Source organism: Myotis nattereri (assembly GCF_964212035.1).
Source record: "Myotis nattereri genome assembly, chromosome: Y".
In the NCBI taxonomy this organism is placed as follows: Eukaryota; Metazoa; Chordata; class Mammalia; order Chiroptera; family Vespertilionidae; genus Myotis; species Myotis nattereri.
In genome coordinates, this window is record NC_138094.1 from 38,414,776 (window position 1) to 38,486,864 (window position 72,089).

Here is a 72,089-nt window from a genome sequence, read left to right on the forward strand (position 1 = left end):
GAGAGGGGTGTGCGGCCGCTGGGAGCAGGGCGGGAACTTCCCGGGGTTTGCATCAGGCAGCCGGGAGAGGGGCGAGAACTATGCAGCCAGGAGAGGGGCACCAGGTGGCTGGGAGCAGGGCGGGAACTTCCCTGGGTTTGCAGCAGGGAGCTGGGAGCGGGCGGGAACTTCTGCCGCATTGTCATGGCAATGCGGCAGAAGTTCCCGCCTCGTAGCTGCTTGCTCATTCACTTACTCGCTCATTCATTCACTCATTCACTCACCCATTATTCACTCACTCACTCACTCAGCAAACCATCTCAGGTCCCTGGCACCAGGCCAGGCACTGAAGTTGAAGCAGGATAAGACAGAGCAATGTCCTCAAGATGTTAGTAATTCAGTAGGGCGAAGCAGGCACATGAACAAGGCAGTTGTACGCACAGATGCAGTGTACTGGGTTCAGTGAGAGCAGTAACTAATGCCGACTTTGTTCTCTTGATACAATGGGGCCTCAGGAGCCAGGCCGCCCCAAGCCTGTAGGCCTGTGCCTAGGCCAGGAGTGGCTGGGGTCCAGGAACATGACAGAAGGCGCAGGTCGGGCTGAGGGGTCTGACCCCACCCCTCACCCTCACCCCCGAGTGCACAAATTTTTGTGCACCGGGCTACTAGTCTATCTATATAAAAGACTAATATGCTAAGTGTCCTGCCGTCAGGGTAATACGTTATGTCGCAATGCCCAGCTTCCTCTCCCTAGCGACTAGCCTCCTAGAAGTTTCTTCAGCCCAGGAACACAAGTTGCTTTATAGCCAGGTAGAAACATTCACAGTTAACCAAATGTCTGTGAAGTATTTTCCTGTGCCTCATCTCATTTGATCCTCACACAAGTCGTGGAGTAGGTAGATCGGAGACTTGGTTGAATCCTATTTTCTTTTCATTAAACAGAAAATGAAGATTTAGAAAGTTTAGAAACTCGACCCAACTGAAAAGAATTGAGAAATGGTGCCCCCCCCCCAACCCCCCCTTCCCCCGCTCAAAAAGAAATAAAGAAAAGAAATGGTGGACCTTAAAAATGACTTCAGGTTTTTTCACTGCACAAAATATAGTCAAACACTGCTGCAAATTAAATATTTTACCCTTTGTTCTCCCTGCGTGATCTACAATAATAATGTGCTTCTTTGTGTTGATATTTACTGCTGTGTTGCTGACAATTACCTGAAAAGAAGTTGGAGTGCTTCACTGGGCTGGAAAAAGTTTAGCTAAATCAGAAAGCAGCTCTAATTAACAAGTTTGTTTTATATCTATAAAAGGCTAAGTTGACTCGCACATGGGTGATACATATAAAGCTCTCATTGGCAGCAATCACATGCATTTCAATCTGTCATTGTCGATCATGAATTTGGTTGACACTTCTATTATTGAGAAAGGGTGAACAGGGATATTAAAATATTTCTTCTAATTAATTTCCTTTCAATGTGCACAAATTCATGCACCAGGCCTCTAGTGTTATTATAGATGCAAAAAGACAGATAGGCTCAGTGAAGATACTGTCCTAGAATGTAACTACCCACTATTACTGCTTTTGGTTAAAGTTTAATTTCCGATCGTCCTTTGTGGTTACTTCAGGTCTTTGAGTTTGCAAGACCATCATACAGGCCTTCCCTGAGCTTGTCAGGTTACCATGTGGCCCCTTTCACCCACAGCATCTTGGTAAGCCAGCTTACCTTTATCTTCCTCGGTATGCACAAGAGTGGGTACTTGCCATGGCCTGTGTTGCTCGGTGGTTAGAGCATCAACCTGAGCAGCAGAGTCACCTATTGGATTCCTGGCCAAGGGCACATACCTGGGTTGCAAGCCCAAGCCCACAGTGGAGTGGAATGGGGGTACTGCAGGAGGCAACCTATAGATGTCTCTTTTACATTGGTGTTTTTCTGACTCCCCCCCCCCCTGCCACCCCCCCTTCCTTCCAGTCTCTAAAATCAATGGAAAATATGTCCTTACTCCTTGGGAGAGGTACAAAGAAAACCAAAAACCAAAAAACGATAAAAAGGTAGATACTTAAAGTTTAGCTCACTGATTTTCAACCAGTGACTTTTGCCTCTCCAAGAACATCAGGCAATGTCTGAGACATTCAGTAAGGTCAGAACTGGTAAGAGGCGCTGCATTTAGTGGGCAGAGAGGCCAGGGATGCTGCTAATCACCCGGCGGTGCACAAGACGGAGCCCCCTACAAAGGGTTTTCGGGTCCCAAAAGGCAACAGTGCCGCGGTTACTGCGTGACTTAATGAAAGGCAAAATAAGCAAAGCCCGAGCTGGCGGAGCTCGCTGGGTGCAATGCCTGGGCTGTGATGGGACCAGCTGGCCAGGGGATAGCCAGGTTGGGTCCAGCGCCCTAGGCCCAACAGGAGGAAGACACAGGGTTAACACCCAGATCCCACAGGCCCCGGATGTGGTGCAGAGCACATGGCTTCTCCTCCAATCCCCGCTCCAGCCCAGGGGTCCTCCTGGGACTCGGAGGCCAAGCTCTCGCGAGAAGTGGGCGGAGCTTCCGGCGGTTGTTGGCATTGACTTGGCTGTAAAGCTCTGGGTTCCCGGATTCCCGGATTCCCGGATTCCCGGATTCCCGTGCTGGGCTGGCTGGGTCTCGGGGAGAGGGCGGGATCGGCTGTGAGGCCCCCACCCGCCGCGAGGTGCCTCCACTTCCAGGGCCGCGGGTTTCACAGCCTCGCTCCGTATCTCTACTCTCCAGCCGCTGGTGAGAGTCGCGCCCGGTACACAACCCGCTCACCCGTGGCAAGCCGAGGGGAGGAAATGTGTTTATCCGCCATTTCCTAGTTCGAGTGGGCGGGAGAGCCTTGAGGTATACCCGTTCCTCTTGATTCCCGGCCCGCGGTTGGGCTCTGAGGACAGGTGAGGAAAAAGTACCGGGAGCACACGTGAGGAGATGTAGCATCTTGTTTGTTTCCGTTAAAGCACCAACCCGGTGCGCGGGTGAGGAGGCGAACCTTCTTGCTTGTTGTCGTGCAAGCGCCGTCCCCGCTGGGCTTTCGTGCTTTCCCGCTTTCCCGCAGGTCAGCCACTGTTCCGACTTCAGAAATTCCCGTGCCCGCTGCCTGCCTGGTAACCGTTGGCATCTTCTCTTCCAGCTCACCGTGCCCCCCAAATATGACGTGTTGAGTCAAGACGAACTACGCACAAAGCTGTCCCAGACCTTCAAGCGCCGAGGTATCCTGGACTCCCTCAAGGTGTCGGCTTGAGGCATATCTGTTCTGTAACTTTTACAAGTGGAAGCGGTGACAGGGAGTCCGCATTTAAACCCACTGGGTCTTGGTTTTAAAAATAATATGATATGCAGGTGGTATTGGGGAGTGACGCTTTTATGTTTTGTAGAACTCGTTATCCTGGAGAGCATTCTCAAACGGTTGAGAGTTTGCCCGGTCTTCATATTCAAATAGATTTATTGACTGACATTCAGGTAGGAGCGAGTAGCTGTATAAAATGAAAACATTTTAGCAACAAGGCAAGTTTTGTGAAACTGGTTTGTAGGTTCTTGAATTAATACGTGGTTTTGTAATAGTCATGTTTGGATGAAGGATATTGAGACAATATAATAAGCATTGTGTGCTGCTTACAGTACAATAGTCTGGAGAATGACAGCTTTTTTCTTTAAAATATAATGAAAGCTCTGAAGGTTTCACTTGGGCAGCACATACGTATTAGTATGAATTAACAGCAAGGAGTAGGGTTACCTCAAATGTGTTTTCATTACTATATACAGTTAGACGTGTATTTTACACTTATCAGGGGAAATACTGAGTTTTTCCTTCTCCCCCCATTGTTTTCGTAACTTAAAAAACAAAACAGAACACTTTATACCTATCTGAAAAACCCATAAAAACATAGAGGAAGAGAGTCTTTTCTGATTCAGCTATTATTGGCACAGTGGTGTGTGTGTGTATTCTTAGTTCACTGTTGTATAGTGAGCATTTTCCTGTGACCCGAAAAGTTCCTTGAAACCCTCCATTTAAGTGTCCCATGATTGGATGTATGTGTAATTTATGTAGCAGTCCCTGGTGAATGTTTAATCTTGGCAGAGAATAATTTACTAATACACTTTACATGTAAAGTAACATCAGGAATAGAATTGGTTTAAATGTGTTTTCATTACTACATATATTTCAGAAGTATATCTGAAATATAAATGCTGAATAGGTAATAACCAGGTCTGTGCATCCTTCAGTTGCATTTCTCATTTTTGCCTAGGTTACGTGGCATTCTTACATTCTGGTATGACTTTATCTATATAGAAAAGGCTAATATGCAAAGTGTTTCCTTGGAGGTTAGCCTGGGAGACCGGGAATTCGATTGCTCACTATGATGTGGGCTGACCATCGGGGGGTCGCACAGAAAATTGCAGGCAGCGAGCTGGTGTTGGCGGGGTACTGAGGGAGCAAGGAAAGGGGGAAGCAGGAACAGGGGAGGGGGGAACCGCGTGGTGGTGGTGCATGAGGGAGCAGGAAAGCAGGGAACCTGATCAGCCGTGATTGCCAGCCAGGCCTAGGGACCCTACCTATGCACTAATTTCTTGCATCAGGCCTTTAGTCCTGGAAAATAAAAGGCCATAAGCATTTTTTTAAAAATACATTTTATTGATTTTTTAAAGAGAGGAAGGAAGAAGGGTAGAGAGTCAGAAACATCGATAAGAGAGAAACATCGACCAGCTGCCTTCTGCACACCCCCTACCCAGGTACATGCCCTTGACCAGAATCGAACCTGGGACCTTTCAGTTCTCAGGCTGATGCTCTATCCACTGAGCCAAACCGGTTAGGGCCGTGGTCGCCAAACTGTGGCTCGCGAGCCACATGCGGCTCTTTGGCCCCTTGAGTGTGGCTCTTCCTAAGCCTTAGGAGTATCCTAATCTACACTAATAAAAGAGAACAATGGTAATTGGCATATGGCGATACCGTTTTTATTGGCTAATCAGGGCCATATGCAAATTAACTGTCAACAAGATGGCGGCTAACTTGCATATGTAGGCACAATGCAGGGAGGCGAAAGGGAAAGCAGGAAGAAGCCCCCTGCCACTGACAGTGATCGGAAACCCACGGGGGAGCTAAGAGCTGGGGGGCAGCCCTTTGCCCTGCCTCCCAGCCATGATCGGAGAATCAGGCGCCTTTGCCGCCCTGGCCAGTGATAGCAGGAAGTAGGGGTGGAGCCAGCGATGGGAGCTGGGCACGGTCAAAGCTGGTAGTCCCGGGAGCTAGGGGTCCCTTGCTTGGGCCTAAAGCGAAGCCCATGATCGCGGCGCCCCCCCGCTGCCACTGCAGGTCCCCGCTGCCCGGGACAGACACCTAGGCCAGAGGCATTAGGCCTGGGCAGGGGCGGAGCCTGCAACCGTGGGGTGCTGGGGTTCCCCTTCCGAGGCCTGACACCTCTGCCGGAGGCCTCAGGCCTGGTCAAGGGGCCGATCCGGTGATTTGTGATCGGAGGGTGATGAGGGTCAACTCCTCTGGCTGAGGCGTCAGGCCTGGGCGGGGGGTGGAGCAAGCGATCAGAGGGAGATGGGGGTCCCCTGTCCAGGCATGATTCCTGGGCCAGAGGCCTCAGGCCTGGGCGGGGGCCAGAGCCAGTGATCGGGGGGCAATAGGGGTCAACGCCTGAGGGCTCCCAGTATGTGAGAGGGAGCTGGCTGGGCTGAGGGACACTCTCCCCACACACACACACCCAGAGCACGAATTTCGTGCACCGGGCCCCTAGTTACATTACTAACAATGTACCTACCTATATAGTTTAAGTTTAAAAAGTTTGGCTCTCAAAAGAAACTTCAATCGTTGTACTGTTGATATTTGGCTCTGTTGACTAATGAGTTTGCTGACCACTGGGTTAGGGCAAAGCATTTTTTTTAAGGCTCTTTGGCAGAGCATGTGTATTCTTCTCAGTATAAATGTCTTTTGTACTATAGGATTTTTGATGTGTAAGTACTGTTCTGAACTTGTAGTTATATACTCTTGTTCTTTTCAGGTGTAGGATAGAAGATAGAGGTATAGCAACTCTATTTGTTTCCTGCTTGTATAGTATTGATATGAATACGTTGCGTGGATATAGGCAACATAGTCTTGAGCTCTGCTCAATTAATATGTTTCCAGATTATATGCAAAGTAGATTAGGACAATATTCAGTAGTTCAGTTAATTTAGAGGTTTTCTTAAAACTCAAAGGAAAACTAACACATTATAACCTTGAAGAAAATTACCCACTTTGAACCTAAGTTTTCATATTTGTAAAATGTGGGAAAATTACTGTATTTCACAGTGTCTTGAGATGTAAATAATATATATGGAAGTGCATTTTTAAAAATATATTTTTATTGATTTCAGAGAGGAAGGGAGAGGGAGAGAGAGATAGAAAAATGAATGATGAGAGAGAATCATTGATCAGCTGCCTCCTGCACACCCTCAACTGGAGGTGGAGTCCTGCAACCTGGACATGTGCCCTTGACCAGAATCGAAACCAGCACCCAATATTTCTTCCAATATTATTTTCATATTCTTCATCAATCCACAGAGAGTTGAGGAAGCAACAGAATTTTCTCTTACACATGCTATCTGAATCAAAGACTGCTGAAATGGACTCATAGGGAAGATAGTTAGAGTCTTCATGTGTTCTGACTAACCAGCAATTCACTTGGAAGCAGGTGAAAACAGCTTCTCTGGCCAGAATCCATGGGCTGCTTATCTCATAGAGTAAGACAAAGTGTGCAGCAGAGTAGTACTAACTTTTGGCCATGGATCTAAAACAACTCCCCCATCAGACCTGCCTTGAGTGTGACGGGGGGCGGTGCCCCAACCCCCCAATCAGCCCTACCCTGAGCGTGACTGAGGGTGGCATCACAACCTCCCAATCCACCCTGCTTTGTGCATGACAGGGGGCGGCACCCCAACTCCCAAATCAGCCCTGCTCTTAGCTGGACCAGGGACTGCACCTAGGGATTGGGCCTGCCCTCTGCCACCGGGGAGCAGGCCTAAATAAAACAATTCTAATTTGTGTGGCAAATCTGTGTATTCCTAGTGCAGCAAACCTGAAAGTTTGTTCCCATTTGTTGTTTTTTTTTTTCTTTTTTGTCATTGAGCTAGACGCAACTGAGAAAGCAGGTCATTCACGAATTGATGCACCCTGTATTGAGTGGAAGTCCTCCACCATTTCAGTGGAAGGGAGTGCCCTCTTCTTTTTAAAACATATTTTTATTGATTTCAGAGAGGAAGGGAGAGGGAGAGAGAGAGAGAAATATCAATGATGAGAGAGAATCGTTGATTGGCTGCTTCCCGCATGCCCCCCCACTGTGGATTGAGCCCACAACTTGGGCATGTGCCCTTGACTGGAATCGAACCCGGACCCGTCAGTCCCCAGGCCAACGCTCTATTCACTGAGCCAAGCCAGCCAGGGCAGGAGCGCCCTCTTAATAGGCAGGTATACCTGTGTCCCACATGAGAAACCAGAGTCTGCAGAAGTGGGTAATTTGCTTAATGTCACAGGATTTCAAGATGGCAACACAGGGCAGTAAATCTAGATCTCTAAAATGTGCTCTTTAGATAAGAGAAATAAAGAATACATTAATTTTTTTGAAACCTGTTTTAATCCTCAAGTATTAAAACATGTTTACCACTTCTTAATTATTTTAACTATATTCCTACACCATTGCCTTTGAACATATTAGTTACATTTTATCTTAAAGGCAGATATAGCAAACTTTCCATATATTTTTTAAATTGACTTAACATTTTAGAGCAGCTTCATAGCAAAATTGAACAGAACGGAGAGTTTCTGTATGTCTCCTCCTCCTTCATGCACAGCCTTCCCCATGATCAACATTTTTACAGTCAATGAGCCTACATGGTGGCATCATTGTCACCTAAAATCCATAATTAACATTAGGGTGCACTCTTTATGTTGTCCCTATGTTTTAATTCTCTTTCTATTAGCTGTAGTTGTCCAAAAGTTTCTTATTCAGAAGTTTTAAGAAATCTTGAACAGTGTTAGTATTTGAAAAACTTGAAACTTAAATATGCTGTATTTAAGTTTGCCTGAGCAATAGTCAATTACATAGTTACTAGAGGCCGGATGCACAAAAATTTGTGCACTGGCGGGGGTGGGGGGTGCCCCTCAGCCCCACTTGTGTCCTCTCACAGTCTGGGACCCCTCGGGAGATTACGACCTGCTGGCTTAGGCCCACTCCCAGGTGGCAGAGGGCAGGCCCAATCCCTAGATGCCTTCACCGCAGCTCCTGGTCGGGCTCAGAGCAGGGCAGACAGGGGAGTTGGGGTGCCGCCCCCTGTCATGCACAGAGCAGGGCAGATCAGAAAGTTGTGATGCCACCTCCAGTCACGCTCAGGGTAGGGCCGATTGGGGGGTTGGGGCACTGCCCCCTGTCACGCTCAGAGCAGGGCCCATCAGGGGGGTTGGGGCTCCGTACCCTGTCAACACACAGAGCAGGGCCCATCAGGGGGTTAGGGAGCTCCCCCCTGTCATGCACAGAGCAGGGCCGATCGGGGGGTTGGGGAGCTCCCCCCATCATACACAGAGCAGGGCCGATCAGGGGGTTGTGATGCCACCCTCAGTAACGCTCAGGGTAGGGCCGATTAGGGGGTTGGGGTGCTGCCCCCTGTCACACTCAGGGCAGGGCTGATGGAGAGGTTGCGGCTCCACCCCGTCACACGCAGAGCAGGGCCCATGTGGGGGTTGGGGCGCTGCCACTGTCACACTCAGGGCAGGGCCAATGGGGAGGTTATGGCTCTACCCTGCCACACACAGATTAGGGCCCTGCTCTGTGCGTGATAGTGGGCAGCGCCCAAACCCCCTGATTGTCCCGGCTCTGTGTGTGACGGGGTGGCGCCGCAACTTCCCCATCAGACCTGCCTTGAGTGTGACGGGGGGCGGTGCCCCAACCCCCCAATCGGCCCTGCTCTGAGCAGGACCAGGGACTGCACCTAGGGATTGGGCCTGCCCTCTGCCACCCGGGAGCAGGCCTAAGCCAGCAGGTTGTTATTTCCCGAGGGGTCCCAGACTGCGAGACGGCACAGGCCGGGCTGAGGCATCCCCTCTTCCCCTCCCTCCCCCGAGTGCAGAAATTTTTGTGCACCGGGCCTCTAGTACTAATATAAGGGTAATATGCTAATCAGACTGGATGTCTTCCAGACATCCTTCTGGACAAAGCCATGTTGGTGAGGGCCGAGGCAGAGGCAATTAGGGGCAATCAGGCAAGCAGGGGAGAGCAGTTGGGGCAATCAGGCAGGCAGGTGAGCGGATAGGAGCCAGCGGTTCCAGATTGGGAGATGGATATTGGACTGCCGGTTTAGACCCATTCCTGGCAGTTGGACATTCCCCGAGGGGTCCTGATTTGGAGAGGGTGCAGGCCAGGCTGAGGGATCCTCCCTCCCCACTCCCTTACCCCACTCTTTCCCCCTACCCCGTGCATGAATTTTGTGCACCGGGCCTCTAGTATTATATATTTAAAGGAATTAATCGTGAAGAACATAGTTAATTAAGCACCTGTTGATTGAGATTTTGTTGTTTTATTGTTTGGGTTTTGCCATTAGAAGCGGTGTGCAGTGTACACTCTTTGTTTCCCTGTGGAAGTGTAGCTGTGTGAATTCCTAGAGGTGAAAAGACTAGGTTAAAGAACACATGTCTTTTTGAATACACAAACACTAACAAATTTCCCTCCTGAGTGATTGAACCTGCCGACTTCCCTGCTTTCTTGCCAGCACTTCAAGTATGATGAGAGTTTTAATCTTAGCAGTCTTATTGGGAAAATAGGACCTCTTTGTTTTAGTATTAATTTGCATTTTCTTAGGATTTTGTTTATCGACATTAAATTGTCTTACTGATTTATTAGATCTCTTTAATATTATGAAAGTTAGTGTGCTTTCTCCTCATTATAGCAAATATTTTCTTCCAGTGTGTCATTTGTCTTTTGACTTTATTTCATGCCATATATAAGTTCTTAATTTTTATGTTATTAAATATTTCTCTTTATCACTTCTAGATTTTTGTATCATGCTTGGGAAGGACTTCCTTCAGAAATTATTCTTAAGAGATACATAACGTACAACAGGATAATGTCATAAATCCAAAATTTATAAAGTGACTGAGTAATGGTTGAATGAAAGTTGTGAGACAAAACTGTACATTGTGTTTTTTAGGTTTTCTCGTGGAGTTTTTAAAAGAAATGGCAGAATATCATCAAGCTAAAGAGACTTGTGACATGGACCCTCAGACAAGTGCAATTTTGCCTAGCAAAGACTCTCTTGGTAATTTCAGGCTTTTTTCCTGATTCCAGGTTTCTATTTTCTTTTTGAATGAAGAAAAAGATCTGCTTTCCTATGTTGTGTGTGTTCCTAAACTGTGTGCAGGTGGAGTGCTCATTTCCCATTGTGTCAGCACAGTCCTATCTTCAGTGCTGCCCCTCCCTCTGTGATCACCAGGTGGATGCAAAGGCCCATGTTCTTGTTTGTTGGGTCAACCCCTCAACTGGGAGGCTCTTCCCTGTGACTCATCTAACTTTATCGTATAGCCATTAACGTGAGAAGATCCTAGACTATTTGCATTGCGGAAAACTAGAGAAGTCAGTGGCCCGTCACTTCATGTTATAGTTGAGGAAACCAAGGTCACCAGATGAAGGAAAAGTGATACTGGAGTCCAAGTTTTCTGGTCCATGATCCAGATCCTTTTCCATGGGACAGCCTTTCTACATACAGTACCATCCTGCCTTTAGGCGTATGCTCAGAAGGGAAACAGGTGGCTAAAATGCTGTGATTAATCCTGGCTCCTCCTTACTCATTAAAAGCAATAACTTGTTAGACAATAAATTCAAATATCTTAATCTGATTCTGCCAGTCTTTTTTTCCTGTGCATACTTTTTAGTGGGCACTGGTGTTTACATGATTGAGATTGCACTCTCGTGTGGGTTTTGCACTCTGTTAATGTTTGATTCTAATCCACATTTGGTTTGAGGGCTTCGGGTCTGCTGCAGAGAGCACTGGAATGAGAGAAATAGCAGACCTGGCTTTTGTCCCAGTTATGCCATTGTGTAGTTGCTAAGCCCTCTGGGAGTCACCTACACTGTGTGGGCACCTGTGTCCTCTGTAAAATGGAAGACTTAAAACTAAGAATCTCTGATTCATTTTAAGATCAGTGTTTTGAACATGTGACTCAGCTTTCACCAAAGACCATAAAAGAACTCTTTGGCACTTGGAGACTGGAAAAAGATGCCATTGTTTTCTGACCTACCTTTTGCTTTCTTTTCCCCTGACTTTTATGATGGAAATTTTCCAGCATTCAAAAAAGTTGAAAGTTTTACAGTTCACCAGTAAGTTTGTATTATGTTTGCTTGATCACTTTCTGTTCATCCAGTAATCTATCTCAATTTTTTGAATTGTTTCAGAGTAAATTGCAGATGCCCCCTGTCCGTATCCCTGTACTCTTTGCTTTTGAACAGACTTCTTGCTCACCTACCCTGAGTCCTCTGCCCTGTTTGTGTTTTTTTAATAGCTGAGAAGCTTCAACATATTGATGATCAGTTTTCAGGTGCTTACCCTCAGCATCCAACATTAGGAACTTTAGAAATAAAGTTAAATGAATATAAGAGAGAACTAGAACAGCAGCTTCAGGCAGAAATGCATGAAAGGGTAAGTTTATCTTGTTGATGTTAACAAAAGTGGTATTTTTGCTTATCTTTTCATTCTTAATCTTAGGTATATAGGAAAATATCTAGAATCTTTAATAAACTAGAGGCCCAGTGCATGTGTAGGTTCCCTAGTAGCTACCTGCTGGTGGGGCCTCCCTTTCCCTGGCCACCTGCTGCCAGGTGGGGCTGGTCTCAGGGGACGGGCTGCAGGTGGTTGGCCAGCCCCGCCCCTGCTTGAACTCCCGGTGAAGGGGACAATTTGCATATATGGCTTTTATTATATAGTTAATATGATATATACTCTTGTGCATGTTATTATTTTTCTTTCCACTTGCTGTTGTTTCTTTTTGCCTTTTGAATGAGTTTTACAGGAACAGTTAATGAGACCAAAGATGAATTAAACTATAAATATAGGGTGTCCCAAAAATATATAAACACACCTTGAATAATTATAAAGGCAGTGTATATTAAACAACATTTTCACAATTGAGCTATCGGCTGTTAGAGTGTGTATACATTTTGGGGGGGATACCCTGTATAATTAATGAATATTGAACTTAAACATGGAGAATTTGTTACTAATTGTTTAGTATTATTATTTACAATGATTTGTAGTCAATTTGCAGTTGAAGCATTTTAAAAATACTGAAGTAGTACAAATTAAAATGGAAGAGAAAGGAAAGTCTGAGGAGTTAGTGGTTTGGGAATGATGTTGGAGAGCTTGTCAAGCAAGATCGAAAGCCTTCTTGGGAAAAGATGTTCCTTGAGAGAATTCAAAAGCACCAGAAGGCAATATTTTAAAATCATTTACTGGATGGCTCCTTCCTGCAGCTGCTTGTAGATTTGCTAAAAGTCCAGGGGTGAGATGAGACATTTGCTGGAACACTTGAGGACCTAGAGCAGTGATGGTGAACGTTTTGAGCTTGGCGTGTCAAAAATTTTGAAAAACCCTAACTTAACTCTGGTGCCATGTCACATATAGAAATATTCATATATTTTTTTTGATATTTGCAACCATAATAAAAAAAGATTTATATTTTTGATATTTATTTTATATATTTAAATGCCATTTAACAAAGAAAAATCAACCAAAAAATATGTATAAAATGAACAAAAACAGAAAAACAATGTACATTTAAGAAAAAATAATAATAAAAACAATGATAATCATTACCATTTGCAACGTCATGGATGGAACTGGAGAGCATTATGCTAAGTGAAATAAGCCAGTCAATGAAGGAAAAATACCACATGATCTCACTCATTCATGGATAATAGAGACCATTATAAACTTTTGAACAATAATAGATACAGAGGCAGGCCTGCCTCAAACAGATTGTCAAACTGCAGCGGGAAGGCCGGGGAGGGTTGGGGGGCAGGAGGTAGGGGGGTAAGAGATCAACTAAAGGACTTGTATGCATGCATATAAGCATAACCAGTGGACATAAGACATTGGGGGATAGGGGAGGCTAGGGGACTGTCTAGGGCGGGGGAATAAAGTGGACACATATGTAATACCCTTTGTAATACTTGAAGCAATAAATTAAAATAAATAAATTAAAATAAATAAATAAATAAATAAAATATTAAAAAAAAAACCAATGATAATCAAATGGTACGAAAACTAGAAATTAGTGACTTTTTTGGTGCTGAAGTTTGTCTGCTATTTCTTCGATTGCAGGTTCATACTTGGTGCACTTCAAAGCCAAGCAAGCGCCACTAACATCATGTTAGCCGGTTCCTTTTGTTCATTTTAATATTATTTAATGCTGAGAACAAAGTCTCACAAAAATATGTTGATGAAAAAATTGTTAGCAAAGCCATCGCTAGATTTTTTATATTGCTAAAAGTGTCAGGAACTCTGTTCCAAGCACTCAAAATTTCTTCTTCATAGTTGCACTCTTCATGTTTCAAACGATTTCGTTCCAGATTTTCAAGTTTCGACCTTAAGTCGACAAACACGAGTCCAAATGCTACCTTGAAAATCTGCAAGTTGCATCTCTAAATCATCAATTTGCATCCATTGGAAATTATTCAATTCCAAAGTACTGTAAACTACATCCAGATACTTAATTATTTTAATGGTCTGTTCTAGGCTTCTAAATTGGTTGAATCTTTCACTGAACTGTTCAAAGAACGTGTTTACTATATTCTGGTACATAAGTATAGACTCCATTACACTTGTAGTAGCCTTCTCGAAATACTTTTTCATCTGAGGAAAATACGAGTTTTAGTTTCAATATCTCGCTTGAAAATTTTAAGTTTACTTTCAAAAGATTTGATGTATCCAAACATAACGTCAATATTTTTGCCAAAACCTTGTAATTTTAAGTTCAGTTCATTCATATGAACAGAGAGATCTGTAAAAAACATCAAATTGCCGACCCACTTATGATCATTGATCTGAGGAAAGTTTGCCAGATCCTTATTCTCAATAAATACCATAATTTCTTCAAAGCACTCCACAAATCGCTCAAGTAGTTTTCCTCGACTTAGCCATCTCACACGATTGAACATCAGTAGTCCACTGTAGGTTGAATCAACTTCCTGTAAAAGTACAGAAAATTCTCGCTTGTGAAGGGGTCGAGAAGCTATAAAATTCACAATTTTTGTTACAGCTGACATTAAATCATTCAATTCAGAGAATCCCGATTTGGCACACAACACCTCCTGATGGATAATGCAATGAAAAGGTGCAAGTGGATGTCTAATAGCTTCCATAAACAATTTCAGGAATCCCACTTTTTTCCCACCATCTTTGGTGCCCCGTCTGTCGTGACTGACACAATTTTAGAGATATCAAGGTTTAGGACACTGAATGTTTTTATAACAACTTTACATATTTGGTTTCCTGATGTACTCATTGGCTCTTATTCTAACTTTATCAACTCTTCTCTCATAGTGAGACCATCAGAATATCTAGCAATAATGGCTAACCGAGCATATGATGTGACATCAGTAGTTTCATCAAGAGAAATCAAAAAATATTTACATCTATTTAAGTCTTTTTTTAATTGACTTTGTACGTTTTTGTCAAGATCTGTTATTCTACCTTTTTTTTTAAATTAAATCTTTATTGTTCAGATTATTACAGTTGTTCCTCTATTTTCCCCCCATAGCTCCCTGCCACCCAGTTCCCACCCCACCCTCTGCCCTTACCCCCACCCCCTACTGTCCTCACCCATAGGTGTATGATTTTTTTTTCTATGTCCCTGATTCTATTATGATCACCAGATTATTTATTCACTTGATTCTTAGATTCACTTGTTGATAGATGCATGTTTGTTGTTCATAATTTGTATCTTTACCTTTTTCTTCTTCTTCCTCTTCTTAAAGGATACCTTTCAGCATTTCATATAATCCTGGTTTGGTGGTGATGAACTCCTTTAGCTTTTCCTTATCTGTGAAGCTCTTTATCTGACCTTCAGTTCTGAATGATAGCTTTGCTGGATAAAGTAATCTTGGTTGTAGGTTCTTGGTATTCATCACTTTGAGTATTTCTTGCCACTCCCTTCTGGCCTGCAAAGTTTCTGTTGAGAAATGAGCTGACAGTCGTATGGGTATTCCCTTCTAGGTAACTGAGTTTCTTTCTCTTGCTGCTTTTAAGATTCTCTCTTTGTCTTTTGCTCTTGGCATTTTAATTATGATGTGTCTTGGTGTGGTCCCCTTTGGATTCCTTTTGTTTGGGGTTCTCTGCGCTTCCTGGACCTGTAAGACTATTTCTTTCACCAGGTGGGGGAAGTTTTCTGTCATTATTTCTTCAAATAGGTTTTCAATATCTTGCGCTCTCTCATCTTCTGGCACCCCTATAATTCTGATGTTGGTACGCTTGAAGCTGTCCCAGAGGCTCCTTACACTATCTTCATATTTTCGGATTCTTTTTTCTTTTTGCTTTTCCAGTTGGGTGTTCTTTGCTTCTTTGCATTTCGAATCTTTGACTTGATTCTTGCGCTCCTCTGGTCTGCTGTTGGGTGTCTGTATAGTATTCTTTATTTCAGTCAGTGTATGCTTAATTTCTAGTTGGTTCTTTATCACAACATCGAGGGTCTCATTAGATTTCTTGAGGATCTCACTACATTTATCGGCGGTCTCACCAGTCTTTTCGAGGGCCTTACTAAGTTTATCGGCAGCTTCTAGACAGTTCTTGAGAGACCTTAAAAGTGTGGTTTTGAGCTCTATATCTTCCATTTCTGACATTTGCGTCCTATTTCTTTGTCTCCGCATTTTTTTATCTTTTCTTGGTGCATCCCCTAGTGGTCTTTGTGTGCAGTCTTGTTGTAGTTACGCCTTGATTGTTGTCGGCAATACTGGGGGTGATTTGGCCTCCAGGCTAACTGGCTATGAGAGCTATTCTGCCTTTGATAGTATTTCTACTGAGTGGTAACTTAGAAATTCTTTTAATAACATCATCTTTTTTTTCATATCGTGAAATAGAGCTGGTGCACCTCTTAGAAATGTTTCCTTACTAAATTCTCCGTCACTGAGGGCTTTTTCAATGCTGAGCTATGGAGAGAGCAATATAGTAACTTGCTGATATTAAATTTGTAGAGCATCTTACAAATTTAATGATGGAATTTGATTGACTTTTATAGAGGTGTAGCTGCCTAGAAATGCATTCCTTCCTCTCATCAATACTTTTTTTCAAGAACTGACAATGATTAGTTTCAAAATGTCTCTTTACATTCCACGTTCTGCTTACTACTGTTTCATTAAACAGTATGCACAATGAATTGTTGTTTCTGTTGACAATCCCGTACATCTCGGTGCATATGTCTTGAAAGGGTCGGCTACTGCTACTTCCACTTCCCTTATCATTCAATCTTGCTTTTTTATTTTTTTGATTCTCCATCACAAGGCTGCAAAAATGAATATAAATGACGGCATTTTTTACAAAAGGTTGATAGTTTTCTTACCTATTAACTTTTTGCAGTGTTGTTGCACTGACTCCTGGTGCAAAACAATTCAAAAATAGTATGTATAACCAACAAATATATGGTGCTGTAATCAATTATCTGACACGCCGAATGTCTCGTCGAGCACTGTTGCACTGTATATCTTTTTCTTTTCTTTTTCTTTTTTTTATTAGTTAAGGTATTACAAATGTGTCCTCTTCCCCCCCATTAACCCCCAACCTCCCCAACCTCCCCGCACACTCGTGCTCCCATCCCCCTGTTGTCCATGTCCATTGGTTTGGCTTATATACATGTATACAAGTCCTTCGGTTGATCTCTTCACCTTACCCCCGCCCTCCCCTACTTTCCTTCTGGGGATTGATAGCCTGATTGCTGTTTCTCAGTCTTTGGATCTGTCCCTTTTCATCAGTCTATGTTGTTCTCTATAATCCACAAATGAGTGAGATCATGTGGTATTTATCTTTCTCTGACTGACTTATTTCACTTAGCATAATGCTCTCCAGTTCCACCCATGCTGTTGCAAAAAGCAAGAGTTCCTTCTTTTTTACCGCAGCATAGTTTTCCATTGTGTATATGTACCACAGTTTTCTAATCCACTCATCTGCTGATGGGCTCTTAGGCTGTTTCCAAATCTTAGCTATGGTGAATTGTGCTGCTATGAACATAGGGGTGCATATATCCTTTCTGATTGGTGTTTCTGGTTTCTTGGGATATATTCCTACTAGTGGGATCACTGGGTCAAATGGGAGTTCCATTTTTAGTTTTTTGAGGTGGCTACATACTGTTCTCCACAGTGGCTGCACCAGTCTGTATTCCCACCAGCAGTGCAGAAGGGTTCCTTTTTCTCCACATCCTCTCCAACACTTGTTTGTTGATTTTTTGATGATAGCCATTCTGACAGGTGTGAGATGATAATGCGTTGTCGTTTTGATTTGTATCTCTCCTATAATTAGTGACTTTGAGCATGTTTTCATATGTCTTTCGGCCTTCTGTATGTCCTCTTTCGAAAAGTGTCTATCTAGGTCCGTTGCCCATTTTTTGATTGGATTGTTTATCTTCCTTTTGTTAAGTTTCATGAGACCCCTGTAAATGTTGGAAATTAAACCCCTGTCGGTGGTATCATTGGCAAATATGTTCTCCCATACAGTGGGTCTTCTTGTTGTTTTGTTGATGGTTTCCGTTGCTGTGCAAAAGCTTTTTATTTTGATGTAGTCCCATTTGTTTATTTCCTCTTTAGTTTCCATTGCCCTAGGAGCATTATCAGAGAGGAAATTCCTTGGGCATATGTTTGCAATTTCGCTGCCTGTGGATTCCTCTAGTATTTTTATGGTTTCCCATCTTACATTGAAGTTTTTATCCATTTTGAGTTTAATTTTGTGTATGGTGTGAGTTGGTGGTCTAGTTTCATCTTTTTGCATGTATCTGTCTAATTTTCCCAACAGCATTTATTGAAGAGACTGTCTTGACCCCATTGTATGCTCTTGCCTCCTTTGTCGAATATTAATTGGGCATAGTGGTTTGTGTCGATTTCTGGGGTCTCTATTCTATTCCATTGACCTATATGTCTGTTCTTGTGCCAGTACCAAGCTGTTTTAAGAACAGTGGCTTTAGCCGAAACCGGTTTGGCTCAGTGGATAGAGCGGCGGCCTGCGGACTGAAGGGTCCCAGGTTCGATTCCGGTCAAGGGCATGTACCTGGGTTGCGGGCACATCCCCAGTGGGAAATGTGCAGGAGGCAGCTGATCGATGTTTCTCTCTCATCGATGTTTCTAACTCTCTATCTCTCTCCCTTCCTCTCTGTAAAAAATCAATAAAATATATTTAAAAAAAAAAAAGAACAGTGGCTTTGTAATACAGTTTGATATCTGGTATTGAGATCCCACCTACTTTGTTCTCCTTTTTTTAAAAAATATATTTTATTGATTTTTTTACAGAGAGTAAGGGAGAGAGATAGAGAGTTAGAAACATCCATGAGAGAGAAACATCGATCAGCTGCCTCCTGCACATCTCCTACTGGGGATATGCCCGCAACCCAGGTACATGCCCTTGACCGGAATCGAACCTGGGACCTTTCAGTCCGCAGGCCGACGCTCTGTCCACTGAGCCATACCGGTTTTGGCTACTTTGTTCTTCTTTATCGGGATTGCTGCACCTATTAGGGATCTTTTTTTTTTTTTTTATTCCAGATGAATTTTTGGAACGTTCGTTCTAGATTTGTGAAATATGCCATTGGTAATTTAATGGGGATTGCATTGAATATATAGATTTCTTTGGGTAGTATGGACATTTTGATGATGTTGATTCTACCAATCCATGAACACGGTATGTTCTTCCATCTGTTTCTGTCTTCCTCTACCTCTGTTTTCAGTGTCCTGTAGTTTTTTTGCATATAAGTCTTTTACCTCCTTAGTTAAGTTTATTCCTAGGAATTTTAATTTTTTTGGTTCAATGGTAAATGGGATTGCTTTTGTAGTTTCACTCTCAGTAAGTTCACTTTTGGTGTAAAGAAATGCCATGGATTTCTTAGCATTAATTTTGTATCCTGCTACATTGCTGAATTCATTTATTAAGTCTAATAATTTTTTGATGGAGTCTTTTGGGTTCTGTATGTACAGTATCATGTCATCTGCAAATAAGGACAGTTTTACTTCTTCTTTTCCAATCTGGATGCCTCTTATTTCATCTTGTCTGATCGCAATGGCTAGTACTTCCAGTACTGTATTGAACTGGAGTGGTGAGAGGGGGCATCCCTGTCTTGTTCCTGATTTTAAGGGGAATGATTTTAGTTCTTGCCCATTGATTATGATGTTGGCTATTGGTTTGTCATATATGGCTTTTATTATGTTGAGGTATGATCCCTCAATTCCTATCTTGCTGAGAGTTTTTATCAAGAAAGAGTGTTGGATTTAGTCAAATGCTTTTTCCGCATCAATTGATATGATTATACGTTTTTTTTCTCTCAATTTGTTTACGTGATGTATCACATTTATTGATTTGCGGATATTGTACCATCCTTGCATCCCTGGGATAAATCCTACTTAGTCATGGTGTATGATCTTTTTGATGTACTGCTGGATCCGATTTGCTAGGATTTTGTTGAGGATCTTGGCATCTATGTTCATGAGGGATATTGGCCTATAATTCTCTTTCATTGTGTTGTCTTTATCTGGTTTTGGTGTTAGGGTGATGCTGGCTTCATAGAATGAGATGGGAAGTGTTCCTTCCTCTTGGATCTTTTGACATAGTCTGAGGAGGATAGGTTTTAGGTCTTCCTTGAATGCTTGGTAAAACTCCCCTGTGAAGCCGTCTGTCCCCGGGCTTTTGTTTGCTGGAAGCTTTTTGATTACTGCTTCGATTTCCTCCATAGTTATTGGCCTATTGAAATTTTTAGATTCTTCCTGATTAAGTTTTGGAATGTTGTATTTTTCTAGGAATATGTCCATTTTCTCCAGGTTGTCTAGTGTGTTGGAGTAGAGTTCATAGTATTTTCTAACAATCCTTTGTATTTCTATGGGGTCTGTTGTTATTTCTCCTATTTCATTCCTGATTTTGTTTACTTGGGTCCTCTCTCTTTGTTTCTTGGTGAGCCTGGCTAGAGGTGTATCAATCTTGTTTATCCTTTCAAAGAACCAGATCTTGTTTTTGTTGATCTTTTGTATTGTTTTTTTTGGTCTCTGTGTTGTTTATCTCCGCTCTGATCTTTGTTATTTCCTTCCTTCTGCTTAGAGTGGGCTTTTTTTGTTGCTCTCTTTCTAACTCTTTGCGTTGTAGAGTTAGGTCATTTATTCTCATTGTTTCTTGTTTCTTGCAGTAGGCTTGTAGAGCTGTGAACTTCCCTCTCAAGAGTGCTTTCACTGTGTCCCATAGGTTTTGGATTGTTGTGTTTTCATTTTTGTTTGTTGCCATGATGTTTTTTATTTCTTCTTTGATCTCTCTGGTAACCCAGTCGTTGCTTAATAGCATGCTATTTAGTCTCCATGTGTTTGATTTTCTTGGATTGTTTTTGTTGTAGTTGATTTCCAGTTTTATGCGTTTGTGGTCTGAGAAGATGCTGGATATGATTTCAATTTTCTTGAATTTGAAGAGACTTTATCTGTGACCCAGTACATGCTCTATCTTTGAAGATGACAAATGTGCAGTTGAGGAGAATGTATATTCTGTGGCTTTGGGGTGAAATGTTCTGAAGATGTCAATTAATTCCATCTGATCTAGTGAGTCATTTAGGTTTGATGTTTCTTTGCTGAGTTTTTGTTTAGAGGATTTGTCCAATGGTGATAATGGGGTGTTAAGGTCCCCTACTATGATTGTATTGCTGTCAATCTCTCCCTTGATCTCCTCCAGAAGTTTTCTTACATATTTGGGTATTCCTATATTGGGTGCATATATATTTACCAGAGTTATTTCTTCTTGTTGGACTCCTCCGTTTAGTATTATGAAGTGGCCTTCTTTATCTCTTTTTATGTCCTTCACTTTGAGATCTAATTTGTTAGATATAAGTATTGCTACCCCGGTTTTTTTTTCACTTCCATTGGCCTAAAAAACCTTTTTCCATTACTTCACCATCAGTCTGTGGGCGTCTTTTTTTCTGAGGTGGGTTTCCTGTAGACAGCAGATATATGGGTCATGTTTTCTTATCCACTCATTTACCCTATGCATTTTTACTGGGGCATTTAATCCATTTACATTTAAAGTTATTATTTATAGAAACTTGTTAGTCACCATTTTTTATCTTTACCGCTGCATTCCTTCTTTGTTTCCTATTTTTTCTTTTTTCAGCAGACCCTTTAGCATTTCTTGCATTGCTGGTTCGGTTGTAATAAACTCCCGTAGACCGTTTTTGTCTGTGAAGCTCCTGATTTGACCCTCAATTTTGATTGATAGCCTCGCTGGGTACAGTATTCTTGGATTCAGACCCTTCCTTTGCATGACTTTGTATATTTCATTCCATTCCTTTCTTGCCTGATGTGTTTCTGTTGAGAAATCGGTCTCTAGTCTGATGGAGGATCCTTTGTAGGTAACTTTCTGTCTCTCTCTGGCTGCTTTTAATATTCTTGCTTTGTCGGTGTTTGCCAATTTAATTATTATGTGCCTTGGTGTCGGTCTTTTTGGGTTCATTTTGTTTGGGACTCTGTGAGCTTCTTGGATTTGTGTGAGTTTTTTCCTTCCCTATCTCAGGGAAATTTTCCCTTATTATTTTTTCAAACAGGTTTTCTATTCCTTGCTCAGTTTTCTCTCCTTCTGGGACCCATGTTATTCGGATGTTGTTTCGTTTAGTGTTGTCCCAGAGTTCTCTTAGGCTCTCCTCATGCTTTTTAATTATTTTTTCTAGAAGCTGTTCTGTTTGGGTATTTTTTCCTACCTTGTCTTCTAGCTCACTGATGTGGTCCTCTGCTTCTTCTAGTCTACTGTTGATGCTTTCTATTGAGTTCTTTATAGCAGTGATGTCATTTTTCATTTCTTCTTGGTTTTTCTTCATTTCCTCTTGGTTCCTACACATATTGGTGAATTTGTCTTCCATTCTTTTCATCCACCTTATGGCCATTTCTCTGAATTCTTTCTTTGACAGGTTGCTTGCCTCCATTGCCTCCATTTCGTTTACTTCCTTTTCTGATGATGCCTGTTTTTCTTTCATATGTGGGTTGGTTCTTTTTTCACCATGATCTCTCTTCTCCAGGTGTTTGGTTATGTAGTTCTCTTTCTGATGCGTTGATTTAAAGGCACAAAATACAACACAAAAAGGCACAACATACAAGGCACTGAAAACAAATGTATTTACGATATTAATAACCCCAAATAAAGGTGACCACTGAGTGAAGAGAATTAGGGGATAAAGAAGAAAAAAGAGAAAAAGATTAAAGAGAAAAAGAAAAAAAGAAAAAGGAATGCCGAAATGAGATTGGGAAAAGGGAGAGAAGAAAGAAGAAAAAAAAGTGAGAGAATGAATTAGAGGTGGGGAAGAGGCTATTTGTATTGGGAGAAAACTCTAATAGAACCACAACTAATCCCAATGAATTCCAGCAGCAGACCCCTGGAGATTAATGCAAACTACAATCAACCACTAATATCAAGCGAGGCAAGGGAAAACAGAAGCACAAAAATAACCAGAGAAAGAAAAAGCAAAACAGAAAAATAAAAATGTAAAACAAAACAATCTCCCAAACAAGCATAAAAAAATATATATATACTCAAAATCAAGCAAACACTAGCAAAACGACAGAGAAAAAAAATTGGATAGTGAAGAACGATAAGAGAGAGGTGTATATGGATTTAGAGCAAGGGATTGGAAATTAGGTATATCAGTACGGTGAAATTTAGACAGTGGGTAAAAAGAATGAATAGGGAAAATCTAAAGCAGGAATAGGGTAAGAGAAACAGGACAACAAAAGGGGAAAAGTGAGGAAGAGTTATGGCTTAAGGGTAAAGGTGAGAGAGAGAGAAATGATGCTAAAGGAACGATGAAAATAGAGTGTAGAACACTAATTCCAAAATAAAATAATGAAAAAAAAATAAAATGACACTTGAAAAAATGGTAAAATGATAGCAATAATACTGGTTAAAAAATGTAATTACAAAGGTAAAATCAGGTGATGAAAAAAAAATAATAATAGGTTCTTTATGAAATGGTGAAAAAAGAATTAAAAAGAAAAAAAGTTAAAAATGTACAGTAGTGAAGGTGCTTCAGATCTTCTACTCTTCTTTTTGTCACGCCTTAGTCCTGCCAGGCATTTAGGAGAGTGTTGAATTTCCCTGCGATACACTGTTCCTCTGTGCTGTAAACCACAGTCCTGATTTTAAGGCAGGTTGTATTTGTTTACCAGACTGCCTTTATTTGTATTTACAGAAGAGACAGTTCGTGGCTCTGCCTCTGGGTGGCAGTGTGTCTGGATTGACCTCCGAGGCTATAAGTCCTCTCTATCCAGTAGTTAGGGTTTATTTTCTCTATGTTACTTGAAACTGGTTTGGGAAAGTCCACTGCCCAGAGCTGGTTCTTTAATCATTACTCCCCGCTCTGTTTCCCAGGCTCCCCAAAATGTCTTTCCCCTACAGGCTCTGTGAATGACCCCACCTGGGGAATCCCATCCACTGGGTTTAATAATCAAACACACGGATCTAAGGGGAACTGTAACAACAAGAGCCTGAGAAGTTGTGTGAATTTGCAAGCCTCCACCTTCCAGGTCTGCGCACTGTCTCCACACACCCACTCGCCCCTGGCACCAAGCACCCGGCAGACTGGGAGAATCCGAGGCTGCTTTTTTGCATCCAGTCTAGCTATGTGCTTATTTTTATCGTTCCCTTCTGCCAGCTGCCCTGTGGGGCCCCTTCGCCACTTGAGGGTCACGCTGGTCCCAAGGGCCACGGACTCTGTGGGGCGCAGATTTCGCCCCTCGCGGTTCTCTCTCCAACCTGAATTGCAAACCGCACCTTTAGGGGAAGTCTAACCTTTCTGTGAGAAGAAGCAGTGCTCGTCTGAGTTCACGCAGTCACGCTGCTTGAGATCCCTTGTTTCCAGGTTAGTAGCTGATCTCTGGTTGTCTGTAACAGCCACTCAAGATGGCACAGTCTCCGCTGCTGAGCCGGCACACAGGGAGATGTTTCAGCTGCAGTCTCCAACCGTCCTTTTTTTTCTGGGAGTTCTCTGTCTTTCCCAGCTGCAGACTGTCTCTCAGCTGAATATCCTCTGCCTATTCGGGCTGTATGTTACCCGTTTCAGCTGCTCACCCTTATCTGCTCCAGGACAAGGCACAGGACACGTCCGTTTATACCTCCGCCATTTTTCTCCCCTTATATCTTTTTCTTCTAACCCTCCCACTCCTGTCCCCTAATGAACATGGCGATCAAGTGCGTCCGTTTGCCGAATGCACCCGAACGCACAGGAAGCTTACCCGAGGCACATGTTGACAATAATGAGGCCGTTTCCAGAATTGGGCGTTTTGTCACTCGAGTAAAAATAAAGTGTCTTGAGTAAAGATTAATCTCTTTATAGTGCAATTCTTAACCTTTTTATATTAATGCCAATATTGGAACAGTGTATCTTGGATGTTTTCACAATGTATCTTTGCTACGCAACACTGATGTACATGCTTACATCTGGTTTTAGAATTGTGTAATTGATCATGAGTAACATGAGTAATAATATTACTCGAGTGATGCCCAGCTCTGGCCATTGCGAGAGACAAATATATGAATACGCAATTTTTTGTCTCTGTCGATGCGTGTCACCCAAAATGGTACGCGTGTCATAGGTTCGCCATCACTGGCCTAGAGGACTAGTAGGGACTGCGGTCAAGAATACACCTGGAAGAATCAGCTTTGAAAAGGATACTAAGACTTCTTTTTTCGAGATTACTGGAAGGAAGAGTGGAAGTGAATGTCTGAGTCAGGGGCATGAGACAACCTCACTAAAATTGCAGCAGATGTGAGAATTAAGTGGTAAGTGACCTTTGAGGAGAGGACCAGAGGTAAGGAATGGCCACTGGGTGGCGGGGGGTTGCAGAAGGAGCAGAGCAGCTCTCTGAAGCTGACAGGATTCTCGAGCTGTTTTGAGGGTACTGCTGAAGTGGGCAACCTGGAATTGAAGTAGACCAGACCAAGTGCATGTAGGTCAAGAATTTCAAACACTAACACGAACCAAGTTTATGTGGGCTGCAAAACAAAAGCTTCAATTTTCATAGAAAGGTTTATTTCGATAAAGACATGTTGAATACAAAGGGCTGAAATAAATGAGTAATCGTTAACCAAAAATAATAGAACGTTTTAATAAAAATCAGTATTGTGCATTGAACATTAACTTCCCAGACACTGAATAACTGGACAGATTAATAAGCACAATGCAAATAAACCTACTTTTCTCATTCTCCAAAAGCAAAGTATTTCCTGTTGCACATACCAAACAAGTCAGTACAAGACTAATGATGTGGCCATCGGGTGCTAAAATATTGTCTGCTAGTATTAATGGAGAGAAATGGCACGCCTGCGCATAAGGCACATAAGGGAAATGAATGCAACACAATTATAATCAGTCATTAGCAAATGTAGTTAGTAATTAATAATTATGTAAAACAGGTTATTGTAAAAATCAGGTTATGAAATTTTTATTAAAACGCTACATACTGTTATATTCGCTGAGCCACAAAAATATTCATTGTGGGCCACGTGCGGCCTGTGGGCCATGCGTTTGACATGCTTGTTGTAGGTGATTGTTCTGTTGCAGCTCTTGGGAGGATTTGGAAGGTCAATGAGGGCAGAAAAATGGTCGTAGTTGAGGAGTGTAGCTTTATAGAGCTGAATTTATTTCATTTGAGAAAGGCAGCCTGTTTAGTTGAAGACATTGGGGTTCAGCATGATGGTGAGCGGAACCAGAGCAGAGTGTGGATGACTAATAATCCAGGAGAGAAGGGAGAGCTACGTGGCAGTCTCAGACATCAAGGAGTAAGTCTGGGGATACAGACAGATGGAAGAATAAGGGTGGACCAACAGGACAGAGTTGCAGGTTGGGGTTCTAGGTGAAGTTGGAAACCAAATGCAATGTGCTTCCATCTGAGCAAAGGCAAAGGTCCCTGCAGTAGAAGGGTCTGGGGCTTATAAGTGTCATCCAGTGGCCATTTGATCTTGTCACCCAGAAAATGACTGGACAGGACATGAAGAGGTTGAGGAATGGTGGGGAGTGCATGCCAGCAAAAGAGATTGGATTGTTTCTTTTGGAAAAACAGTTCCTTTCCCAAGGGTTGTCAGACCTAACTAGGTTGGGGTCATGGTTTCCTCAGCCAGGACTACTGATACCAGGAGATGGTTGAAGTTAAAAGGCTTCCAGTGTCAACCTTTCTTGGAGCTTCTCAGTAAAACCCAGTTATTAATGGTGACCACACCCCCTCTCCAATTTTTTCTGGCATTTCTGGGAATTGGGTTAATTTTAGCTATAAAAATAAATGGAAGCACTGGTCTTTGAGATGATGGGTTGTGTTCAGACTAACACTTTGAACCTTAAAATGAGTGACTGACTAGATCAGATCAACCAGTTGACAGCCTGTCTCCATTCAGTCAGATTCTCTGAAGGCACTGGAGAAGCTTGGCATCCTCATAAAAGGCACCATACTTTTACTCTGCCACCCGACTGTTCACCCCCTTCTCTCCCTGATAAAACTGTCCTGTCCTTCAAACTTTAGCTTCAATGATGCTTCCTGGTGACGCCTTCCCTGAATCCCATTGATAGACTCATTTAGGCATCATTCCTGCCGTGGAGACTGGACTCTGGTTGTGAAATTATCACATTGTAGTATTATTTCTCTCTCCCTCAGTAAATTGTGAATTTTTTAAAAGATGGGGACTGTAGCTGTTCATCTTTTCATATCCAGCTCACTGTGCTTTTTGACATGATATTCAGTAAATCCTTGCTCAGTGAACACACAAATGTAAGTGTGATCTATTTTTCACAGTTTCATTCCAGCTTGTTCATTCTGAGTCAGAACCGCCCATGAATTGAAACTTTCAGACGACTATTGAACCATGGGGATTCTACTTTGTTAAGTTCCCCCATTTTGTTTTTTGTGTTTTTTTTTCTGGAGAACTTACAAAAATGTTAAGGAAGTGTCAGGATATTCTGCACAAGGGATATTAGGGTAATATAGCGTAACAGTCATTGGGCTAGGGAAGCCATGGGCAAACTACGGCCCGCGGGCCGGATCCGGCCCGTTTGAAATGAATAAAACTAAAAGAAAAAAAGACCGTACGCTTTTATGTAATAATGTTTACTTTGAATTTATATTAGTTCACACACACACTCCATCCATGCTTTTGTTCCGGCCCTCCGGACCAGTTTAAGAACCCATTGTGGCCCTCGCGTCCAAAAGTTTGCCCACCCCTGGACTAGGAGGTAAGTTCTTGTGTAACTAGAATAGGCAAAATGCATACCTTGAGATGGAATGTTTTAAAAGTGAAATTGTTCCTCTAAATGTCTGTACTTTGTTCTCTGGAATGTAGGAAGCAGTCCATTAGTTCAAACCTGTCTTATTTTCCTCAGCTTGCTTGCTACAATTAATGCTTTCCTCTACAGATGGAAACAAAAGAACTTTATGCTCAAATACAGCTTCTACTGAAAGATACCGATTTCCTAAGAGGCAGAGAAGCAGAACTGAAGCAAAGAATTGAAGCTTTTGATTTGTAAGTAATGTTTTCATTTTGACTATTGAGAGACTGTGAGTTTAAAACAAATACTACTAATTATTCTAATGCTAATTGCCAAGTAGAGTTCTTGGTTGTAAAGGTGCATTCGGCTAGTTTTAAAAGGCATAAGTTGAGAGAAACAAAGACTAGGATTTTGCTTTTGAAATATTAGTTATTGGGATGAAAAGCAGTGAGACACCATCATCAGGCTACAGTAAAACCAGACCAGTACTTTGAAGAAGCTAACAACTGTTAACAAATTATGTTCAGTCACACACTTATGTTTAGTCATTGAGATCTAACGGTTCCATGTGCATGTAGTAACTCAATGCAGTGGCTCTGACTTGATTTGTACTGGGTGATGGATGTGTGTGTACTAAGTGCTCACCACTATTTCATTCTTCACATTGTACCTGCCATTAATGGCAAGCTCACCAGTCTAGTTTATGAAACAGGTTTCATTTCCATTAGGTTCTACTATTAGTTGACTCTTACTTCCTTAGTGGATTTGTCCTGGTCTTCATTAATGTGGTTAGATCATTTATATAGGCTTTAATTCATTTTATTTTTCATCTCTGCTACATTACTCTGTTCTAAGCAGTACTGAAGTGGTAAATTGATCATGAGAGAAAAGGAAAGTGACAAATAAGCCATCGATTTTCAACTGGTGTGCTGCAAGAATATATAAAACATGACATACCTGACTGTAGTCAAGGGCATTAACCTCTTTTTCCTTAGATTTTCAAATAAAAAAAAAAAAGACAACAGTCAACACAAAATAGCGGTTCATTGTGAACGATTCAAAAATATACCTGTTGTGTTTTTTATAAATGGGCAAATATATTTTTGGCATGCTGCAGAATTTTAGTAGTTTATGTGTGTCAGAGATAAATAAGGTTGAAAATCGCTGATATCTTACGTAATAAAAGCCTAATATGCAAATTATTCCCTCTACTGGAGTTCCACTGTGAGTTTGACCACTGGATCAGTCGATCAGTCACTATGACGTGCACTGACCACCAGGGGGCAGATGCTCGGACCAGTAGGTTAGCTTGCTGTGGGCACTGGTGGGCTGGACTGGAAAGTGAGATGTGAGGTGAGAGCTGTCAGGAAGTTCCTGGGGTTTGTCTTGAGCCCTGGGCAGAGGCAGGTGGGGGCGGGAGCCAGCAGGGACCGGGTGGCTGGGGAGGCTTCTATGCTGAGAGCCTGGACTATGCAGCCCTCCGCAGCCTGTGGCCTTCTCAGTGCTCAATTTATAATCTTCAGAGCTGCTTATATTTATTTAAGTTTCACTAACTACTCCAGGAGAGTGGGTAACACCATTATAGGGTGCAGGCCAGGCATAGCTGCCCAAAGCCAACGTGCAGCCTCAGGCTCCTGGAACGCAGCTGAGAGGGGGGTGGGGCTGAGTCAAAGAAACTGAGTCCAAAACTTGAGGCGGAGGCAGCAAGAGGTGGAGGATGATAGCTGTGCAGGGGCCTAGAAAAGCTGCTGTGTGGGGATAGCCCAGGAACCCAGTGCCTCTCCCACAGGACAAGGTCTACATCCCTCCCTCCTCCTCCCGGTGACCTGTCACCCCAGCTCTTCTCCAAAGGTTGGACTTGGCCCACAGAGCTCTCCACCACTGCACACCCTGTACTGCCTTGTCTGCCCCACCCCACTCTGCACAGCCCACTCCATTCCCACACAGCCTTTGGAGAGCTCTGCCCCCAGAGGAGAAAGTGGGAGGCTGCGGACAGGAGGTCACATGAGGAGGGGGCAGAGCAGGGCCCACCAAGTTAGATGGAGGGGAAGGAGGGAGAAACCCCACAGGACTGGGGGCAAAGACAGTCGGGGAAGGAGGTCCATGTGGAAGCTTTGCCCTTGGTTGAAGTAGAAATCCTGACCCCATTTTACAGACCGCAGCAGAGTGTGTGTGTGGGGAGGGTCAAAGACAAAAGAGGGTTTGAGGGGACTGGATGGAGAGCAGCAACGTTTGATTAATGGCCTACTTACTATTTTTATTGATTTCAGAGAGGAAGGCAGAGTGAGAGAGAGAGAGAGAAACATCAATGATGAGAGAGAATCCATCGCCTCCTGCATGTGCTCCATACTGGGGATTAAGCCCGCAATCCAGGAATGTGTCTTTGACCGGAATCAAACCTAGGTCCCTTTAGTTCGCAGGCTGCGGCTGTACCTACTCTACCAAACCATCTGGGGCGACCCATGGCCTATTTAAAAACCACTGCAGTAGGCTGAGCAGGGGTCTTACCATGATGGTGTTACCTGATAATGAGGGTGTCTGTCTTTATGTTGGAGTAATTGGAACTGCAACGAAGTAAAGACACAGCAATGGAGCCTACAAAGGGTTTCCACGCACACAATGCAATTTACTTCATGTGGCAGCTGAATTTGGTGAGCAGAGCCTTAGAAGAACATGCGGTCTCCAAGACCAGGGGCAGGGGAAAGTTCATGCTGAACATTCTGTGCTGTGAGTTACAACCTATATATATAAAGGCATGATATGCTAAGTGTCTGACCGAGTGGTCAACTGACTGGTCGCTACGACTTGCACTGACCACCCGGGGGCAGATGTTCCAACCAGTAAGTTGCTTGCTGCTGGGGTGGGGCCCATCAGGACCAGGCAAGACAGGACCAGACTTGCCCTGGAGCCCTCCTGTGATCCCACCCCAGCCCCAATTGGGACTGGGTGAGAAGATCAGGACTGTGTGAGACCACCGTGATCAGCCAGGTGGAGGGACCCCTGCCATTCATGAATTTGTGCACCAGGCATCTAGTAAGCTAATAAGTATAGTTTACTGCTCCTTTGCTTTACATGTTAGTCAGCAGAGGGTGCTAACACATAGAGCTTTTATCCTTTGCTTGGAATGGTCAGCATTCCCTAGCACTTACCTGGCTCGATCAAAGGGAAGACCATTCCATTCTTCAGTATTTGGAAGTTCTGATTGACCTATCTATCTTTTTCTATTGTTCAGCACTCTTCAGTATTCAATCACTAGATTATTAAATATCAGAAACAAATCTTTTGTCTTTCATACCTATGGGCTGATCAGTTAAACCTCACAGAAATAATCTTACTGAAGAAATAAGTACTAAAGCAAAAGTACACTAACTTAAGTTTGGTATGTAGCTTTTCTCTGAATTTATTATGGCCATTTATTACCTGCAATCATTTTTTAAGTGTTCATCATCTTCTATGAAAAGCACTTTGTTCTTGAAACTTGCACACTCCCTGCAGCCTGGTGCACCATGCTGCTCCATCTGCTACTTCAGATCCCACATAACTTGGTCAGTTCATAAAATAGATGGAGAACTCCAGCTCTTTCCAGTTACTTCCCAGCAGTGACAGTCACATAACAGTTTTAGCTTGTGGAGCTAAAATTATGTTATTTTTTTCTCCTAAAGTCTTTACTTCAGCAATTACAGTTTTATTTTTTTTGCTTTTTATATTTTTGCTAATATCAGAGGCTACAGAAGAAAATCATAAAAGTGTGGCTGATGCACTTAGGAGACAGGATCCTGAATATAAAGAGCATGGAGGAGACCTGTGACCAAAAGCTCAAGAATGAAATTCTAAAGAAATTGTTTGGTGTTCTTAAACAAGTAATAGATTTGGAATAAGTTGATGGAAACACAGCAATACTAGTGAAGTAGATAAGACTTAACATTTTATGGTGATAGTGTTTAAAAAAATACGTGTTTTTTATTGACAGTCAAGCCTTTCCCATGAATATTTAAGATAATTTTACAGAGTTACAGTATAGGGAATAGCATCCTCTGCTCTTTCTTACTCATAGCTTTTCTAACATGTATTGAGGGTCTGTGATTTGCTTTCATTTTATGGCACATTGTGAGTTGCTCAGCTCACATTGTAGATAAACTATAAAAGTGGTTGATCTAAGGCAGTTGTTCTCAACCTTCTGACCTTTTAAATACGGTTTCTCATGTTGTGACCCAACCATAAAATTATGTTCGTTGCTACTGCATAACTGTAATGTGGCTACTGTTATGAATCGTAATGTAAATAGCTGTTATGCAGGATGGTCTTAGGCGACCCCTGTGAAAGGGTCGTTCAACCACCAAAGGGGTCGCGACCCACAGGTTGATCAACTTTTTAAAAATTCACTTTTAAAAAAAAATAATTTTAGGGAGGAAAGGAGAGAGACAGATAAAAATCAGCATGAGAGAGAAATATTGATCTGTTGCCTCCTGTATGTGCCCTGATCAGGAATTGATCCCATGACCTTCCAATGCACTGGACAGTGCTTCAACCATCTGAATCAGGCTGACCAGGGCTGGAATTATAATGCCTTTTAGTTCTCTTTTCCTCTCCCGCCTCATACTTGCCACTACGATGGAGGTATCTATCAATTTATAAATTATTCTGCCTAGTGGTTTTAGTGCTTATCAGGTAACATGTGCCCTGTATTCCTTCAAGATTCTGCAAAGCCAGAATCAAAAGAAATAAATGGAAATTAACAATGGAGCAAAAAAATTATACAGGAAAAGGAAAATATGATTAACTATGGTTACTATGACTTCCCTATAATCTGAGTTTTAATGTGTTGCAGTGATTAACTACTCAGTGCAGACATCAAGCCCATATGGTAACTTTTCTCTACAGTGCTCAGTGTAGTGTCTAGCACACAGGTGTTCATATAATATTCATTGAGTAAATGAATTTGTGGTGAAGAGATGACTCAACTAACTTTTGGTATGTCTTAATAAGTGGTCTCTTTTTACTGCCTTGCCCGTAATTTGTCATGAGATTACATTACATAGTACTTACATTACATAGTACTGAGCTTATTCTTTAAAAGAATTCTAATTAAAATATAGTACCTTTCCATGTATAGATTTTGAAATGATGACATACATATAGTATGTCAGCTTCTCGAGTGTAATAGCAAGTGCTGACATGTCTGTAGTTGTTAAACCCTTAGGAATAAATGAATGAGTAAATGTGTATGTTAATTTTCCCACTGCTTCGCAGATCATGTACTGTTTGATGTTGTCTGGTTTGGGTATCCTCTATGACTTGAGCAAGGGTGGGAATTCACAGGATACTCACCATCTCTCTCAACTGAAACGTCTGCTAGTGGCAGTTGGTGGAGATAAGTAAAACTTGAAAGTGTGCTTTTGGTATTGCTAACCCAGATATGAGGGTGGTCGAAGTTGGCCCCGAACCCTATGCCCAGCCCTTGAGGGCAAAAGTTCTTTGGGGTGGGGATGGGGTGCAAGGCAAGGCAGGTGGATGTGACTGACTTCTTGTTCTTGGGATTTAGAGTCAGTTGTACCAGTGTAAATTGAACTTAATTTACTTTTGTGTGCCAATCCAGACCACCATGGAATAATTGTTCTCAATAACCTCACAATAACGAGTTTTGGGGACCAAATTAAAGGATTGTAGCAGGTTTTATATTCAGAATTTGCATCTCTGGGCTTTGGTACTGATAGTCCTTGAAGTTATGCATGGCCATGTTCATGCCCTTAGGTGCCCGGGTGCCACAGAAACCCATACATTGATAGGAATCTGTTCAGGAAAGTGACAAGAAAATCATTTTGGTCATTCTAATTCTCAGGTATCAACTTGAGCTAAAGGATGACTACATCGATAGATCTAACAGACTGGGTGAAGAGGACAGGAAGAATAAAGGTGATTCTTGTGGAGAAGAAAGCTGCATTTGTAAATTTCTGGTATAGGTTATTAGCTTCCTAAATTGGGCCTGTTCTAAATTTATATGTGTGTGTGTAGCTTACATTTTACTCTTACTACAAAATTAATCATTATTTTGTTCTTTTAATTTTACGTATCAAAAATGACCTTAACCTGAGAGAGGTAGGGTATTCAGGAGGTTTTTCTTCCCCCATCTACTTTCTTCCCTCCCCTTTGACCACCACTTGCTTGTTATCTATATTTATGGGCCTGTCTGTTTTGTTTTGTTTATTTTTATTTCTTAAGATTCCACATGTAAGTTAAATCATAAGGTATTTGTTTTTCTCTGTAACTTATTTCATCATAATATCCTTTAGATTCATCCATGTTGTCACAGGTGGCAAGATTTTATTCATTTCACTGGCTGAGTAATATATCACATCTTCTGTATCCACACATTCATTTATTGATGGTAGTCTAGGTTGCTTCCAAATCTTGTCTGTTACTAGTAATGGTGCAGTGAACATGTGGGTGCACATGTATGTCTTTTCAAATTGGCATGTTGTTTTTTACATATACTGAGAAGTAGAATTATTAGAACATATGGCCGCTCTTATTATTATTTTTTTTTGGGGGGTGGGGGTGGGGAGAGTGACTTCACACTGTTTTTCCATAGTGGCTGCACCAATCTGCATTCCCACCAACAGTGTATGAGGGTTCTCTTTTTTCCACATCTTGGCCAGCACTTGTTATTTATCCATTTATTGATGATAGCTGTTCTAACAGGTGGGAGGTGATATCTCATTGTGGTTTTAAGCATGAGAGACTTCATTTTTTACTTATGGAAAATTTTAACTTCTCCATTCCCTGTGACCTGTTTCCTTATTTCTTTTACTTGTAACATATGTTTATGCCTCATGATATTTTTACCTGACATATAACTTCCTAAACTGTTTTATAACTAACCCAGGAGTAGGAAAGTTGAATAATTTTTCAATCTCTTGATATTTTATGTCTCAGTATATTTGTAGAAACTTGTCTATGAAAAGAAGTGAACTTAAGTAGAAATTTCAAAGGAACCAGAGCTGGGTACTTGATAAAGACCCATAAGGTCACCCAGTGTGTGGCTGCTCCTCTGTGACTATCTTGTGAAAACTAGACTAATACTTCTTAGGAATTAGTACCATCATGTAGTCAGCTAATTTTTTTTTAATGATATATCTGCAAAGACTCATATTGAATGAAGTGAAAATGATGAAATAGACACTAAAATCATAAGACAAATCTTTGTATTTAAGGAAATTCAGATCTTTGTGTATGAGGGCTCTGAGCAGCTGGTGCAACTGGTTGGTATGTGTAGTGGAAGAAAGTTCACAATATATGTGACCATTAAGACTTCCCATCACCTGTTGGGTAATAGGACTTATTTCTTACTTTCCCTACTGATTTTTGACTCTGACACCTGCTATTTTAGATGATGAAATAATCGTCATTAGGTCTGACATTGTACATAAATTCTTAAATGAGTTTTTATTCACTAGAAAAACATCTTAAATTGGTTGGCTTTCTCTTTCAGAAAAACCTATTCTTTTGCAAGAGCAGTCCATGGCTACCAATTCAAAACAGGAAGAAGAATGCAATCATTCTGCAACTCGTGTGAAAGAACTTGAGGTAATTGCTAAGCCTATTGTTTTTTGAAGTCGATAAAACTTCAAGGCAGTAGATGAAATTTTAGTTTCAGCCATACATTATTTAGCTTGATGTGTTTAGACTGTTTATTTTATGACTAAGAAGGCCCAACTTAAGTTAATTTAGTAGTTCTTCCTTTTAGTCCTTCCTGCTTGTTGCCTCGAACAAGTTCCTTAATCATTGGGGTGGTTGAGGTTCCGTGGTGAGCTGACCTATGTGCCTAGCCCATAGCAGGTGGCCAGTGCTTTTAGTTTCTGCCTTAGCCTCTCCTTCCTTCCCATCAGCAGAAGGTGAACATTCCTGTCATTACATTGGGATCTTACAGGATAAAACAGAATGAGATGTGTTTTTCACATGCCATTTATTTTCTTGCTGTTCATCACGTGTGCTCTCTGAAGGACAGAGCTGGAACTTGATGTACCTGGATATATCCTGCACATAAAATGTATTTTTGCAGCTGTAATGATCTATTTATTTGAGAACATTGTAGACTTTTGTATGTAAACATGAAATGTATAAAAAAAGGAAAGCACCACAGCATGTTTGTGATAGCTCAGCTTTTCATTTTTATAAACATTGCTGCAGTCTGTGATTGCTATTGGGACCTTAGTTGTATCTGGAAAATGGGCAACAAACTTAATCTGAAGCACTTGCTTTGTAGGCCAGGGTTCTGCATAAGTATAAGGTTGGATGAACTTCCCCCGCCCCTTCTAGGGCAAAGATAAGCTTCCATGTTGGAATCAGGTTCTTCTTACTGCAGAGAATGAGTCCTCTGTCCAGTGACCTTACTTACTATTACACCCAGTTTATAGCAGCCTGCCAGTTTTTGCATAAGAAGTACTGCAGTAACTGTTCAAATGCAAGTTTTTTTTTCAATTCCAGCTTGAACTCGAATCTCTCAAGGCCCAGTTCTTGGCAATAACCAAGCAAAACCACCTGCTGAATGAAGAGATGAAAGAGATGAGTGGCTATTTGCTTCTAAAAGAAGAGAAATTAGAGCTTCAGGCTCAAAATAAATTACTTAAACAACAACTGGAAGAGAGCAGAAATGAAAACTTGCATCTTTTTAACCGTATGTCTTTTTCCTGATTTGCATGTCTTTGTAATTCATATTAGCTTAATATTATGACACTATGCTTTGTATCTGTAAGGAAGGCTTCAATCAGGAAAATTTTTGTAAAATTAAGATTCTCAATTTGAAGTTACTTCCTTTTTTGCTTGCTATTACTATAGTATATTATTAGTGTCACTAAGAAGTATCTTTAAACTACAAATCTGCCTTCTGGGTTGTACAAATCTCCCCTCACTTTCTGCTGCTCAGATTTGGCCATTGAGAAGGAGGAATGAGAGTGAGGTTGAGGTTATTATTCCCTCTCCACCATTGCATCCTCACCCCCACTGTATATATTGGCTGTGGGCTGGCCCTGTGCCTCTCAGCAAGGCAAGATCCAGTGCTTACAGGATGACCTCTCACCATTGCTCTGTGCCTGTGCCAGATCTTTCTCTCCCAATTCTGGGAATTCTTCCCTCCCTGATGGTTTAGGCCAAGTGTGGAGACTGTCCTGCCCACAGGCTATAGAAGACCCATAAAATCTTTTGATCTGGCCCTGCCAAGGCATTAGGGGTGAGTTAATTAAATGTTTGACCAAATATAGGAGGCTAATTAAGTTGATAATTTTGTATGACCTGCAAATGATGTTATAAATATCCATGTCAAAACCGGTTTGGCTCAGTGGATGGAGCGTCGGCCTGCAGACTGAAGGGTCCCAGGTTCGATTCCGGTCAAGGGCATGTGCCTGGGTTGCGGGCACATCCCCAATGGGGGATGTGCAGGAGGCAGCTGATCGATGTTTCTCTCTCATCGATGTTTCTGGCTCTCTATCTCTCTCCCTTCCCCTCTGTAAAAAATCAATAAAATATATTTAAAAATAAATAACTAACTAAAAATAAATATCCCAATGGCCCTTGGCAGAAGAAAGTTTCCCCACTCCTACTTTGGGCCCACGGAGTTAACAGCATGGCCCCATTACTAGCCCAGAGAACTATACCACCCTTAGTGGCTAACCTACATGAATCACCCTTTAGTGGTTCTTCAGTGACTGAAATGGTGGAACTCCATCTGATGTCTGCTTGAACCCTGAGTGTTGCTGACTGGTGCACAGATCAGATTAGACCTAGGGGTACTTAACAGGTTTTGATGGAGAACTCCTTTTATGCCTCCTGTGTGTGATAGAGGAAAGAGGTGGGCTTTCAGGTTAGTTAAAGGATTTGAAAGAATTTCTTTCATTTGCATTAGAAAAGAGTAGTGAACTTTGCCTCTGCATGCATTCAACTCTTCTGAAATTTGTGCTCTTAGTCCATTCCATAGAATTAATATGGTATTAACTACATGTGTACAAAGAAAAGAAAGAACAATTTAAAATATCTTTAGCTGCTTTTGCTAAGTGAGATGGGAAAACTTACTGTTGATAATCACTAGGCTTTTTTACCTTCTTAGTTATAGCTCAACCACCTCCTGAACTGGTAAATTTGCAGAAACAGTTGAAGGAAGCAGGAGCTGCTTTCGTGTTAGGGCATAAGAAGTTTGAAACTCACAAGGAGGCTCTGCAGAGACAGCTGCAAAGTGAAGTGAGTACTGATCTTTATTTGGTCGGGTGTTAGTCTGATCCACTGTGTACACATGTAAGCATGGTGTGTGTCACACCAGTGTAAATCAGATTGGTTTTAACATCAAAAATTATCCCCCCACTATTCTAAGGTAACCTTCTCACCTGAGAAATTCTTGGGTGATGATATAACTATATTTATAACAGTAATAAAATCCCAAGGAAAGCGCACTCATAAACAGAAATTGTCCCAGTCTCGGTTGTGCCCTCTAGTAATGTCTCTTGATTCTTGCCCTGTGACTTAGAATTGTTGACACTCTGGTGTCTGCCTCATATCTTATAGAACTGTTCTTAGAGATGAGTGCAAATGGAGGTGGCAAACTTGTTTGTGTGCTCTATTGTTTTCTAGGGACCTGTGGACCACAGGCATGAAGCTGCTCAGAATGGGCAAAATGGAAAAGAGAATAAGCCCTATAAAAGACTTGTTCCTTTTGAAGTGAACTGGGATTTCTTTTACATTGATTTCTTCCCTTCTTTAAATCTTTTCAGGTTGAGCATTCTGCAAAGCTGAAGGCCCAGATATTAAATTATGATGCTTCTGTAAGGAGGTTAACTATGCAGGTGGCTGATTTAAAATTGCAACTGAAGCAGATTGAGACAGGTTAGAGAGATTTTTAACTTACAAATGTGTATGTGTAAAACTTCCAGTATATATGGAAATGTAATGATCATTACTGAAGTTTCAGTAATTCTCATAGTAGGGGAAAAGCCATAGAAATATGTCATCTTAGAAGTAAAAACTCTGTCCATTTCAGGAATACCAACCAGTCAGTCATCAGCTAACGTGACTTGCTTTTATAGGTTCCTTTGGCTTGGAAGAGCCTTGTACCCCAAATAAGAAAGGTGTAATGGCACAGAGGTTCCCAAATTCATGGACCTTGGTTTTTCTTTTATATTTGTTACCTTGATAATAAGATCAATCTGACCCTTCAGGGTTTTTACGTGTTCCTTGAGAGATGAGTAAAATATGTGAGAAGCAGGGTGACTTATGTCACTCTAGAGGCCTGGTGCATGAATTTGTGCATGGGTGGGGTCCCTCAGTGTGGCCTGTGGGGATTGTGCTGAAACTGGCAGTCCAGCGCCACCTGCTGCTACTGCCTACCACTCTCGCTCATCCTGATCCTGCTGCACCTGCCGCAGGCTCACGCCCAGTCAGTCCTGATCAGGAGAAGCTGGTCTGCTGCAGTGGCGCTTGCCTGCATCTGGCGCCTGTCCCAAAGGGTATGGGATGGAGGGGCGGTAGGGGGAGAACGCAATCTGCCCTTTGGGCAGGTGGTGGGATGCCCTTGCCTGCCCAGGATCCAGATCTGTCCCTGACGTTCCCAGGGATTGTCAAGATTTCTTCCTTGCAGAGTGTCTAGGGAGGGGAAGCAGCTGCGGTGCCTGAGGCCAACTTTCAGGAGGCTAGTGGCCCTGTGCTAGTGGTACTGGTCTGTTGGTGCCTGGCCTGTTCTCTAGAGATTGGACCTGCAGGACTACTGAGGGAGTGAGTGGCTACTGCTGCTGGCTGGTGGGCCTCCAGGAACAGGTCAGTCAGCAGAGCGGCACTCCCCCTGTGGGAGCGCACTCACCACCAGGGGGCAGCTCCTGCGTTGAGTGTCTGCCCCCTGGTATCAGTACATGTCAGAGTGACTGGTGGACCTGTCATTCAGTTGCTTTAGATAGAGGTTAGTATATATCACATTGATTATATACAGTGTTTATGTTTTTGCACCTCAATTTTGAAGTTACTGATTAACCTTGGTTGGACACATTTAACTTCTTTGTGATAACCATTATAATAACCTGGTTATTAACAGGGAAGGAGTAAAAGGAAGATTAGGTAATAGAGACATGCCATTTATACAGCTTTGCCAGGGAATTGCAGTTAATAGTCTCCAAGTTTATTACCTAAAGATCACTGTGGGAAGGCACTAGACAATGGACCCATGCCCAGTGAGGTCTGCATGACGTGGGATGTTGCTTATCTGTTAGTCAGTCACACCAGGGAATAAGTCAGTAGCCAGAAATAGGCATGCCACCGCAAGTACAGGAATATTTAATTTTTAAGCTCCTGAACAAAGAAGCCCCTCTCTCTCGCTGCTCACCTCAGATTCCCAGCTTATGGTCTTCTTACCTCCCTCTACTCACCCTGTGACCCACAGCCATGTAGACTTCACACAGTGTACTGATGTACTAAATGTAGCCTGACACTAAATCATGCCCTGCTCCACCATGGAATGGACACTCTGGATACTGGCCCTACTCTTTGATTCTGCTGGAGCCCCGTCTGCACTCTTTTCAGGACTAGGCTAAGGGACATTGAACCCTGCAGACCAGAAAATATAATTACACACCAATAAAATACATTCATTCTCCCATGGGAGTCTTAGAAAAGTCTTTTTCTAAAGATACTGCAAGAGCCACCCACTACCACTAAAGTCGGAAAAATTTGACCCAGTGATTTCTCCAGCTACAGTTGGACCTCAGTTTCCTCATTTGCAATGGGGATATGAATATCTACTTTGCCATGGTGAAGAAGGCAAAATGAGATGGCTCTCAGTTGAGTGCCTGCAACACATCAGATACTCAGAAGGATTACTGCTATCATGTTACTGCATGTTTGCCCTGAGGATGCATACTGCCTGCCTCTTCTTCATAACAGGTGTACTGAAGCTGAGATACAAAGCTCAAAAAGAAAGTTTCTGTGTGTTAGCAGTTGAACTGGTTTCCACATTTCCTGGCCTGGAGCCTTCCTCAGTTCCTATTTGTACTCACTCCTCCTCAGTTCCTTTTCCCATCTTCCACGCTAGTTTCATTTTTATCTCTTGACTCCTTCCCTGTTCCTTATTTTCTCTCACGCCTATTTGCTAAACTGCCCACAGCTGAAATCACAGTGATCTCGAAAGATGAATAGTTTGAGGATGGAACCTTTTCAAACACATGCATTGCCCTGGAGGCATTGCTGGAGAGTAGCGGCCACAAGACTGGCTATGCATGTCCAGGTTTTGCTTAGGGAGTCCCAGCATCTGTACACCTCCCTACCTGTATGACCTAGCCTTAGCTCCCCAGGTGTAATGTGGGAGGAGCAGAGTTGTTAGTCTTGTTGTGGCTGCAGGTCCTCATACCCTTATCTGAAAACTAGAGGCCTGATGCATGAAATTTGTGCACTCACCTTCGGTGGCTCGCCTCAGACCTCGCAGCTGTGGCTTTGTCTGGAAGGTTGTCCAGAAGGATGTCTGGAAGGTCATTCGGCTGTCCGGTCTAATTAGCACATTATGCTTTTATTATCGACTAGAGGCCTGGTGCACAAAATTCCTGCAGTCAGGCGGAAGGGGCCCCCCAGCCTGGCCTGTGCCCTCTCAGTTCTGGAGCCCCACGATAGATCGCCCCAAAGATGTAGGCTCCTGGATGAATTGCCCCAAAGAGGTAGGCTGGAGTAGGGTCCCTGCCTGCAGGCATGTAAAGCCTCGGGACCCCCAGTGCTAGAAGCTAAGACCAGCAGGTCATAATAAATGCGAGAAGTTCACCAGAAGGCTGATGGGCTTCTATATTCAGCAGGGCTGAAAATCTGCAAATTATTACCTGCTGCTAGAGGAAAGGCCAAAAGCAGTTCCTCTGACCTGATAATTTTTTCCTGTTTATCAAACCTGACCTTTGATATGTGTGTTTATTTTGCTAAAGGGCAAAATGTGTAAATAAAAAGCCATGGGTCCAGAAATTCGGCAAGCCACTCCACTAGAGAGCTGGTTTCCGCCTGGCTTTCCCCCATGCCTTCCAAATTTATACTTCTTGTCCAGTGTATCCATTTATGTGTCAGCCCCTTCTCCAAATTCCTGAACCCTTGATGCAAAAAGACTGCGGCACCCCAGGCCACGCCATGTGGAGCTAGCTGCCAGGCCCCGCCTCCGTGCACACAGCATCAAGTCTGCGCCCACCTGTGCACGCAGCCTCCTGATGATGGATGTGATGGGCATGAGGGCATTGCGGCGTGAGGGCTTAACAACCACATAAACTTATATTAGCATAGATAGATTGGGCCCTATAGTGGTTTTGCCACAGCCCTGGGAGTTCTGGGGCAGCATCCTTTAGTGAACCATGTTTGCAGTCAAATATGTGACTATCCATGCTGGGTAGAATAAATAAAGGTAATGAATGGATTTGCATCAGTTCAGGTAAAGTTTATCAACAGTGAATTCAGGTCTGCTTAGGCTTTGTTACCAAATTTATGAATATGATTGTGGATCGTGGGTTGTGAAATAATATCATGCATTAAGAAGGAAGGCCTAGCTCTGGCTAATTTTGTTCAGTGGTTAGAGCGATGGCTTGCAGACCAAAAGATGGTGGGTTCCATTTCTGTCAACCACATATACCTCAGTTGTGGGTTTTCTCACCATCTTTGGTTGGGGGTGCATGTGGGAGGCCAAGTTGAGGTGTCTCTCACATCAGTGTTTCTCTTCTCTCTCCCTATTCCTCTACTCTTCCCTTTCACTCTTCAATGGAAAATACATCTTTAAATGAGGACTAAAAAAAGGCCTAAAAACAAGGTCTGTGAAGTTATAACTGGTACATAAAGCTCTCAAAAAAATGCTAATAAATAAGAATTGGCTTCAGAAATTGTTTAGTGTGCATATTTGTTCTTATTAATACCTCTCTCTTCATTTAAAAAAAAATATCAAGCATATTTGAATTTTTTTTCCTGCTCATTGGTCACATTATTTTCATTTAGCCCCCAGCCAAAGCCATCTCTGTTTCATCATTCTGCCAGCAGATTTATGGTGTCTCCTACTGGTGAAACAAGCAGGGATTTCTTGAAAAAAATCATCTCAAACAGGAAAAGCTGATGGGAGAGACAGTTACACCAAGGATCATAAATCATCCAAATACAAGCAGTTGTTTGCTCCCACATTTCTGATCTTTAGTTTGTAATCACACCAAGGCAAGAATGAAAGAGCTAGAGCAAGAGATTGATTGCTTAGAAAAAGCTTTCTTCGGTATTCTGTTGCTAGAAGCCCACTAGCATCTAAGAGTCTGCCTCCACTCATGTAGGTAAGCTTCTGCAGAAAGGGTTTCAGGACTTTCATGGTCCTTTTATCTGAGTACGAGTGAGTGAGCTGTAGAGAGCAAGAAGGAGGAGAAGTCTATGCTTGCTGTACCTGGGAAATCTTTAGCCTGAGTAGCTTCATCCTCACTGCACCTATGGTTGCCTGCTTACCAGAGACTTCTCCCCTGTGACATAACATTGTGGGAGGCAACGGGTTAGAGCAAGTTCAGCATTTTGCTTGACATGCAGACGTGTTCAGAGAATGGTAATCAATGGCTTTTCCCTTACTGCTGATTAGTTTTATTATTAATGCTGAATCCTTAATAATGTGGGTCAGTTATACATCATACTCAACTATTTGCAAGGATAATAGAATTTCTTTTCAAATTAAACTCCTTGGGAACCATGTTGCTGTTTTCACTGTGTAATTTGTAATACTCTTGTCCTGATACCTTTTGCCCTTTAGGTCTGGACCAATCCCAGTCCTTTGCTTTTCCCAGTCCTTGTCCTGAAAGAATGCTCCCGCCTTCAGCAACTGAATCTAGGCACAGCCTTTCCATCCATTCACTCTCAAGCCTTCTGGAGCAGAAAGCCAAGTAAGTTCCACATTCTGATTGGCCCAGCCAAGTCTGGTTAGCTGAATGGCCCTGACTTTGCGTTGTTTTAAAGTGACGCTCAAGACCATGTGGAGTGTAGAATCAGATTGTAAGATGATGTGTAATCTTCAAGAATCATCTGAATTATTTGGGGAAAATTCCTTTTAGCAAATAATTAATTTTTCCTTGTTTGCTAAACCTGATGTGTACACAGTGCACTATGGTAGCAGTAAGCATTTTCATAGTTCTATGAATAGACTTGGTTTATAGAAATAAAAAAGCAACATACAAAATCTACAGAAGCAAATTCAGTTTATTTTTAAACTTGAAGTAGTTTCACACATTTTAATTTTAAAGTCCTTCAAAAAAAATAAGTCAGTTAAAAAATATTTGGGCATTTAGTCCAAACAAAAGTCTAATTTGTCTATTGAGATAAATACTGAATTGGTAGTGGGTTGTAGGGTCTGATTGCTGAAGTAGAATGGCGTATGTAGAAGTTGGGTGGCGGGTCACCCAGGCTGGGATTGAGGCGCATAGGAGACTCCTGTCTGTGCTTGATCCATATGGACGGCACTCTGACTCCTTAGTTCTGGGCTCCAGGCTGGACATCTGTCTGCATATTTTGATTCACTCCCAGTGTACAGAGTTGAAAACTGCCACATGTGTCCATCATGGTCCTAATGCGTGTAATGTGCATTTATTTATATTGCTTTCTCATGATAAAGCCAAGAGGAGAAACAGCACACCCATGTGGGAGTTAGGGCACTTGGATGCACATGGGGCTTGTAGTTTTGCATCTTCAGCTGACTCATACTGATGCTGTGCAGAATTTGTTCTTTTCAAAAACGTTTTGTGGTTCTTGAAAATATAAAAGCATTGAGAGTGCCACATTATTTCTTGTCAGCAATATAATACCTGCCTCACAGTGTAAGGTGGTTCTGCAGAGTGCCCAAGCTAATGTCTTGATTACTTGGAATGATGCCAGTTGCATGGAGCGTGCCCAGTGCAGGACAGCTTTCATTTTCACAGAGCACAGTTCATTCTCTAGAGCAGCGGTTCTCAACCTGTGGGTCGAGACCCCTTGGGGGTCAAATGACCCTTTCACAGGGGTCGCCTAAGACCATCGGAAAACATATATATAATTACATATTGTTTTTGTGATTAATCACTATGCTTTAATTATGTTCAATTTGTAACAATGAAAATACATCCTGCATATCAGATATTTACATGACGATTCTCAACAGTAGCAAAATTACAGTTATGAAGTAGCAACGAAAATAATTTTATGGTTGGGGGTCACCACAACATGAGGAACTGTATTAAAGGGTCGCGGCATTAGGAAGGTTGAGAACCACCGCTCTAGAGCCTTTTCCAGAGTCACAAAGGCTTTTCATAGCCCTGTGCTCTTGGTTTTACCTTATTACAACTTCACACTCATGAATTTTATTCTTTCAACCCAGTCTTTATCAAAGACAAACTGAAGTTCAAGACAGACATAAATTTTCAAATGTGGATGAACTATCTTTTGAGGATAATGAGGAATTTGGATCATCTTTTGAACGTAAGTTTAAATGTAAGTACCAGTTTTTAACAGTTGAAAATGTAGAAAGCTAAGTCTTGGTGAAATATATCCATTGTTAAATCAAAGGCCTTAAAAATTACAACATTTGTATTTTGTGATAAAAACATGGATACAGATGTATTACCTTTTTTATATCACAGATTTTGATGGGTCTATTTGAGTGTTACTTTTTTTTAATTTTCAAGATAACCAATAATTTCAAAGTTGGAGCTAAGCTCACAAGTGAACCCTTAACTTAATTTACCAAGTTTGGGATTGCCTCAGATTAAAATACCTGATTCTTAATTTTTTTTTCTTTTTATGGAATATGAAGATGCTAAGTTATTTAAGTTATACAGATTCTGATGACTGCATCAGATGTAGAAACCTCATTCTTAGTGAATGAATGGAGGTGGAAGTATATTAGCTTCCTTATCTGAAAACTGGAGGCCTGGCTCTGGCTCTGCCTTAGATTGTTCTCTGGGAGCATACTGCTTAAGTATAAAATTAGGATATAGAAGTCAGTCAGCTCTAAGGTTCTCTCTAGCCTAGGAAATCTTTATATTTGTATATAATCTGTAGTTTTGCATTGTGAGCTTCATTGTCAAATCTGAAAGTACTCTACTTTGAACAGTTAAATGAAAGAGCTTAATAAAATTGGTAAATTCTTTGCAACTAACTTTTTAACAATTTTGTTAAGGCTTTACTATCTAAATGGAGTTCATATAATTATCAGCAAGTCAGGTGAATTCTGTCACTTTCCTGTTGGGTTATAAATCTAGTTTTGGAAACAAATCTAATTCTTTTAAGTGTAATAACACTTTGAGAAGCAAATAGATTGTCAAGTGGTATGCTGAAAGTCTTAGGATTAATTCTGTAGGAAAAGATCTGGCTTGGTTGCTTTGGCTGAGACTTGAGCGCAGCCAAAGTTACCCCCATACTGCCCTGCCTTCTTTTGCTGTTGTTAAGGACTCCTGGGACACTCATTTGTACCTATTATAGATGCAGCAGACATGCCGATACAGTTTGAAGTGAATGGCCTCCATCCTGCTGGTGACATGCCTCTCTTGGGAACTGCCTTGGGTGCTCCTCCTGCCAGACCTATCTCCTCTCATTACCCAAGTAAGTTTTCCTTGGTTGTAACTACAGATAGTATGATAGCTACTAAATGCCAGCCTGTTCCTAGTGAGTTATTTCATTTATTGAGGGAGGACCTTTATAAGCATAAATTATTCAAAGTCTTAGAGTTGAGTATTGCCATTGTTAATACATTTCTGAAATAAATTTGAACATGTAAAGAGGAGAAAATTAAAGGAGTTGCTTCTCATTAATCTTCCCCAACAGTGGCTTTTTAAAAAAAAATCTTTATTGTTGAAACTATTACAGAAGTCCCCTTCTTTCCCCCATTGACCTCTTCCAGCCTGCTCCTGGCACACGCCCGCCCCCCCCCCCCCCACACACACACAGGCCCTCACCATCCCATTATTTGTGTTCACTCATTATGCATATATGCATACAAGTTCAATGATTGAGCTCTTCCTACCCACCTCCCCTCCCCTGACTTCCCTCTGAGGTTTCACAGTCTGTTCCATGCTTTTATGTCTCTGGGTCTATTTTTGTTCATCAGTTTATTTTGTTCATTAGATTCTACACATGAGGGAGATCATGTGATACTTATCTTTCTTTGACTGGCTTACTTCACTTAGCATAATGTTCTCCAGGTCCATCCATGCTGTTGCAAATGGTAAGGGTTCTTTCTTTTTTACTGCCACACAGTATTCCATTGTGTAAGTGTACTATAGTTTTTTTTATCTACTCATCTGCTGATGAGCACTTAAGGCTCATTCCAAATCTCAGCTACTGTAAATTGTGCTGCTATGAACATAGGGGTGCATTTATTCTTTCTAATGAGTGCATTGGGTTTCTTAGAATATATTTCTAGAAGTGGGATCACTGGGTCAAATGGGAGTTCCATTTTGAATTTTTTGAGGAAACTATACTGTTTTCCACAGTAGCTACACCAGTCTGCATTCCCACCAGCAGTGTACTTTTCTCCACATCCTCGCCAACAGCTGTCATTTGATTTCTTGATGATAGCCACTCTGACAGGTGTGAGCTGGTACCTTATTGTTGTTTTGATTTGCATTTCCCAGATGATTAGTTACTCTGAGAATTTTTTCATATGTCTCTTGGCTTTCTGTATGTCCTCTTTGGAGAAGTGTCTATTTATGTCCTTTGCCCATTTTTTAATTGGACTGTTTACCTTGTTTTTGTTAAATTGTATGAGTTCTCTATATATTTTGGAAACTGACTCCTTATTGGATGTATCATTGGCAAATATGTTCTCCCATGCAGTAGACTCTCTTGTTATTTTCTTTTTAAAAAAATACTTTTATTGATTTTTTACAGAGAGGAAGGGAGAGGGATAGAGAGTTAGAAACATCGATGAGAGAGAAACACCAATCAGCTGCCTCCTGCACACCCCCCACTGGGGATGTGCCTGTAACCAAGGTACATGCCCTTGACCAGAATCGAACCTAGGACCCTTCAGTCCACATGTCAACGCTCTATCCACTGAGCCAAACCAGTCAGGGCTCTTGTTATTTTCTTGATGGTTTCTTTTGCTGTGCAGCTGCTTTTTATTTTGATGTAGCCCCATTTGTCTATTTCCTTCTTAGTTTCCTTTGCCCTAGGCATTGTATCCATAAACATGTTGCTGTGTAAGATGGCTGAGATTTTGGTGCCCGTGATTTCTTCTAGGATTTTTATGGTTTCCCAACTTAAATTTAAGTCTTTTATCCATTTTGAGTTTATTTTGTGTATGGTATAAGTTGGTCTTATTTCATGTTTTTGCATATATCTGTCTAATTACCCCAACACCATTTCTTGAAGAGACTGCCTCTGCTCCATTGTATGCTCTTGCCTCCTTTGTCAAATACTAGTTTAGTATAGTGGTGTGGGTCAATTTCTGGGTTCTTAGTTCTGTTCCATTGCTCTGTATGCGATACTTGTACCAGTACCAGGCTATTTTGATTACAGTGGCTTTCTAGTATAACTTGATATCTAGTATTGTTATTCCTCCAACTTTTCTCTTTCTCAAGCTTGCTGCAGCTTTTGAGGTCTTTATTGGTATAATTTTTAGAGTATTTTTCTAAGTCTGTGAAATATGCCATTGGTATTTTAATAGGTATGCATTGAACCTAAAGATTGCTTTGGGTAGTATGGACATTTTGATGGTATTTATTTCTGCCAATCTATGAACATGGTATATTCTTCCTCTAGTTTATATCTTCTTCTACCTCTTTTTTCAATGTGCTATGGTTTTCTGAGTATAGGTATTTTACCACTTTGGTTAAGTTTATTCATAAGTCTCAATTTTTTGTTGTTGTTGCAGTGCTAATTGGGATTGTTCTTTTATTTCTCTTTCTGAGCGTTCAATATTGGTATATAAAAATGCCATAGTTTACTGGGTGTTAATTTTATATCCTGTTATGTTGCATCCCTGTCTTCCTATTCTTAGGGAAAATGGTTTTAGTTTTTAGCCATTGAGTATGATATTGGCTGTAGGTTTGTAATATATGGCTTTTTAATATGTTGAGATATGATCTATTTCTACTTTACTGAAAGTTTTTATCAAAAAAGGGTGTTGGATTTTGTCATGCTTTTTCTGCATTGATTGAAATGATCATGTGATTTTTGAGTGTTGCAGTCTGTTAATGTGATATATCACATTTATTGATTTGTGGATATTGTACCAGCCTTGCATTCCTAGAATAAATGCCATTTGGTCATGATGTATGGTCTTTTTAATGTATTGCTGGATCTCATTTGCTAAAATTATGTTGAAGATTTTAGGGTCTGTATTCATCGGGGATAATTCTCTTTCTTTGTAGTGGCTTTATCTGCATTTGGGATTAGGGTAATGCTGTCCTCATAGAAAGTGTTCCTTTCCCTTGGATATTTGGAATAGTTGAGGAGATTAGGTATTAGTTTTTCTTTGAATGTTTGATAAAACTTCCCTATGAAGCCATCTGGACCAGGACTTCTGTTTGCTGGAAGTTATCTAATTACTGCTTCAATTCCATCAGTACTTACTGGCTTATTCAGGTTTTCTGATTTTTCCTGATTGAGTTTTGGAAGATTGTATTTTTCTTATTTGTCCATAGTCTGACAAAGCAGTTACCTTTTTGCTTAAGACAGTTCTTCAGAAACCATTCCATTTTGGGAAATCATAGTATAAAATTGAAATGGCGGTTAATACCCATATACATCTTCAATGTGATTGTAGTATGTTAATAATTCTTTGTTTCCTTCATGTCTTTAAAAAAAAAAAAATAAGGACAGAAGAACCTTTATATTTCAGTTTTCAGAAGAGCTGATGACATTGGAGGAAAACTCGTCATCAAACTTGTCTGGCCCACTTTCTCTTTCTTCTTACTGTCTCTAATTTACACACTTCCCTCCCCTGTGTGGAATCAGGGAGGAAAGCTCTAGGGGGAGATTAGAGCTTTGTCTCATACTCCAGCCAGATCTTTTTCTCCTTAAAATAAAGAGTTTAAGCCTCAAGCTTGAAAGGAGATTTCTTAAGTAAAACCACCTCTTGTTTTTCCAGTGTTTGGATGGGACTATCATGTTCAACGCCTCTTGTAAGTAGTTTCTTGGTTCAAGTCAGCATACTCAGGGAGATGAGGAATTGCCAAAGGAAACAAGACTTTGAAAGGATTGTTCTCACTGATTCCAGGGTACACCATCCTGTAAAGCACTCATTCAGCGAGACTTCATTGAGAACCTTCACTTCATATATGAAAACTCTATCACCCAATATCACCTCATTGATTTAATTGTGAAAAAAGAAAAACAAACACCTCCTGTGTGCTGGGTGCTGGGCATACTGCAGTGGGACAACCCAAGACCTCTGATGGGATAGATACTGAGTAGGGGCAGTGGCCACCCAAGAGTGGCTGTGATAGGTTGTTTCGCAGAGACCTGGGTGAGTAGGAAATAAAAATAATACAATAAAGGAAACCAACTGAGTTCATAGGTGTTCTATCTCAGAGATAGAATGAAAATTATAACAATGGCTTTTAAAATTATTCTTAAGTAATGTTTACATTGATCATTGAAAAATTCTCTTATAATCATCATTTCCCCTCTTCGTTTGGATACAAAGGGAAGTGAAAAAATCCAAAACTTGATATCTTTGAGATGTCCAGTGGAAATACTAATTAGGTAGCTACAAAGTACAGTCATGCACCATTTAATAGCAGGTATGTATTCTAAGAAATGTGTCCTTGGGGAATTCATTGTTGTGTGAACATCAGAGTGCACTTTTGTAAATCTAGGTGGTACAGCCTCCTGTACATCCAGGTAGCCTATTGCCCCTCCGGTACAAGCACATACAGCATGTTACTGTACAAAACAAGATTAAATCAAGCACAGGAGAAAATGACGCCATCGAGAGATGTAATAAACATGAGGTATATGAAGTTGCTGCCCATATAACATGGGATGCTGTTTCACAGCACACTTTTCTTTATCATTAGAAAAAAAAAAAAACCACTATAAAACAGTGATTAAAAGGGTAGTGTAGTAAATACATAAACCAGTGACATGGTCCTTTATTATATTTATTAAGTATTAGGTACTAGACGTAGTTGTATGTGCTGTACTTTTATATGACTGGCAGCACAGTGGGTTGGTTTACATTAGCATCTCCATAGACACGGGAGTAATGCATTGTATTACATTACCATGTGGTGATAGCCACACCAGTTAGACAGTAGTGATTTTTCAGCTCCATTATAATCTTACCAGAGGCCTGGTGCATGATTTTGGGGGGTCCCTTGGCCTGGCTGGTGAACAGGGCCATCTTGTCCACTCCTGATCGGGGCCTACTGGCAGGGGTGGGGTCGCGGGAGCAACCATGGGAAGTTGTCTGGTCATGGGAGCTTGGCTATGGGAGCACACTGACCACCAGGGAGCAGATTCTGCCTTGAGCATCTGCCCTCTGGTGGTCAGTGCACATCATAGCTACCGGCCAGTCTTAACCGTTGCTTGGACTTTTATATAGAGAGAAGATGGGACCACTGTCATATATGTGGTCTGTTGAACGAAATGTTGTTATGCAATGCACAGCAAAGATATAGTCCTTTTTTCTTCTTTATTGTTTAAAGTCAGCAACCAAACAGCATTTCTCTTTTGAGATTGCTATTCCATGTGATAAAGTGATGGCATTTAGGTCTGCAAGCAAGAAGAAGATTGCATTTCTGCCTGTGAAAATGATCAACTGCCTCCTCTGGTATTTGAATTTCATGACCAGGAGTATGAGTCCGAAATGACTGTGTTGTTTCTGTCCTGTTAGCAAAAACCTTCAAAATCCTTTGGTGAACCTATGAATTTGTCTCTTAGCATTGCTGGGGGGAAAGTGTAGCCTACAAAAGTTTAGGCTCTTCCAGAGCCAGAGGAGAAAGGCAAGCATAGCCATCTGTGGGATTGACATTGAGTTAAACCTGTGACAGGTGAGGACTTTTGCTTTGAGCTACAGGGAATAGGCAAATAAAGCCTGGAACAATAGATGTAGAACAAACAGATTCATGTGGTTGTGAGAAGGCAGGTACAAAATACTGTGTAAATGTGGTGGTGGAGAGGTGTCACTTTAGGAATACTGTTTTTCTTAGTGGCTGTATCTTGTATTCCTTAGCCAGAAGTGTGCTAAGGTTCCTTCTTATCCACAACCTCACCAGCACTTATTGTATGACTTATTAATGGTTGCTATTCTGGCTGGTTTGCAGTGGCACCTCATTGTCATTTTAATTTGCATCTCTCTAATAATTAGTGACATTGAGCCTATCTTCATGTCTCTTGCCATTTGTATGTTGTCTTTGGAGAAGTATCTATTTAGATTTTCTGTCCACATTTAATGGGGTTGTTTTTCTTTTGGTGGATTATAGGAGTACTTTATGTGTTTTGGAAATTAACCCCTTACCATATGTATTATTGGCAAATATGTGCTCCAATACAGTGGATTCCCTTTTCATTTTGATGCTGATTTTTTTTTGCTTTGCAGAAGTTTTTTTAGTTCAATGTAGTCTCATTTGTTCCTGTTTCTCAAGAATGTTGAGGCTAGGGGACCCTACCCCCCTCCCTATGTGGGAGTCTGTTCTGTGGTACTCTTTCCCCCTCCCTACTTTGGAGTCTGTACTTGTTCTTTAACAAATCTCCGCCTTTGCTATACCGAAAAACAAAAAACAAAAACAAAAACAAAAACAAAAACAAAAACGAATGTTGTGGCTATTTTGGGGTCTTTTTCAGTGTTCTGTATCTCATTTGAATGTTCAGAACATTCAAATTTATATGCAAATATAAATTTTTTGCATATTTCTAGATCTGTGAAATATGCACTTGGCATTTTAATAGTGATTGCATTGAATCTAAGGATTGCTTTGGATAGTAGGCACATTTTAATGATATTAATTCTACCAGTCCATGAACATGGTATATTCTTCTGTTCGTTTATCTCTTTTTTCAGGGTCCTGGGCGCTTGCTCAGTGGTGGGGTTGTGTGGGAGAGGTGGGAGGAAGTGAGTATTAGGTTAGGGAGAGATTGAAAGCAAAGCACAGAGCAAGGGAGGCACAAATATACCCAGGTAGCATGAGTCTGCTGCTGGAGGTGCAGTGTTCCCAGTGCAGAAGTAGTGTACTATTTCAGGTCAGTCCGGAAAGAAGGTGTGGACACCACCAGAGCAGAGACAGCAACAGAAATCCAGGTCTTCTTTTCAGGAAATGAAGGGTGCTGCTGATGGTGGTTGCTTGAAGGCAGAGAGACTGATGTCAGGGTGAGCACATTGATTAGGTTATTTCAGCTCAGCTGTCCAGGTAAAAGGTGAGAGGTAGTCTCATTGCAGTATCTGGGGGAGTTAGAGCCTGTAAGCCCTGGTGGATGAGTGAATGTAGTGTAGAAAGGCATGATAAAAAGGGACAGGAATGATAACTTCAGGTCTGAAGCTGATGCTGTGGGATTTCCAAGTGTTGATGGTAGGGAACTGGCCAGAAATGCGGATGAGACTCGGGGAGAGATCTGTGCTAGAGAAAAAGATGTGAGAATGATCAGGGCAGAGGTAATAGCTAAAACTCCAGGAAGGGATCGGCCCAGGGCAAGTGGGAAATGTTGGTAAGATGACTAGGGGGGTTCAGGGGCGGGGTGCTGGTTTTGTACTAATTTTGTACTGTTCTTGGCGGGAGAGGCTCGATTGCTTTTGTGGGAATTAGGGGAAGAGTTATACAACTGCTGTATAAATACAGACTAATGTTTAAGTTAGAATCCTAAATAGAGAGTTACAACTGAGGATAGAGGCAGAAATGCAAGGCTTGCGAAGGGCAGAGTACAGAAGAAGGGGTGAGGAAGATAAGGAAATGTGTTGTGGCAGGAGGACAGTTGAAGTTGTTCATGGCAAGGGTGACTTGTTTTCATCGAAGTAAAGTAAAAGGCAGATGCTGTGCCAGGTGTGGGGCTGGAGGCTGCGAGACCATGAAGATGGATCAGCAGGCCAACACAATCAACTGAGAGTTGAGCAGTCTCCCTGGGCCTCTGCTCTTTATTTTCTGTCTCTTTAGGTGCAGATGAGAAAGAAGTTAGAGAAGAGAGTGAAGAAGAAAGAATATGGACCCTGCTGAAAGAACAGAAGCTGAGAGAAGAAAGAAGGCAGAATGAACAGAAAGCTTTGGAAAGAGAACGGAGAAAACTAGAAAAACTGGATCGAGAAAAGGTATAATAAGCATAGCTCAGTTCTCCATGCTAGTAGGTAACTTTTAAAAAGCTTGCTGCAGGCATCCCAATCCTCTCCTGTGCTTAAGCCCACTGAAAAGGGCTGTACATGGGCATAATAGGAGTCTCATAGGAAAAGGGAGCTTTGCAAGTCTGTGAGCATGCATTCTCATGTTCCTGAAAACACACTCGGAAAGGAGATGGACTCTGCTTTGCTGTAGAACTTCCCTGTGTAAGGGGTTTCAAGGTCAGCTGGCTAGGACCAGAAGAAACTGGGGGAGGTGGCTGCCAATCTGGTGGCTTCCTCAGGCTGCCCTGCCCTCCTCCCTCCTCATTGTCTTTGACTTTCTATGTCCTGATTCTGGTCCCAGGCAGATGGATTACCCTGCTACTTCTCATGCCTGCTGGACCTTACGTAGATTAATCTTCTGTATCATGTTCCTTGAATTCCTGGCTCATTTGATCTGGAACACAGACACTTTAGGCACAGTAATTCCTATTCTTCATTACATGATATATTTGTGCCACTTTGATAGTAGCAACGAATGAAACAGTTTTCTGTCATGCACATGTCACATAAAGAAACAGAGTTATAGTACTATGTGTTTTTCAAATGTATATGTGTATCTCCTATTTTGCTGGTCATCTATTTACAGCGGATTATTGAAGAGTCTTTCAAGACGTAAATGGAGAAAGAATTAGAAGTGAGTGCTCAGGAAATGAAAGACAAATCTGTTTGTGGTGAATATGCTTTAAAGAAATACATGCATAACACCCAAAAGGACCAAGACCTGAAGAAGGTGGATAAGGTACTGATGCTATGGACCAGTGGTCTGTATGTGAGGATGTGAGGGCTTCTGTGGTTTGTTAGAAAACCTTGGGACAGGAGTTGGAGACAAAAGGTAACAGCAGAGGAAATCCAAAATTCAAATGGAGCCTCAAGTCGTATGTATATTACACTTCTGACAAAATGTTATCTCCTTTGCTTGGGCCAAAGAGTGAACAGATCTTGATTGGTAAGGTTTGTAAAATTGGAGCTATCTCATTATTTTCAGAACAAGAATGAAAGTGCTATCAATGAAAAACAAATGGATTGGTACTATCTGAGACATGAATTCTATATAATAAAATCCTAATATGCAAATGGTTGAACCGCAGAATGACCAGTCATTATGATGGGCACTGACCACCAGGGACAGATGCTCAATACAGAAGCTGCATCCTGGTGATCAGTGCGCTCCCATAGGGCTCATGGCTGGCGAGCGCAGCGGTGGTGGTGGGAGCCTCTCCCACCTCTGTAGCATCGCGAAGCGATCAGTGGGACATCCCCCGAGGGCTCCCAGAATGTGAGAGGGTTCTGGCCGGGCTGAGGGACCCCCTGAGTGCACGAATTTCATGCACTGGGCCTCTAATATATTACATAAGTCTAGAATACTATGGCTATTGAGAATGCGCACAGGACAGTTAGAGTGCTTGCTAAATTTCACATCTAAAAGTCAACGTTTTGGACTCAAATTATATTTAGGCAGTCCTCGGGTTACGTTGAACTTGATGTATGTTGTTTTGCGGTTACATCACTATCTCCCATTTACAGTGTTAATAAAAAAAAGTTCCGTCATTTCGACATATGTACATATGTGCTTTGTTTTTTATTATCTGCCACAAGTAAAGGTCAGGAATTGTTATCTTGCTTTAATTTTTTTTTTTTACTCTTTCACTTCATTACTGCTGTGTATGTGCTCCATGTGAGTGATGTAGGTGATTCTATAGGTGGGTTCCGACTTAACGGGGAAAATCGCATTATGTCGCGATATAACCCGAGGACCTACTGTATATTTCAAAAAGTTTTCAGCCCAACCAGCATGGCTCAGTGATTGAGTGTTGACCTATGAGTCAGAAGGTCACAGTTTGATTCCTGGTCTGGACACATAACCCAGGTTGCTGGCTCGATCCCCAGTGAGGGACGTACAGGAGGCAGCCAATCAATGATTCTCATTGTTGATGTTTCTATCTCTCCCTCTCCATTCCTCTCTGATATTTTATTTTATTTTATTTTTTATTTTAGTATTTTTTATTGTTTTATTGCTTAAAGTATTATAAAGAGTATTACATATGTCTCCTTTTTTTCCCGCCCTTGACAATCCCCTGGCCTCGCTTACCCCCAGTGTCTTATGTCCATTGGTTATGCTTATATGCATGCATACAAATCCTTCAGCTGATCTCTTGTCACCCCTCTCCAGCCACCCAGCCCTCCCCGGCTTTCCCGCTGTAGTTTGACAGTTTGTTTGAGGCAGCTCTGCCTCTGTATCTATTTTTGATCATAAGTTTATAATGGTCTTTATTATCCATAAATGAGTGAGATCATGTGGTATTTTTCCTTCATTGACCGGCTTATTTCACTTAGCATAATGCTCTCCAGTTCCATCCATTCTGTTGCAAATGGTAAGAGTTCCTTCTTTTTTACAGCAGCATAGTATTCCATCGTGTAGATGTACCACAGTTTTTTAACCCATTCATCTACTGATGGGCACTTAGGCTGTTTCCAGATCTTACCTATGGTGAATTGTGCTGCTATGAACATAGGAGTGCATATATCCTTTCTGATTGGTGTTTCTGGTTTCTTGGGATATATTCCTAGAAGTGGGATCACAGGGTCAAATGGGAGTTCCATTTGTAGTTTTTTGAGAAACTCCATACTGTCTTCCATAGTGGCTGCCCCAGTCTGCATTCTCACCAGCAGTGCACGAGTGTTCCTTTTTCTCCACATCCACTCCAGCACTTGTGTTTTGTGGATTTGTTGATGATAGCCATTCTGACAGGTGTGAGGTGGTACCTCATTGTTGTTTTGATTGGCATCACTCGGATGATTTCAGTGACTTTGAGCATGTTTTCATATGTCTCTTGGCTTTCTGAATGTCCTCTTTTGAAAGGTGTCTATTTAGGTCCTTTGCCAATTTTTTGATTGGATTATCTCCCTTTTATTAAGTTGTATGAGTTCCCTAGTTGGAGATTAAAAACTTATCGGTGATAACATTGGCAAATATGTTCTCCCATGCAGTGGGTTTTCTTGTTGTTTTGTTGATAGTTTCTTTGCTGTGCAGAAGCTTTTTATTTTGATGTAGTCCCATTTGTTTATTTTCTGTTTAGTTTCCAATGCCATAGGAACTGTATCGGTGAAGAAATTGCTTTGGCATATGTCTGAGATTTTGTTGCCTTTGGATTCTTCTAATATTCTAATGGTTTCTGGTCGTATATTTAAGTCCTTTATCCATGTTGAGTTTATTTTTGTGTGTGGTGTAAGTTGGCGGTCTAGTTTCATTTTCTTGCATGTATCTGTCCAATTGTCCCAACACCATTTATTGAAGGGACTATCTGGACTCCATTGTATGTTCTTGCCTCCTTTGTCAAATATTAATTGAGAATATTGGTTCGGGCCCGTTTCTGGGCTGTCTGTTCTATTCCATTGATCTATATGTCTGTTCTTGTGCCAGTACCAGGCAGTTTTGAGAACAGTGGCTTTGTAATACAACTTGATACCTGGTATTGAGATCCCACCTACATTGTTCTTTCTCAGGATCGCTGCAGCTATTTGGGGTCTTTTTTTATTCCAGATGAATTTTTTGAGAGTTCGTTCTAGGTCTGTGAAATATGCCATTGGTATTTTAATGGAAAGTGCCTTGAATTTATACATTTCTTTGGGTATTATGGACATTTTAATGATGTTGATTCTACCAATCCAAGAACATGAATATTTTCTGAATAGAGGTCTTTTACCTCTTTAGTTAAGTTTATTTCTAGGTAGCTTAGTATTTTTTGGTGCGATGGTAAATGGGATTGCTTTTTAAGTCTCTCTTTCGGTAAGTTCACTATTGGTGCATAGAAATGCCATAGACTTCTTGGCAGTAATTTTGTATCCTGCTACATTGCCAGATTCATTTATTAAGTCTAATAGTTTTTTGATGGAGTATTTAGGTTTTTTTATGTATAATATCATATCATCTGCAAATAAAGACAGTTTTACTTCTTCTTTTCCAATTTGGATGCCTTTTATTTCTTCTTCTTCTTGTCTAATTGCAGTGGCTAATACTTCCAGTACACTGTCAAACAGGAGTGGTGAGAGTGGGCATCCCGGTCTTGTTCCTGTTCTTAGGGGAAATGGTTTTAGTTTTTGCCCATTGAGTATGCTGTTGGCTGTGGGTTTGTCATATATGGCTTCTATTATGTTGAGGTATGATCCTTCTATTCCTACCTTGCTGAGAGGTTTTATCAAAAATGGGTGTTGAATTTTGTCAAATGCTTTTTCTGTATCAGTTGATATGACTGTGTGTTTTTTTTCTTTCAATTTGTTTATGTGGTATATCATGTTTATTGATTTGCGGATATTGTACCATCCTTGCATCCCTGGGATAAATCCTACTTGTTCATGGTGTATGATCTCTCTTATGTACTGCTGGATCTGATTTGCCAAGATTTTGTTGAGGATTTTGGCATCTATGTTCATGAGGGATATTGGCCTGTAATTCTCTTTCATTGTGTTGTCTTTACCTGGTTTTGGAATTAGGGTGATGCTGGCTTCATAAAATGAGCTTGGAAGTGTTCCTTCCTCTTGGATTTTTTGTAGTAGTCTGAGGAGGATAGGTTTTAGTTCTTCCTTGAATGTTTGGTAAAACTCCCCTGTGAAGCCGTGTGGTCCTGGGCTTTTGTTTGCTGGAAGCTTTTTGATGACTCTTCAATTTCTTCCATAGCTATTGGCCTGTTGAGATTTTTAGATTCTTCCTGATTGAGTTTTGGAATGTTGTATGTTTCTAGGAATATGTCCTTTTCCTCCAGGTTGTCTAGTTTGTTGGAGTGGAGTTGTCCATAGTATTTTTTAACAATCATTTGTATTTCTCTGGGGTCTGTTGTTATTTCGCCATTATCATTTCTGATTTTGTTTATTTGGGTCCTCTCTCTTTAATTCTTGGTGAGCCTGACTAGAGGTTCAACAATCTTGTTTATCCTTTCAAAGAACAAGCTCTTGGTTTCATTGATTTTCTGTATTGTTTTTTTTGTCTCTATGTCATGTATTTCTGCTCTAATCTTTATTATCTCCTTCCTTTTGCTCCTTCTGGGCTTTCCTTGTTGCTCTCTTTCTTATTCTTTGAGAGGTAGTTTTAGATGATTTACTACCATTTTTTCTTGTTTGTTGAGATAGACCTGTAGAGCTATAGACTTCCCTCTCAGGACTGCTTTCATTGTGTGCCATAGGTTTTGGATTGTTGTGTTTTCATTGTCAGTAGTTTCCAGGATGTTTTTAATTTCTTCTTTGATCTCATTGGTAACCCAATCAATATTTAATAACATGCTATTCAGCTCCTAAGTGTTTTTATTTCTAAGTGTTTGAAAATGTTGAGTTGTTTTTATTCTAGTTTATTTCTAGTATTATGCCCTTGTGGTCTGAGGAAATGCTTGGTATGATTTTAATCTTCTTGAATTTGGGGAGACTTTGTTTGTGACCCAGTATGTGGTCTGTTTTTGAATATGTCCGATGAGCACTTGAGAAGAACGTATATTCCGTGGCTTTGGGGTGAAATGTTCTGAAGATGTCAATTAAGTCCATCTGATCTAGTGAGTCATTTAGGATTGCTGTTTCTTTACCATTTTTTTTTTTTGTCTAGAGGATTTATCCAGTGATGTCAGTGGTGTATTAAAGTCCCCTACTATGATTGTATTGTTGTCAGTCTCTCCCTTGATATCTTCCAGGAGTTTTTTTTTTATGTATTTGGGTGCTTCTGTATTGAGTGCATATATGTTTTTCAGGGTTAAATCCTCTGTATATTCAATCCTTTAGTATTATGAAGTGGCCTCCCTTATCTCTTATTATGGCCTTCACTTTGAGGTCTATTTTGTCAGATATAAGTATTGCTACCCCAGCTATATTTTCATTTCCAGTTGCCTGAAAGATATTTTTCCATCCCTTCACTTTCAGTCTGTGTGAGTCCCTGATTCTGAGGTCAGTCTCTTGTGGACAGCAAATGTATGGGTCATGTTTTTTGTTTTTTGTTTTGTTTTTTTGTTTGTTTGTTTTTTTTATCCATTCAGCCACTCGATGTCTTTTGGTTGGAGCATTTAGTCCATTTACCTTTGAAGTTATTATTGAAAGGTACTTGTTTGTAGCCATTTCTATTTTTTCTGTGTGTTTTCTTTCTGAGCTTTTTATTTCTTCTTTTTACACTGATCCCTTTAGCATTTCTTGCATTGCTGGCTTGGTATTGATAAACTCCCTTAGCCTTATTTTGTCTGTGAAGCTTCTTATTTCCCCTTCAATTTTGAATGATAGTCTTGCTGGATAGTGTATTCTTGGATTCATTGCTTTGCTTTGCATCACTGTGTAAATTTCCGTCCATTCTTTTCTGTCCTGATGTGTTTAGTTGAGAAATCATATGATAATCTAATGGGAGATCCCTTGTATGTAATTTTCCGTCTCTCTCTTGCAGCCTTTAAGATTCTCTCTTTGTCCTGAACATTTGCCATGGTAATTATGATGTGTGTTGATGTGGGTCTTTTAAGGTCACCTTGTTTGGGACTCTCTGTGCTTGTGTGACTTTTTTCTTCCCCACCTCAGGGAAGTTTTCTGATATTAGTTCTTCAAATAGGTTTTCTAAGTCTTGTTCCTCTTTCTGTTGTTCTGGCACCCCTATTATTCGCATGTTGTTTCGTTTCATGTTGTTCCATAGCTCCCTTAGGCTCTCCTCCTGTCTTTTAATTTTTTTTTCGCCAATTGCAATTCAGTTTGGGAGTTTTGCTTCCCTGTCTTCTAATTCGCTAATTTGGTCCTCCGCTTCTCCTAGTCTACTGTTGAAACTTTCAATGGTGTTTTTTATTGCAGCTATATCACTCTTCATTTCTTCTTGGTTCTTACATAATTTATTGATTTTTTTTTATCTGTTTCTTCTTGCTTCTTGCATAAGTTGTTGAGTTTTTCCTTCATCCGGTTTATGCACTCTAGGACCCTTAATCTGAATTCTTTTTCTGTCATGCATGCCTCGGTTTCACTTAGCTGCTTTTCTGGCGAGTCCTCCTTCTCTTTCTTTCGGGGGTTTCTTTGTGTACCCATGTTTGATCTCACCGACATATCTAGATGTTGAGTCATTCAGCGACTGCTCCTTGGGTGGCAGTGGCTCCTCAGGCTGTGGTTGCTCCTCTGGCGGTTATTGTAGCAGCTGCTCCTCAGTTGGCAGCAGCTCCTCTGGTGGGTGCTGTTCACAGTTGTGGTGGCTCCTCTGGCTGGTGGGGGGAGGCTTCACACACAGAATCTGTTCCTGAGACAGAGGATGTGCTGATCACGAAGCTGCTGTTCCTTGGTTGGGGCTGGCTACGCACGCAGCTGCTACTCCTTGACCTGGGGCGGACTGCTCACGTGGCCGCTGAACCTTGATTGGGGGCTGGCTGCATGCTGCTGTTGTTCCTCTGTGGTGGGCTGCTTGTGGGGCTACTGCTCCTAGTATCGGCTGCTGCTCATCAGACAGGTGCAGGCTGTTGTGGCTCTGCTCCTCCGGTGCATGCTGTGTAGAGATGCCACTCACCAGATGTGGCCGGTCTGCTCATGTGGTTGCTGTTTCTTGGACCGGGTTCGGCTGCCGCTGCTCCTCGAATGGGGCCAGGCCACTTGCAGAACTGCTGCTCCTCGGATGGGCACACAGCTGCTGTTCCTTGGATTGGGCAGGCTGCTTGTGCGGCTGCTGCTGCTTGGACAAGGGCAAGATGCTTGTTCAGCTGCTGCTCCTTGGACAGGTCAGACTGCTCATGTGGTTGCTGCTCTTCCGACGGGGAAGCGGGCTGCTCACACAGCTGCTGCTCCTTGGATAGGGGCAGGCCACATGAGGCTGCCTCTCTTTGGCTCGACGCAGGCTGCTCACGGGGCTAATGCTCCCTGGACAAGAGTGCACCGCTCACATGTCTTTTGCTCACGTGGTTGAAAAAATAATGTGTACAGAAGTAGGAAATAAAGGAACAAACAACAAAAAAAGAAGAACAAAGAAAGAAGAAAGAATAAAAGCAACAAACAAAAAAAAGGGGGGGGGGACGACAAAAAAGAAAAACAAAAGCTAACAAAATAATAAATAAAATTGAAAAATTGAAATGTCATTCCTTTGGCTGGGTTAAGATCCCAGTTTTCTGGAATGTCTGTGATCTTCTGATATTTTCAAAATCATTTTTTTAAGAGTTTCAGAGAAATCAAAATCTACACTAATAAAAGAGAAAAATGGTAATTGGCGTACGGCACTACCCTTTTCATTGGGTAATCAGGGCTATATGCAAATTAACTGCCAACTGAGATGGCAGTTAACTGCCAACAAGATGGCGGCTAATTTGCATATGTAGGCACATGCAGGGAGGCGAAAGGGAAAGCAGGAAGAAGCTCCCTGCCACTGACAGTGATGGGAAACCCAGGGGGGAGCTAAGAGGTGGGGGGCAGTTCAAAGGCGGCCCTGGGGCCACCTTTGGCCTGCCCCCCAGCCATGATCGGAGAATCAGGCGCCTTTGCCACCCTGGCCAGTGATAGCAGGAAGTAGGGGTGGAGCCAGCGATGGGAGCTGGGCACAGTCGAAACTGGCAGTCCCGAGAGCTAGGGGTCCCTTGCCTGTGCCTAAAGCGGAGCCCATGATGGCGGGCCGCTGCAGCTGCGGGTCCCCGCTACCCGAGCCGGATGCCTCAGCCAGAGGCGTCCTGCAGGGGCAGGGGCGGAGCCCGTGCGATGGCGGCCCCCCCCGCTGCCACTGCGGGTCCCCGCTGCCCGGGCCGGACGGCTAGGCCAGGGGCGTTAGGCCTGGGCAGGGGCGGAGCCTGCAACCACTGGGAGCTGGGGGTCCCCTGCCCAGGCCTAATGCTTCGGCCAGAGGTGTTAGGCCTGGGCAGGGGCAGAGCGGGGGATCACGGCGCTGCTGCCGCTGCGGGTCCCCGCTGCCCAGGCCGGACGCCTCGGCCAGAGGCATCAGGCCTGGGTGGGGGGCGGAGCCGGGGATTGGGGGGATATGATGGTCCCCTTGCCCAGGCCTGAAGCCTGGGTCAGAGGTGTCAGGCTTGGGCGGGGGGTGGAGCAAGCGATCAGAGGGAGATGGGGGTCCCCTGCCCAGGCATGATTCCTGGGCCAGAGGCCTCAGGCCTGGGCGGGGGTCAGAGCCAGTGATCGGGGGGAGATGGGGGTCCCTTGTCCAAGCCTGACACCTCTGGCGGAGGCGTCAGGCCTGGGCAAGGGGCTGATCAGGCGATCGGAGGGTGATGGGAGTCTACACCTCTGGCCGAGGCATCAGGCCTGGGCAAGGGGCAGAGCCAGCAATCGGAGGGGTCTGGGGGTCCCCTGCCCAGGCCTGACGCCTGGGCCAGAGGCATCAGGCCTGGGCTGGGGGCAGAACCAGTGATGGGGGGAAATGTGGGTCCCCTGCCCAGGCCTGACGCCTCTGTCAGAGGCGTCAGGCCTGGGCAAGGGGCCGATCCTGCGATTGGAGGGTGATGGGGGTCAACGCCTGAGGGCTCCCAGTATGTGAGAGGGGGCAGGCTGGGCTGAGGGAAACTACCCCCACACACACACCCGGTGCACGAATTTCGTGCACCGGGCCCCTAGTTGTTTAATAAAATTAATACATTAATACACCTCTAATTTCAAAATTATTCTTTCTCCTCTTTTCAGAGCTCAATAAAGAGTGTCAGAGAAGACTCACAAGTGGACAAGCTGCTCCCTAGTGATAAAGATTAAAGGTATGCTTTCCCCAACATTGTGTTCTTATGCAAATCATTCATCACATTGCTGACTTTGTTAGCCCAAGAGCATTGTTCATATGTTGAGGTCTGCCTCTAAGAAACTATTGAATTAATCAAAATTACTGACTGCCAAAAGAATCTTTTACATTTTGAAGTTATGATATGGCTACTGATTAGGAAAGGAATGAGAACATTAGAAAGGTCCCCTAATGAACTGACAAGAATTTAACAAATTTTTAAAATTTTTGTCTTTCTCTAATTTAGTTTCACAGGGCTGTCTCATGAAGAACCAGATGACTTCTGGTAACCACCTGTGTTGCCCAGCTTTTTTCTCATGTAACACAATGTAATAAATACAATTCTCAATAAAAAATGTTTGTTTAATACAGGGTGGTTTCTTTTTCATCATTTAATTTGGTACTCTAGTGTATAAAATTAAAAATAATCAGAATTCCTCATACTTAGACCTTTCATTACACTAGAATGAGCTGTTACGTGTTTTTTTCCTCATTTTTGTGTTAGATATTTCTTTGAAAATCATGTTATTGGTCAAATTTCCGGACTGCATTTTGGTCGTTTCTTCTGTGTTCCTTGCTCTCCAGAGTTGGGCTATTGCCTGTCAAACCAGAGGCCATCTTCCCCAGCACCATCCTTCTGATTTGTCCCTCAAAATAAAGACAAAGGTTTTTCATTCTAGGTGCCAGAAACAGCATAGTACACTGGGCTTTATTTCTGACATCTTTGTCTTGAGAATGAACCCAAACCCTGAGAAGAAAAGGTAACAGTTACTGAGCACTTACTGACTGTGTGTCAGGTATTCTTTAAACTTGTACCTGTATTAACTCACTTAATGCTCATATCAGCCATATGAAGTGTGACTGCCTGCATTTTATAGATTAGGGAACGTGGGACACAGAGGTTAGAGACTTGACCAAGGTCTTGTGACCATCCAGTTGTGCAGCCAGGACCCAGGTGTCTAGACCAGCATCGCTGCCTCTAGCCTGGGCTGTGCTGGAGCTGCTTCTATGGAATACATCCCAGGACTGGGAATGTCTCAGCCCCTAGAAGCTCTTCCAGAATGGCCTTTAGAAAATGCACTTCACCCAAATCCAGCCTAACACAGGAAGGATTTATCTGGTCAGTCCTTCCATGAAAATCCTGGAGTGGATCATCTTCCTTTACAAATACAAGCTAAGCTGAATTGTTTTTGCCATTAATACTTGTCTAGCCCTTGAGTTCTACAACAAAATGATAAGGCTTTTTAGTGTTATTCTTTAGGCTTTAAGAAATTTATCTTTGAAGTATTTTTAATCCTTGACAATATGTTTTTCATTTCTTAGTTTTTTTTAATTTTTGAGACGGGGACAGAGAGAGACATCAATTTGGTTGCCTCCCCTACGTGCCTGACCAGGGATCAAATCTGCAACCTGGGTATGTGCCCTGACAAGAAATCAAACCTGTGACCTTTTGGTGCACTCCAACCAAGTGAGCCACACCAGCCAGGGCTATTGAAGAATATTTTGGAAAGTAATTGAAAGAATTTAAGCACTATTTTTTTGTCACAATTAGCATAAGCAAAACATTTACTCATGTTGCCACCAAGAATTTGACATCTCTTGCAACAGCTCTTAGATAACATTATTTTTCTTCCAGCTTTATTGAGATAAAATTGACAGAAGATTGTGAGTTTAAGGTAAGGTATATAATGTGTTCATTTGGCACACTACTGCAGAATGTTTGCCACCATGGAATTCAATGACACCTGCATCATGTCATATAATTATCAAATATTTGTGGTGAGAACATTTAAGACCTGCTCTCATCAGTATTCAATTATACAACATAGCATTATAACTATAGTTACTATAACACATAATAGATTTCCCAATCTTACTCATTCCCTAACAGGGAGTATATGCTTTTTGGCCAACATCTCTTTTTGCCCACTACTCAGCCTCTGGTAAACCCTTACTTTAGTCTCTGTTTATATGAGTTCTTTTTAAGATTCCACATATAGAGATTTAGCATTTGTCTCTGTAATTTATTCACTTAGCATACGAATCATCCATGTTGTTGCATATGCGAGGATTTCCATGTCTTCTCATGGCTGTGTTTCTAGGAATTTATCCAGGATGTTCAATTGTTGGCCTGTAATTGTTCATAGTAGTCTCTTACACACACCCACACATATTTTTCTCCATTCATCCCTTATAGACACTAGGCACTTAGGTTGTTTCTATATCTTGGCTATTGTGATTAATGCTGCATTATATCTGCTAACATTGGAGTGCAGAGTCTTCAGTATTCTGTTCTCATTTTCTTTTGATAATACCCAGAGGTGGAATTGCTGATCATATGGTAGTTCTATTTTAAATATTTTGAGGGACCTCCATATTGTTTTTCATAGTGGTTGGACCAATTTACATTCTTACCAAGAGTGCACAAGGGTTCCCCTTTTCTCCATATTATCACCAACATTTGTCTTCTTTATGATAGCCAACCTAAATGTGTGAGGTTATAGCTCATTGTGGTTTTGATTTTGCATTTCCCTGATTAGTGATTTTGAACACATTTTCATGTACCTGTTAGCGATTTGTATGTTTTCATTGGAAAAACGTCTTCAGTTCTGCCTATTTTTTGGATTAATTGTTTTTTGTTTGTTTTGGCTTAGGTGCATTTTATTGGTTTTCTGTCAGAATCCTTCTACAAAAGGGCAAAGTTAAAATCTAAGTCCCTAGTAAGGCAGTGAGAACCCTCCCCTTTACCCAGAGCCCTCCACCCTTCTCATGTTCATGGAGGTGGAGAGGGGGCTAATTCCATCCCACTTAGTGGGCTCCGTTAAAGTCATAGGTAACATACAAGTTTTACATTTGTCACAGACGTGTTAGAAACCCCAAAAGGGGAAAGACCTTCCCCCTAACTCACCCTGCCCCTCAACCCCACCCCTCACACGTTGGTCCTGGCTGCAGGAGCCTGTCGTTAAGAACTGGTGCCATCCAGCAGGAGTTCTAACCCCAAGAAGGCCACGGCCAGGTTATAATCCAGGAACATCCGTCCTCCAGCAGCACTGCGGAGCCCAGCACCATCTCACTCCCGGAGGCCGGCTATGTGCAATCTGGGCCAGGGAGAAGCCGAGGATGGGCAGGGAGAAGCCGAGGATGGGGCCGTGTCCGGGAGCTGGTGCAGGTAAATGCAGTCAGACTTGAAGGGGCAGCGGTCATTCCCCTGCGCAAAGTACCAGCATCGGATCTGGCTGGTCCGAGCCTTGAAGTTCCTGATGATTTGCACCTTCTCTGCCCCCCTCACTCACCCAGAATTTGTGGGGGATGATGTAGCTGGAATAGACACGGCACTGGGGACAGGCCTTGATGACATTCAGCGGGAAGTGCTGGCGGCTCATCCGCCAGGTGCTCAGGCAGCCCAGGCAGTGGGCTTGTGTGCAGTTGGGCAGGATGCCGAAGATCCGCTTGCCCTCCGGCTTGTCCCACACCTTGTCCATGCAGATGCCACACACGACATCGCGGCTGTCTTGCTCGCTCGCAAGGTCCGTGCTCTGAAGTGGGGCCCAGAGCCCCTGGGCAGGGTCTGACTTAGGCCGAGACTTCTGGGAGTAGCCGTGATCTCCATCAAGTGATGTCAGCCACCAAGCTCCTCATTCCGGCTGGCCAGCCCCTCGAGGCCAGGCTCCATGTCCCAGATGGCCTCAGCCTCGGCCTCAGCCCCTCCCCAACCCACGGCCACTGTGGGCAAGTAGGTGGGCTCGGAGCCCCTGCGGGTCAGCCCCAGCGGGGGTCCTGGCTGGGTGACAAGCGGCTAGGAATGGCGGCGGCCCCCACTGCAAGTGGCCCGGGGGCTGCGGGTGCTGATAGCTGCACCAGTCTCCATGGAAGCAGAATCCTCGCTGAAGTACCTGCAGTCCTGGGACGCCTTCCTGTCTTGAGCAAAATGGCAGCTGGATCCCGAGTGATGGGCCCGTCAGGTAAAGGTCCTGAATGGCCACTGGGAGTGGGGTCTGTCCTCCTCACCATGGCTGCCGCCACCGCCACCGCCATCCAGCCCTGCAGGGTCCATGCCAGCTGTAGCTCCTAGTGCCTGGATTAATTGTTTTTAATGTGTTTTGCTGTTGAGTTGTATGAAAGGGACAGAATATATACTTTGGATATTAACCTCTTATCATATAATAGTAGATGAATTGTGAATACTTCCTCCCATCCTATCTAGTTTGCCTTTTTATTTTGTTGATGATTTTCTTTGCTGTGCAGAAGCTTACTTTGATGTAGTCCCACTTATCTGTTTTGGCTTTGTTAGCTTTGCTTTTGGTCTTAACCCCCGCCCCCCCCAAAAAAAAAAATAATTGCCAAATCTGTTAAGGAGCTTGCTTATGTTTTGTTCTAGGAATGTTACTGTTTCAGGTCTTACATTCAAGTCTGTATTCCATTTGGAGTTGATTTCTGTATAGGGTGTAAGATAGCGGTCCAATTTTTATTCTTTTGCATGTGCCTACCCAACTTTCCCGATAAAATTTGTTGAAGAGACTTCTTTCCTTATTGTACATTGTTGGCTGCTTTGTCATAACTTAATTGACCATATAAGCGTGGATTTATTTCTAGGATCTCCATTTTGTTTCATTGATCTATGTATATTTTTATGCCAATACCATACTATTGATTACTATATCTTTGTAACATATTTTGAAATCAGAAGTGTGATGCTTCCAATTATGTTCTTAACATCATTTTAGCTATTCAGATTTTTGTTGTTTTGTGATTTTATACAAATTTTAGGATTTTTTTTCTATTGCTATGAAAAAAAATGACTTTGTAATTTTGATAAGTGTTACATTGACTTTTTAGATCTCTTTGGGTAATATGAACATCTTACCAGCATTCTTCCAGTTGAGCATGGAATATTTTCCATGTATTTGTGTCTATAGTTTCTCTTATCAGTGTCTTACACTTTTCAATGTATAGATGTTTTATCTTTGTTAAATATACTCCTAAGTATTTTCTTATTTTTACTAGAGGCCCAGTGCACGAAATTCTTGCACTGAGGGTCGGGGGTCCCACAGCCCAGCCTGCCCCTTCTTATAGTCCGGGAGCCCTAGTGGATGTCCTACTGACAGGGAGTGGGCCTAAGCCACAGTCTGGCAGCAGAGGCTCAGAGCAGGCCCTCTGTGTGTGTGTGTGTGTGTGTGTGTGTGTGTGTGTGTGTACGCTGGGGGCCTGCCCCCAGCCGCGTCGGAGGCTTGGCGAGCAGGCACCCCGTGTGTGTGTGTGTGTGTGTGTGTGTGTGTGTGTGTCCGTGTCCACTGGGGGCCTGCCCCCAGCCACACTGCTGAGGATTGGAGCAGGCACCCCTCTGTGTTGATCTCTCAGGCTCTTGGCCGCGGCTGCGTGTTGTTTCCTCCCTTGAGCGTGGCCAGGGTAGGGGGTAAGCTTGGCTTCCTCCATCACCGGGGGCAACTCAAGCCTCCTGCTCCATGGCTGCTGGCATCTTTGTTGGGTTAATTTGCATACTCTCCTTGATTGGCTGGTAGGTGTAGCTTAGTGACACCAATTTGCATGTTTCTCTTTTATTGGTGTAGATACTGTTGTAAATGATAGTTTTCTTAATTTTTCTTTCTGAGTTTTCATTGTTAGTGCATTGAATTTTATATATTGGTTTTTCATTGTTTACAGATTTTTCTTATTGGTTCCAACAGTAGTAGGGTACTTAGGGATTTCTATATATGATACCATGTCATTTTCAAATAGAGACACTTTTACTTCTTTCTGATTTGGATAGGTGGGTTATTTATTTCCTAATTGTTTTGGCTGAGTCTTTCATCCTGTGTTGCATAAAAGTTACAAGAGTACACATCCTTCTGATTTTAGAGGAAAAGCTTCCGGCTTTTCACTGTTGAGTATGATGTTAGTTGTGGATTTGTCATATATAGCCATTGTTGTGTCTCAACAAACTGGTATTGGCACAAAAACAGGCATAGATCAGTGGAATAGAATAGAGAGCCCAGAATTCAATCCACGCCTTTATAGCCAATAAATATTTGACAAAGGGGGCAAGAGCATAGAAGGGAGTAAAGACAGTCTCTTCAGTAAATATTGGGAAAACTGGACAGATACATGAAAAAAAAAATGAAACTAGACCACCATCTTAAGCCAATCACAAGAATAAACTCAAAATGGATTAAAGACAAATATAAGTTGTAAAATAATAAAAATCTTAAAAGATTACAAGTAGTAAAATTTCAGACATCTCTTGAAGCAATATATTTTCTTATTTGTCTCCAAGGAAAGAGAAACAAAGGAAAAAGAGACAAATGAGACTACCTAAGAGCAAAAAGCTTCTGTACAGCAAAAATGTGGCAGAAATCATGGGAGAACAATCAGTTAACACTCTGAGGGAGGAAAGTTTAACCTTTATTTCACAGATCTGCTAGTCCAAGGAATTCCAGATTCAAAGCCAGAACTGAACTAGTGGGGAGGCTCTGACCTATATATCTCCTCATGTGATGGGCCCCAGAGTCCCCGCAGCTCTGCCTGTCAGTCTTGGCTCCGCCCAAGTGGGCTGTGGCAGGGACCTGGGATTAGGCTCTGCTGCTCCACCCAAGTTCAATACTCATTCTGCAATCAGAGGCATCAGATACTGAAAGCATGTTCTAGTAGAGTCAATATTAAAAGGCAGAAGAAAAGTTATACAGATATAATGCACTTGGAAAAATGGCCAAAGTTATTAAGAAAAGGCAAATATAAAACAAGAGGGTGCTTTTACCATAGAGTAATTTCATAAACTAATGCAGAAATTAAGAAACATTGTGGTTATTTTCAAGTAACTGTAGAGCAAATATCTTTCCTATGAAAGGTCTTTTACACAATAAAAATCAATTACACGAAAGACCTAAAAAATGTAAACAATGTTTATTTTGGGTAAATAATAACTACATAATTAACATAAAATAATTAAGTGAATTTCAAAATCAAACTTAAAAATTACAAGCAAAGCATGCAGTCTGTGTTAACTAATTTCTAGTAGTAAAAATACATTTTTCATTTTATAACTATTTCATTCCAAAAAAGTAAAAATTCTGATTGGGAATTTTTACAGTTGATGTGGCAACACTTTTTCACATTTATTTCCCTCATCTTTCCTACAAAATCTACATTTCAAGTTCCTTATATTTCAACATATTTAACACTTTCAGATCCAGGAACAGTTTTTCTTCCCATAAAAATCTTACATGTAATTTGAGAACTGGCTTTGATAAATCAGCTACTACTCAAACAGAATTTACAGTTACCAATTTTGTGGGCTCTGCAAGGAAAGACTGTGTTGGGGGAAAAACAGGCCCGCCCATAAAAGTCCTTTATCACAGAAAATAAATGGGTGGTCTTTATTTTACTTCAAATCTTTATCTGATTTATTCAAGGGGCATTTATTTGGTAGTGATCCATGTAATCAAAGAGCTAAGTAATATTGAGGCAAACAACTTATCTGACAGTTCAGGAAAAGGTTATAAGGATGCTCAAAGAACTTAGAACTACAAGGTACTTAATGAAAACTACAACCACATGAAAGAGAATATAGAAACCATAAGAAATAACCAGTCAGAAATAAAGGATACAATATCTGAACCTGGCCAGTGGCTAAATTAGTTGGAATATTGTCTCATAAACTAAAAGTGGGTTCAATCTCCAGTCGGTACATTTGAAGGAAATCAATTATTTTTCTTTCACACTGACATTTCTCTCTCCTGAAAATACATTTAAAAATACCTCACTTTTAACTGCTCACTAAAAAAAAAGAATACTAGTATGATATTTGAAATGAGGAATACACTGAAAGGAATAAATGGTAGGTTAAATGAAGCATAGGTTTGATTCACCAATTTGGAAGATGGGGTATAAAAAAAACACAATCAGATGAACAGAAAAAATGATAATTAGCCCTGGCTGGTTATCTCATTGGTTAGAGCATCAACCTGCACACCAAGTTCCTGGTTGAGGACATGGGCCTCGGTTGAGGGTTTGTCCCTGCCCTTGTTTAGAATGCATGCAGGAGCAATCAGTTGATATGTCTGACATTGATCTATCTCTTTTCCATGCTCTGAAAAGCAATGGGAAGAATACTATTAGGTGAGGATTAACACAGAGAGGAAAGGAGGGAGGGAGGGAGGGAGGGAGGGAGGGAGGGAGAGAGAGAGAGAGAGAGAGAGAGAGAGAGAGAGAGAGAGAAGGAGGAAGAGGATAATTCAAGGGAACTTAGGGACAATATAGAATGTACCAACATCTGCATCACAGGGGAACCAGAAAGAGAAGGGATTGAGTAAGGGAATGAGAACCTATTTTCAGAAATAATGAACAAAAACTATACTAGCCTGGTGAAGAAAAACAGCACAGTCATGAAGCATAGTCCCAAACAAGAGGAACTAAAGAAGCCCACACCAAGACTTATAGTAATTAAAACTGCAAAGGTTAAGGACAAATAGAATATCTTAAAAGCTCCAAGATAAAGATAGTTACCTAAAAGGAGGGTCCCGTAGGACTATCAGCTGAAACACCAGGTCAGATGGGATTGGCATGAAATAGTCAAAGAGATGAAGATAAAGGACCTACAAACAAGGCTGCATTATCAAGAAATGCAATTATTTAAAACTAGTGGCCTGGTG

At 42.0% G+C, this 72,089-nt stretch overlaps 1 pseudogene across 1 annotated transcript; it reads left to right on the forward strand.

Annotated features, from left to right (window-relative positions):
• Positions 1 to 10,133: 10,133 nt before the first annotated feature.
• On the forward strand, positions 10,134 to 53,693 carry LOC308512490 (centriole and centriolar satellite protein OFD1-like; annotated as a pseudogene). Its single transcript has 14 exons — positions 10,134 to 10,281; positions 11,522 to 11,658; positions 12,284 to 12,446; positions 27,620 to 27,718; positions 31,218 to 31,313; positions 33,312 to 33,385; positions 34,962 to 35,056; positions 35,957 to 36,146; positions 37,572 to 37,702; positions 38,230 to 38,325; positions 43,235 to 43,359; positions 44,823 to 44,935; positions 45,932 to 46,045; positions 53,536 to 53,693. The product of its transcript is annotated as a centriole and centriolar satellite protein OFD1-like (transcript).
• Positions 53,694 to 72,089: the final 18,396 nt, after the last annotated feature.